The sequence below is a fragment of the Ursus arctos genome, unplaced genomic scaffold (assembly GCF_023065955.2).
Source record: "Ursus arctos isolate Adak ecotype North America unplaced genomic scaffold, UrsArc2.0 scaffold_20, whole genome shotgun sequence".
NCBI classification, from domain to species: domain Eukaryota; kingdom Metazoa; phylum Chordata; class Mammalia; order Carnivora; family Ursidae; genus Ursus; species Ursus arctos.
Genome location: NW_026622875.1, coordinates 13,949,608 through 14,021,696, shown reverse-complemented (window position 1 = coordinate 14,021,696; position 72,089 = coordinate 13,949,608). Strand labels below are relative to the sequence as shown.

General features: G+C 36.0%; 1 protein-coding gene across 3 annotated transcripts; it reads left to right on the top strand.

Moving 5' to 3' along the window:
• Positions 1-13,709: 13,709 nt before the first annotated feature.
• On the top strand, positions 13,710-66,007 carry TSC22D2 (TSC22 domain family member 2). 3 transcript variants are annotated; one of them, XM_026497276.4, is made up of 4 exons: positions 13,710-19,540; positions 31,256-31,327; positions 63,270-63,321; positions 64,285-66,007. In XM_026497276.4, exons 1-4 carry the CDS (start codon positions 17,565-17,567, stop codon positions 64,543-64,545), a joined length of 2,361 nt encoding a protein of 786 aa, XP_026353061.1. In that variant the 5' UTR covers positions 13,710-17,564; the 3' UTR covers positions 64,546-66,007. The 3 variants fall into 3 exon arrangements, 2 of the variants coding, with proteins under 2 accessions (XP_026353061.1, XP_026353062.1); XR_003315637.3 differs by lacking the exons at positions 31,256-31,327; positions 64,285-66,007 and adding an exon at positions 44,047-44,205 and having other exon boundaries at positions 63,270-63,322; XM_026497277.4 differs by lacking the exon at positions 31,256-31,327.
• The last annotated feature ends 6,082 nt before the right edge of the window (positions 66,008-72,089 follow it).

The window sequence follows — 72,089 nt, the reverse complement described above, 5'->3', positions numbered from 1 at the left end:
AATTATTTAACCTTTTTCTTAAAATGTTCAAACACATCAGGATTCTTTTCATCTCATCTTCTTAAAGGAATCTCTCCTTGAGTCTTGTAATGTGCATTGACCAGACGGATGGTCCTGGACACCAGGGACACACTTGCCACCCAGGCTTCCCCTTCCCTGTCTCCTGGGGCCTCGTTGGCCTGTATCCTGTCTCCATCGCCTTCCTCTGTCTTGCTTCATTCCCTCATTTTGGTGCAGCACATCCTAAAGCAGCTTCTGAGCATGGGTGCATGAGAGGTAAAATTTTCGAGGCCTTACATGACTGAAATTCAGCTTATTTTCTATGTTTTCTTTTTTTTTTTTTTTTTTAAGATTTTATTTATTTATTTGACAGAGAGAGACAGCCAGCGAGAGAGGGAACACAAGCAGGGGGAGTGGGAGAGGAAGAAGCAGGCTCCCAGCAGAGGAGCCTGATGTGGGGCTCGATCCCAGAACGCCAGGATCACGCCCTGAGCCGAAGGCAGACGCTTAATCGCTTTGCCACCCAGGCGCCCCTATGTTTTCACATTCTCGAATCTCCAACCTTCAATTATTTTCTATATCCTCTGAATCTCATACGATTTGTTACAAGTCTCTTAAACAGGTAGACCCACAACTGACCTGAGTATTCTAGTAACAGTCTGAAGAATGCAATACAGAATTACTTTGTGATTACCGAATTTGGAACTCTAAATTCCTTTCTACCACAGTCGCATATTAGTTATTGCACACTTGTCTTTCTTGCCTACATGTGTTCCTATTTAGGATTAACAACCCTCAGTTTTGCCAAGGTCATTTTGAATTCCATTCTTATATTCTAAATACCTAAATAAGCTTCATAAACATCATCCAAATTACTAAGACAGAGCACAAGTACTTCTAGACCCTCAAACTTACTGCCGTCTCTTTTAACGGCGAATTCAAAATTATCTCAAACCATCAGACAACTGGAAATCTTGATAAATGCAACATAATTGTTTCTTTAGGAAGAAAAAAATACTTCGACGGTTGAGTTTCAAAGTTCGAGTTCTGGGGGATTTATTGTGGTGCTTTGCAAGGGTGTTTAGCTTCTGCTTTTCAAAGGCAATCTCTTTCCTCATTTATAGAATTAGGTACTACATAATTCTTTTTCCAGACCTCAAGCATTCGTTCTGTTAATACTAAACAGATATAATTAAAGAGTCAGCAAGGCACAGTGAAAGAATGCTTGCTTGAAGAGGGAGAAGACTAACACTACTAATGCCATTCCGTGATCTAATATTTGTTGGATGTGCTAATAATCTAATATTTACTAATATGCCAAATATGTTTGGCGCACCTATTAGGTTCCAGGTACTGTGCTGGGCACAGGGGCTACAGAGTGAAAAGAATAGACGTGGTCCCAGCCCTTGTGAAATAGGACAGCAGATACTGAGCAGGTAATAACAAGTTGACCATTACAGTAACTTAACCTTATGAGAGTCAGTTTCCTTGTGAGTAAAATAGAGAAAATAATAATACCACCTCATGAATTCCAACAAGGTAATATAGTAGAAAAACTTTATAAGCTCTTTTTTTCTGTGCAAACTACAAGCATCTTCAACCAGCCTTGATGTTCCAGGGGCAGGGAGCATATCTTACTCATCTGTGTAACCTCAACAAGTAGTCAGTGCTTGTCAAGTAAGCAGGAAGTCAACATACGTGTGCTGAGCAAGCAACAACTCACAAGGAAGATGAGTCTATATTTTCACACATGTAAAATCTTTTCGTTTTCTCACCAAGATTATCTACCCATTCATGGGGGCACCTGGGTGGCTCAGTCGTTAAGCGTCTGCCTTTGGCTTAGGTCATGATCCCAGGGTCCTGGGATGGAGCCCAGTATTGGGCTACCTGCTCAGTGGGGAGCCTGCTTCTCCCTCTCCCACTCCCCCTGCTTGTGTTCCCTCTCTCACTGTCTCTCTCTCTCTGTCAAATAAATAAATAAAATCTTAAAAAAAAAATTATCTACCCATTCATGAACAAATGACCCTATGCAATAGAAAAGCATAAAGTAATACTATAGTAAGATGTTTCCACTTAGCATGCTTTCATTGCTAATGTGTGGATGTTTGAATAACTGAAATTTATAACATTTAAGTTTTTCATCTATCCCATTTCATATAACAAGCAATTGTCCCTAAAACAATTTCTGAATATAATTTTTGGAGTGTTTGACAAAATTATTTGAGATTTGGAAAGCACCTAAATAGGACACCCAAAACAATTTTGAAATTACTTTGAATTTCAAAATGAGATGTCCAAAAAAAAAAAAAAAATGGAATTAACTCCCAGCAAAGTTTCAGCCTACAGAAAAATTTTCTAACAATATTAAAACACATTAAATAAGCGTATGAATAAATAAAATCTTTAACAACAAAAACAAAAACAAAAAACAAAAAAAGAAACAAATAAGTGTATGAAAATGTCAGCTGACCTGCTTCCTGGCAAGTCTCTAGGATGAATGGACTTTAAATCTTTGGACACTAAAATTTGTATAGCAGACAGAGGGTGTTACCATGTTTTGGTTTTATTCCCCCCAGAGGGCCTAAGGAATAGCTGTAATTTCTGTTCTCATGAAACCACAGAGCGGAAGGGCTGGAAAGGGGTCTAGGAATAGTCCACTTCAGCCTCCTTATTTTTCAGGGGAGGGAAAACAGAGGCCCAGAGAGGTGAGATGATTTGCCAGTTCCAGAGCTGGGATGAGAACCAACGTCTCCTCTTCTCTGGGACAGGAAGCCGCAGCAGCCTGCTGAAAACATTGCCTGGTATCCCGGGAATTTGCTTGTCTGCTGTGTGGAGATAGTCTGACCTTGGAGAGTCTAATTCCAAGACAGTTACACATACATTCCAGCTAAAGATGCATCTTCATTTTAATAGAATGGCAGACCAACACCTCCAGTTGTTTTGTTTTGTTTTCAAGAATAGAAAAATAAAATTCCTTATCTCATACTATAAAAGCTCTACTCCTTAATGTAAGTAAATAGAAAGTCCTCCAGAGAGCCTTACCCAGCCACAGCAGTGGTTCCCAACACACCAGCCTAATTAAGTGCACTGGTCCATCACTTCTCTCTTATGGCAAGCAGCTACCTCCTGCCCGCTTCCTTCCCACCCAAGAACCTCACTATCAGCTCTTCTCCTCAATTCAGCCACAACACGTTCAACCCCTTTCTCCTGGCCTCTCCTGCCACCATCATGAGATCGCAAAACAAGACAAAAACCCAGAAAGTAGTTTGTCTTCACAAGTTTGGAAGCATCTAAACTGCTGGCTCATAAATTATAAAACAGAGTAATAAGGAGAACATGGACCATGCAGACCCTGTTCAAATATGGTTCTGATTCTAAGTTCTTGAGGAAGTCCTCCAACTCTCTGAGGCTTAATTTCTTCATCTGTTAAACTAGAGATGCTAATGTGTATCCCATAGAGCTGCTATAGAGTTTAAATGAAGACACATTTAAATAGCTACCACACTGCCTGGCACACACTAAAACTAATTCTTTTCCGTTCTCTCCCTGCTGCTCACCTTTTCTCCATTTTCTAGGAACCCTGCTGAATGCGCATGTATTGTCATTCGTTATATAATTCTAACTCTCTATATATTTGGAATTTTCCGTTATGAAAATTTTCAAAATAAAGTAATTAAAAATGATCATTTCCGAATGTTAGCAATGTTTAATAAATACAAATAACCTTTGAGTCATGCAATTTGGGTGATAATATATTTTTAACAAATAGTACTTTGGAAGCTAGAGAATGTCGTTTTATGCGTATTGCGACATCTCATAGACTAGCCAATGTTCCTAAGGAGGTTTTACTCTATTGTGTAAGCTGTATGACAAAGCTATAGCAGCTGACCACTTTAACTATTGCTTATGAAATACTATTCTGATTATATATAGATGTATTTGGGAAACATTTTTATCAAAAATATTACCTATTTCTCCTTTCAGTTCATATAATTCATAACAATTATGGGATTAGTAACTGCCAAATTGTGTACCTTTTCAAAAAAATTTGTTTTATCATCAGCTGCCTTATGTCGCCTGAATGCTGATCAACAACTAATGAAATCCCATTCAGTTTAATGCATTTAAGTAAAATTAGTGAGTTCATGGTTCAGAATGAATATTTTTTAGAAAGTACTACTCTCCACTTGAGACAATATTTTGCCCTTTGTGATAAAATCTCATGCCATTTTTATTCTAAGCTATAAACTACAAACATTTTAATCCATGTTTCTATGTGTTCCTTGGGACTCATATGGGTAAATACTTAGGGCCAACTCACTTGGTCTCTCTAAATTTCAGTTTCCCAAGCTAGATGGATATAAATATATTTATTATAATATCTTCCTTTTAAAGGGTTCATAATGTGTTGAACTATTTTGTTATTAATTCTGAAGCATTTCTTAGGCTTAGTAGAAGGCATCTGTTGCTGTTTTTGTAAAGATTTTATTTATTTATTCATTTATTTATTTATTTATTTATTTATTTATTTGTCAGAGAGAGAGGGCACAAGCAGGGGGAGTGGCAGGCAGAGAGAGAAGCAGGCTCCCTGCTGAGCAAGAAGCCCGATGTGGGACTCGATCCCAGAGTCCTGGGATCATGACCTGTAGGCAGCTGCTTAACTGACTGAGCCACCCAGGGACCCCTAGAAGGCATCTGATAAACTCATCTGACTTAATGGGAACCACAGCCATGGCTGAATGACTTGCCCAAGGTCACACAGACATAGGGTTATAATGATCAAATGATATGACACATGGTAAAAGTTTGACAACCATAAAGTACCACACAAATTCAAGGTATGACCAGAAATATGAATAGATCTGTGCTTGAGTGCTTACATTTATTGACTACCATTCGTACTACTCTTTTCTCTTGACTTTCTGGCCAAAACTAAAACTTGCCACCAAAAAAAAAATCTCATAGAGCATAGTGAAGAGTAAGAAGAAGCTGGGAAGTATACAGAACTCCTTGAAAATATGATGCCATGTTATTTTTATGGATATTAATAGTGACCCTGCTATTGAAATAGCCTCCAAGATTCATGTATTTATTTTTTAAAGAATAAAACAATTAGGTTTGGAATTCTGACCAAACTCTAACTTGGGGATTGACTTTCAATACTTCAAATCTCTCTTGCTGCACCTACTCAATTTCCTACTTGGCTGGAGAATTATTGAGAAATCTCGCCATGCATTCTAAGCACTTGCTACACGATGCCCTCTACACAGCTACAGAATACCGGCAAAACTTGTGTATTAGTTTCCCTTATTCTCAGAACTGTTTCAGAGTATAATGAGCTGCTTCAAAGGGGTCTTCAGGCTTCTAATGAAAGGTGTTTAGGACGTGCCAAATACCATGGTTGCTATGAAAATTATCAACCAACTAGAAACATTAGCTCTTTTATGCCCCCAAAACAGTGTTTTAACAATGATTCATTTTTAGTCATTAGCTGATTATTCTAAGTCCTCATTATCTTGAAACTATATTGGTACCAAGAAAAAAATATGTTTTCAAATTTGGCTTCTTTTATGTGATGGTTCCATCTCTCATGTACCAACCATAAATTCTTTGCCTCTGGGACTGCAAATAATTCAGGATGTAATGGAAAGTTAGTATCACATGGCAAGACATTTGTTCCCATTGCAGTGAGGCCAGCTCTGAAATTCAAACCCTAATGAGAACAAGTATGTAAATGAGAGCAGCCAAACTAAACAGATGAAGAAAACAAAGCCTAAGGAGTCTATAAAAGACATTTTTTTAACCTAGGTATTCATTAACCCATAGCATTTAGACTCTCTAAATTAAAAATAGAACCTTCTTTCCAATAGTTTGTTACTATCGTGACCTATCTATAGACCTACACTTAAAAAACTATATGAGGGATGCCTGGGTGGCTCAGTCGGTTAAACGTCTGCCTTCTATGCCTGGGATCGAGTCCCACATCAGGCTCCTTGCTCAGCAAGGAGTCTGCTTCTCCCTCTTCCTGCCACTCCTCCTTTCTTGTGCGCTTGCTCTCTCTCTCACAAATAAATAAATAAAATCTCTAAAAAAAAATAAAAATAAAAAACTATATGGGAAGAACTTTTTACCCATTGAGTAGATCTATTTATTAAATTTTCTTATGAAAAGGAAATGTTAAACTAGACTATTATACCAAATATTGAAAACATTTCAATGTGCTTTAATATGATTAGGAATGGCTAGTGTCAAAGGAATGTGTATTCATGATCAAAATTTCAATCTGTGCTTTCTATGAAATACTAAAGATGCTGTATTCTCAAGGACTTCTGCATATGATCTGATGTATAGCTTGCATATTTTCTCAACTTTCTGCAAATATTAAAATTGATTCAATAAAAAGGTTAAAAATTTTGTCTAATAATTAAAATGAATTCTTTTTTATTTCCTCTTAAAGATACATGTTTATAGAAGTACTATTTTTTGCAGGGAATTTCCCACTGTGCCAATCTTCCATGATTTTCGACTATTTATTGCTTTACTTTCATAATGTTGAATGAAAAATGTAGGATGTTGTAAAAATGGAAAATTCATTTATACAGTATTTATTAAGAATCGAATATGTGCCAGGCTCTATTATAGACCTTAAGAACACAAGAATGAACAAGAAGGGCGCCTGGAGGGGCGCCTGGGTGGCTCAGTCATTAAGCGTTAAGCGTCTGCTTTCAGCTCAGGGCGTGATCCTGGCGTTCTGGGATCGAGCCCCACATCAGGCTCCTCCGCTGGGAGCCTGCTTCTTCCTCTCCCACTTCCCCTGCCTGTGTTCCTTCTCTCGCTGGCTGTCTCTCTCTCTCTCTGTCAAATAAATAAATAAAATCTTAAAAAAAAAAAAAAACTTGGGGATTGACTTTCAATACTTCAAATCTCTCTTGCTGCATCTACTCAATTTCCTATGCATACAGGAAGGGCACCTGTGTGGCTCAGTTGGTTAGGCGTCTGACTCTTGGTTTCTGCTCAGGTTATAATCTCAGGGTTGGGGGATTGAGCCCCACCTCAGGGTCCACTCTTGGTGGGGAGTCTGCTTAAGATTCTTTCCCTCTGCCCCTCCTGCCCACTCCCTCTCTCTCTTTCAAATAAATAAATCTAAAAAGAAAAAAGAAAAGAAAAGAAAGAAAGAAAAGAATGAACAAGACAGATGAAAGCCCTTGCCCTCCTAGGAGCAAGCCATTTTAGTGTGGGAAGACAGCACACAAAATAAGGAAATGACAATGTATTAAAAGGTAATAAATGCTACAGTGAAAAACAAAACAGGAAAGAGGATGGGGATGCGAGAGGCTTACAGTTTTAAATAGTGTAGTCAGGGTAGGCCTCACTGAGAAGGCAACATTTGAGCAAAAACTTGAAGGAGGTGAGGGAAGTAAACAAATCTCTCAGGGAATAAGCAGAAGGTACAGGAAAGGCAAAAGTCCTGAGGCAGACAGTGACCTTGGGGAATCAGGCAATAATCAGTGTATTTGAGTGTTACCAACGCTGAAGCAAAAACATTTTGTGGACCCATTTATTTGTTGGCTGTTGCATGCAACACCAAGACTCCAAACTTATCCTTTGGGAGTCTAGATTCATAAAATGTTAGAACCAAAATTAGTCATTCTTTCCGTCAACCTCCTTATTTTACAGATAAAGAGTATGAGACCCAGAGAGGTTATGACCTGTTCTAAGACACATCGCTGCACAGAATACTGCAGAGTCTATGAAGGTTTCCTAATACCCCGTTTTTGTTCATTTTTACTTCTCATATTTTCATTACATTTCTGTCTTTTATGTCTAATTTCTTCTTAAATTCCTTTTTAATTTCATAAATTAACTCTTTAAAGCATCTTTGCATTAATTCAATTCAACTGAAGAAGCACTAATAGTTCCTACTGTTATTTTCTGATGGGATTCAAATATATACTATTCCTGAGAGGCAGTTTATTTTTAGACAGCGGTTATGAAGCGTTATTTATCACATGACTAAAATTGTTGTCTCGTCTGTCATTACACTTTTACAAAGTTACGTTTGGTTTAGGTGGTGTGTGGGGGTACATTTTCTTTTAGTATAAACGTAATACATTCAGATAAAGATTGTATGTGATTATTGTAGAAAATTTGGAAAATATTTTTTAAAATGAAGCAAAAAAGGCCAATAGCCTCATCACCCAGAGGTAGTCACTTTAAATTTTGATGTACTTTTCCCCAAATTCTTTTCCTATGCATACATGTAATTTTCTTTCAAAGAGGGGATACAATTTTGTTTAATGTTTTTTAACTCAATATTCTACCATATTTGTCATTTTTTAAAAAATCATCAAATGATAACAAATGTTCCTCTTTAAAATAGTTTCATCTTTTGAAAATGGATGTCAACTAAAGTTCATTAATTGGGTGGGCTCTAAAGTTTGTATAAAGTAATATTTTCCTACCCATAACAAGGTACTGTTGTGAAGTAATATTATCAATAGTTGTAAGCTTCATAACTGTAAAATAATTTGAGAGTTTTGGAATGATACTTAACAAAAATGCAACATTGGAACACATGTACCCCTTTTAAAGAATTTGAACAACCTCGGCATGCTACCCTTTTCTCTTTTTAGTCTTGATGCTTTATCAAATCCATCAAATAATAAACAATATATTTCAAAAGTATTAGATAAGCAAGATTCCTTTTCCTTTTCGTTTGGAATTTATACCAGCCCATTCACACTTACATTGGGGACAGTAGCACAAAACATCTAGGTGTTTCTTCTCCCATGTTTCACTAGGAAAATAACTTTGTGTGCTTCAGAGAAAATAATGGCCTCTCCATCGATCTCTGCTGAAGCTCTCAGACATTATGGCCCTGTTTTGGTAAGAATAAATTAACATTCATACACATAAACCTGTAATTGGGAGAAGATAAAGGAAGGAGTAAGGAAAGTGGCCAGGCCAGTTGTCACCGCCAATGCACCAAGTGTGTAACCTCATTAAAAAATGCTATTCTAGCATTCTCTTACTAATAAACAGCCCATGAAACAGCAAAAATCACCCACTATTCAACTGTACCTGACAAGAAAGAAAGAAAAGGCAATCCACCAATATGGAACTATACGGCCTTTGCCTCCTACATTTTCCATAAAGGTCCCTTCTTTCTGGCTGTTTTATGACTAACTGAATGTTTCACATCATTCCTAGATTTATCTATGTGTGTGTGTATATATATATATATATATATATATATTTTTTTTTTTTTTAAAGATTGTATTTATTCATTTGACAGAGAGAGAGAGACAGCCAGCTAGAGAGGGAGGGAACACAAGCAGGGGGAGTGGGAGAGGAAGAAGCAGGCCCCCAGAGGAAGAGCCTGACGTGGGGCTCGATCCCAGAACTCCAGGATCACGCCCTGAGCCGAAGACAGACGCTTAACGACTGAGCCACCCAGGTGCCCCTATCTATGTATATTTTTATCTCATTGGAAAAATGAGGTTCAGCCCTGAGCCTCCCTAAAATTAGCTCAACTTGTTAGAAGTTCTCTGTCAGGTGGTTCTATCACACTTACCTAATAATTACCTTTAAACAAAATGCTTTCTTTTTTGCTGTTGTTCAGAGTTGGGTTTTTGGGGGTTTTTTTAAGTGGGGCATTTCAAGTTCTTCAGTAATCCAAATCACTGACTTTAAGTTAGTTGAGGTTTTACTGAGAAAAAGACTTCCCTCTTACTAGGTATTTAATGAGCTGTTGTGCCACAAAGTTGTTAAATCTCTATATAAAAAAATGTCAGAGATTGTTAAATATTTCTACCAGTTTGGTATGACACAAACAATTATTGCCATATAAAAAGAAACTTACCTTTGACTATTTTTTAATAGATCTTTCTGAACATAGTACACAACATATTCTAAACTATGAGAGGTTAAGAAAACAGAGAGGTTTCTTTTTAAATGCAAATCATATCATGTTAATAATCTGCTTGTAACCCTCCTGTGGCTTCCCATTACATTTAAAATGAACTACAAGTTCCTTCACTTGGCCAACAAGGTCCATAAGATCTGGTGCTTGCCTTCTTCTCAGATGCAGTGCCCTCCCCACAACACACTGGTTTCCACCACAGGGCCAGTGTCCTGTACCTGCCTCTCTTTCTCAAATGCTGGCTATTGAAAAAAAGCCTACCTGCCAGACACCTAAGGTGCCCTTGCCCCCACCTTCCATTGTTGTTTTGTTTCTTCTTAACACATGAATCTTTGAAATTACCACATTATTCATTTATTTCTCTAGTATCTGTTCCTGTACTAAAATATAAGACCGAGTTGAACAAAGACTTTACTTTTCTTGTCTAGTTCACAACTGTTCCCCAAGCCTAGCAAAGAGGCCAGCACATAGTAGTCTTCTAAATATATGTTAGATGAATGAACAAGGAGATACTTGGGGCTGTCTGTTCAGAACATAAGCTTGATTTTACTAGGAGAAATTTTTTTCTTTTATCAAAATAAAATACTGCAAATGAAATACTAATAAGCAAAATTATTTTAAACACAGTAGTTAAGCTTAAAGAAACTCAATGGAGAATAAGTGAAAATGTGAATGAATCATTATCATATAATTTATCTTTCTTTAAAATATGCATTTTTGTGAAAGGGTTGATCTTCTTTCCTTAAAGGGTAGAACCCTGTATTGATGGAGAACCTATAAAGCAAGAATGAATGAAATATTTATAAACTAAAAATCTAGAAATATATCAGCTACTGAATGAGCACATGCAATATCCAAAAAATTAGCATCGAAATCCAGAAGAAATGGGGTGAAGATGGAAAAAATATTCTGAATATTTGAAGATGAAAATATATTTTTATTTAGTCAATTTAGTTAAAAAGAGGTAAATGTCACAAAATGGTGTCATGGTAATACTGTTTGATTATTCCTTGGATATTTGAAGGCCAAAACTGCAATGGCCGTATGGTTAGCATTTCACCTTGATTTTGAATTTTCCCCCATTTCCTTATTTCTTACTAGCCTCCTTCTTCTCCAAAGATCCCAGGTTACAGATGGGGTAGAGGAATGAAAATTAATTTGCAGAGAAGCAACTCATTACATGACCATTTTAAGTAACACCCAAATCCTTGTGCAAACATGGATCACAGGTTGAGCTTTTAATGAGTATGAATGCTGCAAAGTAAGATTTCAAGTATTCTAAAGTTAAATGCTAAAAGTATTTTGTTTCCAATAACTAAAGAGCTAGTTATTTTGGAATTAAAACATAACTGCTAATACAAAATAGTCAAGATTATATTTGTGCCTGTCAACCATTGGTTCCTATGAAATTAAATTAGTACAATCAGCCAGGTCAGAATAACCATCAGATTATCAGTCAACACTTAGACCATCCTTCATGTCTACATACAGTTCATTCAAGTTTCTACACTCAAACACATTTTTTTGAACTTCATAAGCCGATAATAGTAACATACAGAATGAACTATATCCTAGAAGTCTAGAAATTGGCAATGTCTTTCAATGTCTTTTGTGTGTGTTAAAGTTACAACTTAGAATTACAGGTATACTACCACTTGAAGCGATACATAATTACACTGTGCTTACACCAAATTCACATTTACAAGAAAGGCAGAATAGATGGTGATGATTCACCTTACCAAAGGATATCCCATTAAATGTCTTTAAATAACTACCTCATCTATAACAATATGGCTTCTTCATAAAATCGTGTATACATAGTAACTTTTTAAAAGATTTTTATTTTATTTATTTTTAAAGATTTATTTGAGAGAGAGAGACAGACAGAGAGACGGCGGGGGGAGGGGTGCAAGTTGGAGGAGGGGCAGAGAGAGAAAATCCTCAAACAGACTCCCTGCTAAGGGCAGAGCGGGACTCGGGGCTCCATCTCACAACCCATGAGATCATGACCTGAGCCAAAACCAAGAGTTGGACACTTAACCAAGTGAGGTACCCAGGCACCCCTATTTTATTTGGCTTTTTAAAACGTAATCTCTACATCCATCGTGGGGCTCAAACTTACAACCTTGAGATCAAGAGTTGCATGCTCTACCCACTAAGCCAGCCAGGCACCCCAAGGAACTTTCTTTTTTAATTAACAAATGACATTGAAAATATTACTGCCAATAGTATCACATTGAGTTACCATCTTTTCTTCCAAAGACACCAAAACACTGTTATATGCGTTATCTTTTTCTTTCTACTCTCTCAGTAGGATTGGTAGTTTTAACATCTCATCACCAAAATGTTGCTTCTTTTTAGTGATGGGAAATTGAGGGATTAACAGACTTGTCAACAGTCACAAAAGAAGTTTACAACAAGGGGCGCCTGGGTGGCACAGCGGTTAAGCGTCTGCCTTCGGCTCAGGGCGTGATCCCGGCGATCTGGGATCGAGCCCCACATCAGGCTCTTCTGCTATGAGCCTGCTTCTTCCTCTCCCACTCCCCCTGCTTGTGTTCCCTCTCTCGCTGGCTGTCTCTATCTCTGTCGAATAAATAAATAAAATCTTTAAAAAAAAAAAAAAAAAGAAGTTTACAACAAAACTGAAGCTTACTCTTAATCTCAAGTTTTCTCCAATTAGGCAATGTAGATTTATTTAATTTTATCCCAACTGGTCACAAACAATGTATATATATATTTAAAGGTAATATAACTACTAATCAATTTTCTACTGAAGTTGCCCTACATTGCAGCATTAAGCTAGATTTCAAAACAACATAATATTTTAGATTCTAAATTAAGTGCTGTAATAGAAGAAAACAGGCTTTAATAGGACATTATATTTATTATTAGTTCAAAATGCGCTATTTTCTTCCATCAGATTACTACATTTTGCTTGAACTTCAAAGATCTTTGGGACTCAAGGGAATCTTTGCTATTAAAAAAGATACTATTGTTTCATAGTATATCAAACTTTAGAAAACTAATAGAACTTTCCTTAAATGTGACAATTTTACACATTTCATTCGCTCTTAAGGGATGAAAAGATAGTGCATCTCAATCAGAGTATGTTTTCTTTCATAAAAGTATTTATGGAATTTCACTAGGCTTAGTCTTCTTTCATTGCAGCTTTTTATTGTTATTGTTTTGTTTTTGTTATTTGCTTTTTAGATAATATTACACAATGGCCTCACTGCAAGGGGTTATTAGTAAGATATGGTTCCAGAAATGGAACCCCAGGAAAATCATAGTAATAAATCAAGAGCTACTTGTCTAGACAACTGATACTTATTTCTAGCAAATGCTTTTTGGAACCTGAAAACTAGTCCTCCATTTTATTTTATTTTATTTTTAAAGATTTTATTTATTTATTTGACAGAGAGACAGCCAGCAAGAGAGAGAACACAACCAGGGGGAGTGGGAGAGGAAGAAGCAGACTCCCAGCGGAGGAGCCCAATGTGGGGCTCGATCCCAGAACGCCAGGATCATGCCCTGAGCCGAAGGAAGACACTTAACGACTGAGCTACCCAGGCACCCCCCATTTTATATGTATCTAACAATTTGGTGATAAAAACATAGAAAGCAAACATAAGCTATTTCTAAATCCCAGAAAAAGTTGTTGGCTAGGATACAGGCTGTCCAATTCTTAATGCACACAGGGAGGGCTCAATAAATGTCACTAACAGATAGTATTAATGCTTAAGGACCACTTCTCTTGGCTAAGTAGTTGCTTCATGTCCTGTTTTTTTTTTTTTTCTCTATCCCAGAGTATTGAGATAATGTACTATTACTATTTTAAATGTATTATGAATTTGTTGAAAAAATAAAAAAGGTTTTCTTGAGTATCTACAGTTCACATTCCAGGATCTTGTGACTATGAAACAATTTACCATCTGGTACTGATATGGTTAGATAATAACCTAGTAGAATCTGGAGTATGATACTCTGAAAAGATGAAATCTCACTATAGTAGTTGTGGTGTTTCGCTTTGTTTGGTTTTGGTTTTCTTGGTCATCAGTGGAAACTGTCCTTAGTTTCTAAGTTGTTGCAATTGTTTTTTTCTTTCCCCCTGCATTGTTCTTCTCAAACATACCTCCCATACATGGCTTTAAAGTGAGTCTTTGAGGGAAGTACCAGAAGTAGGACAGTCAAGTTGGGTGCTCTGGAGCAGTAATCAAGGATTCCCACAGTTTCCACATGTGGTTTTTGGGTGTAAGCATGGAGCCAGGATACTTGCATTAAGACCCCTGGTCTTGAAGTGTGGGACTCCAGAGATCTCTCCAGTTCCAGTGAGTTAGGCTACCATGTTACTTATTGTCAACTTTCCACACAGATACACAGAACATATATACTGACTTGTACATCTGGTTTCCTATCATTTTAATTAGTTATGTGGAGGCTTTTAATCCTTTGTGGGCCAACCATGAATTACATAGTTGTGTAGTCTGATGACAGTTCTATGATTTTTTTTCCTCTGCAAAATGGTTTCAAACCTGTTTGTAACAACCAGAATTTTTATCATTTCTTCATAGCAATTTTATGCAATAAATTCTCTACATTTCTAAGGAGCCAATGTATAAAAGAAGCTAGGGCCTTTTAGAATTTTGGAAAACTTACTTTCAAGAGAACTGTTTTATTCACACAGAAATCCTTAAGCATATAAATAAAACATTTTAACTTTACACATCTTATTTTAGGCCAAGATGTCTTTAACATCTTTAACCCCATTCTTACCAAAAATATAGCCCACTTACTGATCTCTTCTAAATTAATTTTATCATTACTTTCACTTCATAATAAATCCTCAATGTGTTCTTTAAGGAGAAATCATTTTACAGATTACTTTAGATTTTTTTAAGAGTGTGATTTAAGATTATCATAACAAGTAATCAATAAATTTATGTAATAAGATAATATGAGACGAGCAGGCATCCCATACTTATTTTTCCAAAACTGATCACCATTTTTAACAACACGGTAAATAAATCCAAAGTTAAATTAAGCTCTCATAAGTTTATACTGGATTTAACCAGTTGATCTAACTTATTAATGGAAAATATCTCTAACAATTACTGAAATTACAGATTTAGAAATGAAACATTCCATTAGCTATCTCGGCCACAATAGCAGCATAATGTTACACTTTGTTCCTTTACTCTCTCCCATCTTCTTAAGAAACAGGGATGTTATTATGTGGTCTTATTTCTACATCCTGACCTCATTCACTTGGGTTTGGAGGACATGGTTTCTACTAAGGTTAAAAGACATGTGTCTGTATGTTATTTTCATCTAAGGACCTAAAAATTTTCTGTAAACTGTCATTTTCAAAACATCCTTTGGCATAAAAAGTATTTCTACTCTTCAAAGTTTAGAGAACTGAGTATAATGATTAACTGATTTACGTAAGTCATAATGATATGACTGCTAAAGCTGTGATGTGAAATCTTGATTCCCGCCCCCCTCCTGCAAGATTTCTTAGATTTTACTTAAATGATGTATTAGTGTGTCAAAGTTCAAGAGCCACCTTCTCCATTTTTTTTAACTGCTTAAAAGAATGGCCTTCCCACTTTCTTTTGCTAGAAAGTAGCTAAAAGAGATAAAATCTCCAGTACTTTATAGCTGCTCTCTGTACTAGGAGAGGAAAGGGTGCTTTCTGACTTGTTCTGGTTGTTCATGGCCCAGTTCAAACCATGTTAACACTCTGGCTCCAACTAAGAGTTTTAGAATAAACAAAAGAGAGAACTATAACTTTTTAACGCAGTAGGTTCTACATTTATGGAGCCCATAAGCTGATATCGTGCTGAAAGTAAAAACAGTCTCAAGAGTTTAAATGAACTCTTTGATGCTGAAATCACAGCAAATTCAGGAAAATTAGGGATATGTTGGTAACCTCTAATCTTTTTTTAAACTGACCTCACCCTGGGCAAGTAACCATCTCCTGATGCCATTGTTGGAGACAGAATTTCTGGCTGAAAGATCAGTTTTCTGACTCAATCTGGCTGGCTATTCTTGGTTAATCATCCCCATTTCTCTCAACATTTCACTCCTCTGACTACAGTGGTCAACATTTATTTTCAGAAGACTTTTTTAAGTGATTCGGTTCCTCCATTGGTCTCCGTCTGTATCCTGACTAAATCTCCCTAACCCCCATTTCTATTGCCCTTGTTTCTCTAAGATTTTGCTAAACATTAGACACAGCACATGACCTCCATCCAGTCTTCCAGCGTCTCGGAACAAAACCGATTGGCGCGGTTGTAAGCTTCTCTAGGCTTGGAATTGAAGAGTCTTCAGCACTTCAATTCTTAACGACCTACAGCGTAAATTTTAAATTTAAAAAATTTTAAATAAAAAAAAACCGCTCCCCTTTTTTAACCTTTAGTCCCGCCCACCGCCTCCCCCCTCAAGCCTCCACGCGAAACTGCAGGAAACCGGAGGGGGCGGGGCGGTGACGTCACGACGCCGGTGCGTCACGGAACGGCGGCGGCTGCGGCGCTGGCGGCGGCTGCGGCAGCGGCGGCATTTTAGTCGACAGCGGCGGCGGCAGCGGGGCTGCTGCTCCTCCCAGCATCCCTGGCGCGGCCATTTCAGCCCCATCTTGGCCGAGGGGAGGGAGCTGCAGTCGCCGCTTCAGCAGTTTGAATTTCAGTTTCTCCAGGGTCTGCGAACCGGGCGCACCGAGGAGGAGCCGAAAAAGCTACCACCGCTACCTCACACAGCCGGAGCGCCTCCGCTCGCCGGCCAGCCGGCCGCCGTCGCCACCACCGCCGCCGCCGCCCCTCACTCTTCTCAGGAGCCGCGAGGGGAGGCCGAGACCGCCGCTGCCGCCGCCCGCCCGCGGGGTGGCTCCCCCTGTAAGGGGAGGACCGAGCCGGCTTTCCCCTCCCCCGGAGCGGGTTTCCGCCAGAGACAGTCGACATGTCCCTGGGGCTGAGCTCCGGCTAAAGCCGGGGAGGGGGCCGCCCGCCCGCGCCGAAGCTCCGTCGCCCGCCCGCCCGCGGACCTTCAGCCAGTCCCAGCCCGCGGCTCCTGGCTGAATCAGGAATCCCCGGCTCCGGAGTCGCCGCGCCTTCCCCTTCTTTCCTCAGCGTCCGGGAGCCCAGAGCTGACGCCGGCACTGGCCTGAGGAGCCCGAGCGGGGCAGCACCGCCCCTCACGCCGCCGCCGCCGCCGCCTCCTCTTCGCCCTCCCACTCCCACCCCCAGCCAAGGCCTGCTGACCGCGCCGAGCGCCGAGCTGGACTGACCACGGCGGCCCCGGCGACGGGAGGAGGAAGCAGGCGGCCCGCCCCTGGGATCGCGCTCGCGCCGCCGCTGAGGGGATTGAATTGAGGCGCCGCGGCTGCGGGAGGCGAAAGGAAGGAGGAGCCGCCGCGCGAGTGCGACGGGGGCAGAGCCGTAGAGATCGACTCAGGAGGAAACGGCGAGGAGGATGTCTCACAGAGCGGCCGGCGTCCGGATCAGCCAGTGACTCTTAACAGCGGCGGGCCTCAGACCCCAGCGCGGACTCGGACTTTGTCTTTGGGGGCCCTTGCTCTGCCCTTCCTGGTTTCCGGCAAGATCTCAGAGGAGCCGGCGTGCCTCTCTGCCCGCCAGCCTTCCTCACCATGTCCAAGATGCCGGCCAAGAAGAAGAGCTGCTTCCAGATCACTAGTGTCACCACGGCCCAGGTGGCCACGAGCATCACCGAGGACACTGAGAGCCTGGACGACCCGGACGAGTCACGTACAGAGGACGTCTCTTCCGAGATATTCGACGTTTCTCGGGCCACGGATTATGGCCCTGAGGAGGTCTGCGAGCGCAGCTCCTCCGAAGAGACGCTCAACAATGTTGGGGATGCGGAGACTCCCGGGACCGTCTCCCCAAACCTTCTCCTGGACGGGCAGCTGGCGGCCGCGGCGGCTGCTCCCGCCAACGGAGGAGGAGCCGTTTCGGCCCGGAGCGTGGCTGGGGCTGTGGCCAGTACCCTGGCGGCGGCCGCCACCTCGGCCCCTTCCTCGGGAGCACCCGGCGCCGCCCCGGTCGCGGGCTCGTCTGCCGGGCCAGGGACCGCAGCCCCATCACAGCCCCCCACCACTTGTAGTTCCCGTTTTCGCGTGATCAAGCTGGACCACGGGAGCGGGGAGCCCTACCGCCGCGGCCGATGGACGTGTATGGAATACTATGAGCGGGATTCGGACAGCAGCGTCCTGACCAGGTCCGGGGATTGCATTAGGCACAGCAATACTTTTGACCAGACTGCGGAGCGGGACAGCGGCCTGGGCGCCACCGGAGGGTCTGTGGTGGTGGTGGTGGCCTCCATGCAGGGGGCGCACGGGCCCGACTCGGGCACTGACAGTTCCTTGACTGCTGTGTCACAGCTACCCCCGTCGGAGAAAATGAGCCAGCCCGCCCCGGCCCAGCCGCAGAGTTTTGGCGTTGGGCAGCCACAGCCACCGCCGCCCGTAGGTGGGGCTGTGGTTCAAAGCGCGGCTCCAGTGCCGCCGTTCCCGGCCGCCGCGGCCGGGCCGCAGCAAATGATGGCAGCCCCGCAGCCAAGTCAGCTCCAGGGAACCGGCTCCGGCGTCCTCCCGCAGGGGCCCAATGGACAGGGGCTGCCGCTGACGAATGTAACCCTGACGCAGCCGGGCGTGCCCCTGCCGCCGCAGCCGGGCCCGGCCGTCGGCGCTCCTGCGACGCAGCAGCCCCAGCCGTTCGCGTACCCCCAGCCTCAGCTACCGCCTGGGCATTTGCTGCCAGTCCAGCCCGCGGGTCAGAGTGAGTACCTACAGCAGCACGTGGCCGGCCTGCAGCCGCCAAGCCCCGCGCAGCCCTCGTCCGCCGGCGCCGCAGCGAGCCTCGCCACGGCTGCCAGCCTTCCAGTGGGCACCGGCCAGAATGCCTCTTCGGTGGGTGCGCAGATAATGGGCGTGTCTTCATTGCCCAGTGAAGCTGTGGCTCCAGGGCCGGGACCCGCGCCAGGCGGACAGGCTGCTCCTGGTCAGCCGGCCGGAGTGCCCCTGGCTGCTGTGGGATGCGCCGTGCCGCCAGGCCTGGTTCCCCCTGGGACCGGGCAGCCCCAGTCCGTGCCTCCGCCGCAGATGGGTGGCAGTGGTGCGCCTTCAGCAGTGCCTGGCGGCCCCCACGCCGTGCTGCCCGGAGTTCCAAACGTGCCTGCAGCCGTGCCCGCTCCAAGCGTGCCTAGTGTGTCTACCACCTCTGTTACTATGCCAAATGTACCCGCGCCTCTGGTCCAGTCGCAGCAGCTGAGCAGCCATACGCCAGTCAGCAGGAGCAGCAGCATAATCCAGCATGTTGGGCTGCCCGTAGCGCAAGGCACACCCAGTGCACCAACAAGTCTACCACAGTCTGACCTAAGCCAGTTTCAGACTCAGACCCAACCTTTAGTCGGGCAAGTTGACGATACTAGAAGAAAATCAGAACCCCTACCTCAACCACCACTTTCTCTCATTGCTGAAAATAAGCCTGTTGTGAAGCCTCCTGTTGCAGATGCCCTGGCAAACCCCCTTCAGTTAACACCTATGAACAGTCTGGCCACCTCTGTATTCAGCATAGCTATTCCTGTTGATGGTGATGAAGACAGGTATGGAAATCTTACTTAAAATATTTGGTAGGAATGCTTGACCAAACATTGTAGTTAAAATGCAACTTAAGAGTTCTTTTTTCACTTCGAGGCCCTTAGCGTTTTTAAGTATAAAAATTATTTTGTGTTTAGTAAGATTGGTTTGTCAGTACTTGAAAAGGCATTAGTTTTAGATTGCTAATGTAAAGGTGTAATAGAGAATTGGTCTTGTCACAGTCATTTAAAAGCACTGAATTGGATAAGGACACATTTGTTCATTCAGAAAAGTTGGATTTAGGCTTAATTCTCTAGATTTAGTAACTAGTAGATATTGTCTACTAGTTAGGATTGTCCTTTTCTTAGGTAACAATACCACTTGAACACTTACGGCAGAGAGTTTTGTCAGTGTGAGTTTGGAGACTAAGATATAAAATTAGAAGTGTTCCATTCTGGAAAACCGGAGGTCCTCTAGTAGGGAAAGATCCATGTAAGGAATCTCCTCCAGTGTATCTGGAAAAGCTGGAGAGAGAATGGTGAAATGTCAAGTCTGGCTTTGAAGATCATATCATCCTCCAGCCTTTTAAATAAAAGAACATAGAAGGTCAGGAGGCTTCCCAGTAACTTTGTTAAGATCCCTTTTTTTTTTTAAAGTAAAAAAAAAAAGTGTGTTGGAAAGATGTTATCTTCCATCAGTTTTTTTTTTTTTTAAACTATAGAAAGGGAAGTACGAAATAAGACTTTGACAGTAGTAAAATCTAGTCCTTGAAATTAAAGTAATTTTATAGTAAAAGTGTTAACAGTTGTCATTTGGCTCCCTTTATTTAAGGGATGCTTTTTTAATGGTTTAAGTGAAAATTGGTGTATTGCCATACCAATTCTACAACAGTCGATGTTTGGTTATGGTTCAGTGAAGCTTTTAAGTGGTTTTCAGGAAATGTCAAAGGAAAATTTGACATATATTGCAAATTTTTAAAAACCAACTTGTTACAAAGCTTTAAAAACATTAAAAAAATTACAGAGAAAGTTTCAGGTACTTTACAGTTAGGCATTTATTTGCTGGGGTTTTTGTTTTGAGCGAGGTTAATTTCAGATGTGTTAAAAGATGTTGTTATGGATTTCTAGAATAATTGGTATGTAGAACAATGAGATCTGTTAAAGCTTTTTCTTCTGTTTCTTCTGAGTTCCTTCACATTCTTAACTTTTCATTTCTAATTAGCCTTGTATTTTTGTTATACTTTCTGTTGGTTTGAAAATGCTCGCTGAAATCATCTTCTCTGCTTTTTGTAATTCAAAGTTCATCTTTTTTTGTAGGTGACTTGCTTGTTGGGAGTCTTACTTCCATTTGAGAACTCTTAGAGAATACCACATGACCTTAAGTGAGCTCAGCTAGCTAGTCATTGAGAAATTTTATATGGATGGGACTACCAAGTAAAGAAACTGATTCCATAGGCCATTCAGAAAAATCCCTCTTTACATCTCCCATATTTCAGTTTTCACACATAAGGGCACACCTGAAATGCAGATTGAGTTTATTTGTTCACCTTTTGTAAGAGGCAACAGGTATCTTCCCTTTTCTAGCTGCCAGAAGCCAATTTTTTTCTGGTGGGTTGGTAAATAACCATTTGCTTGCCTCTCTGTTCCTGTTGTACGTACATTGCCTCCGTACATTGCCTCCGTATCTCAAGAAATGATGAGTGGTTTCCCAAACCACACCCCCCTTCTTGTAAAACACATGCATATCCATGAATGAAAAATGTATTTTTCTCTCCTCTTCACACGTCTCTCAGTTTACAGCATATGCAGTTATATTCCCCAGAACTTTTAAGATGATTATGTGGCATGAAGCAGAGAGATCTGTTGACAAATGGAAACTCTGGGATGTATTCTTTAGGGTATGACTGACTTCAAAGATGCCATTATTTATCCTCTTACTTTATTAGAAGTGTTAATAATTTAAAAATTTTATTTCGGAAGGTGAATGAGCTGCAGATACTACCGTATCTGTTCTTATCAATTGGCAGTAGTTAATCCAGTGCAGGGGTTTTGATGTGTGTGCATCAAAAAAGTCCTATATTAAATATGTGGTACTTCCCTCCCCCACCCAGTCTTTTAAAAATCTGCATTACTTATCAAATGTGCATTTCTAATTTTTGTTGTAGTCTTTCATTGGTTTTTAATTTAACCTGCTAGTTTTCAAGATGTAATCTTACACATTTGACTATTTTGTCACTGGACCAACACACCTGGTGAAGGAATAAATCCATTAAGTAGAAATAGTTTTTTGTTTTTTGTTTTTAATGTAAAGCCTTTGTAAAAGAGGGCATTTTAAATTGTATGCTTGAAATTAAATAACACGGTTTTTCTAGGCATATGTTTATGTTTTACGGAAATGACTGTTTTTGAGGAAAGTATGCCAACAAAAATAATAATTTTAATATGGTGATTTGGGGTTGCCTTCTTAAAATCTGCATACAATTTTAGTTGCAGTCATTCAAATGCAAAATAAAACGGAGTGAGAAGTTTTGAATAATTATGACTTTAACTTTGTGAATAGGTTGACAAATTTCAGATCTTAAAAATTGGTGAACAGCTTTTTTTTTTAAAGTTAATATATTAATATGTTAGTAAACATACTCGAGTTCTTTGAGAAAAGGAAGGAAAATAGAAGATTAACAAAAATGAATGAGGTTCTTTAGTTTGATATATTGAAAACTCTATCTTGTGATTTTGGCTCCATTACAAGGCTTCATTTTGAGACTTATTTTTAAAAAGAGGACTTACATATTAATACATTTTAATAATATACCTTTTAAAGGGCTGACGGTTGTATATAGAAAGCAAGAAAATGTTTTAAAGTTCAGTTAACACTGCCTGTTGACTCTATATTATTAATTGCCATAAAGTTTATATATTCTAGTCTTTCTCATTGGAAAGGCTTATAGTCAGTTGTTGATTCTTCAAACTGATTTTGTGTAAACTGGAGAATATAATAATGGCTGAAAATATAGTTCATAAAAAACCACTTTTAAGTGCAAGTTACAAAACTTGTTTGAATTACCGACATACTTAACAGACTCCTTTTTGGTAAATGGGGAGAGGTGCAAAATATTACTGGCCCTTTTGGTAAGCGAACATAGTATAGATCGTTTTCCACAGATAGCTGACCAATGTGAACTCAGTAGGCCACATTCCTGGAACTCTTTTATGAATGGCTGCAATTGTGAACTGTCAGCTACAACCAAAAGATTGTTGAAAACCTGAATGTAAGGATCCCTTAGTGGCAGATATCTTTATATCTTGTTAATGGTTTTATTTGTGTAGTTTGCTAATGACCACTGATTAAGTATTATAAATTGTGAATGTTAAGTGGTGTATCCTGATATGTGCTATAAATATACAAATTTTGTTTATACAATTATATATATGTGTGTGTGTATATATATATATATATACATATATATGTGTGTATATATATATCTCATATACACACACACACATACTTGCAGTGCAGGTTTTTTTTAACCTGATGGGTAAGTAAGATTATGTAAATGTATATAAAGAGACAGAACTGTCACTTTACCTTTATTGTAAAATCTGTAGATACTTACTAGAGCTCTAAAAGTCTGACTGCATTTAGTCTTTACAAATGAAAGCTCCTTAGTTGAGTCTGTATTTCTTGGGAACTTATGTTTCTTTATCGATACTGAATTGTGGAGGTAATTTTACCCTTCCAGCTTTACAGTTGATGTTTAAATCACACACTGCATATTATCTTACGTACTCCTACCAAGGATTTTGTAATCAAAGTGTGAAATCCTGTGTATGAGTAACATTATTATTTAGTATAAAAACTGGTAATTGATGGATTCATCAGTGCCATGCTGATTACTAAAATATACTTTAGTCATAAACATGGCTCTAAGTAAAGGAAATGATCACGGATTCCCAGAAAGATTGATGGTCCAAAAGTGTATCAGTAGGAGTATGGCACTTTTTTTTATTATTATTATTAACAATGACACATATATTGTTCAAAATTCTGTGTGAGCTAAATTCTATAGGCTGAACATTGGATAACCTTTAGTAAACATAAGAGCTTATATGTGTGTGGGTAAGACACACTCTAACTGTGTTTGTAACACTATTTTTTCCTTGTAGGGGAAGTAGGGTATCTTGAACTAAATTGCTATTATGAGAAGTCATTTTTTTATAGTACTGGTACTGTGGTATATATGTTTTCTAGTTCCTGAGAATAAGGGATATTAATGTTATATTTTTATATGATTATATTTATATATAAATATAATATTAGTATATATTAATCTGTTCTTTGAGAATTCTGATATCATCAATTTGGAAATAGTAAAATGTGATACTGGATTTATGGATCTGGTTCTTGCTATTTGTAATAGAGTTTAGTCTTCCTGTGCACCAGAAGAGTTTGGAAGTAGTCATACGCTTTAGTGTTCTAAAAAGTTCCACCCCAACAATCAGATGGTAAAGAAGCCAAAATTAGTGTCTTTACTGAGGAATGGTTGATAGGGGAATATAAAAAGATCTTGACTTTTCTTTCCTAAAATAGCAGAAGTTGGGGCCAGGGGTGGGGGGAGAGGTAGAGAGTGATGGCAGATAACCAAGACACAAAAACAGAGTGAAATGACATGAAATATGGTCTCAGAAGGAATAGGAATACTTGTTACTAGTGAAGAAAAGGCACCTAGTTCCTTTTTTAAATAATTATTTTAGACCAGTATGTATTTCCTTTTTGAACAGATACTGTTTATTTCTTAATTGCATTACTCTTTAAATACTCTATAAATATGAGGAAGAGAGAGTTTATAAAAACAGATTTGTCTGGTTAAATGTAGCCTGAATGACAATGTTCCCTAAGTAATTTCTGATTAATGGGAAGAGCAGATTTTTAATAAAAAAAAAAAGTTAAAAGTTGACAGTATTTAAGGGGTATGTGTAGCAAATTCCTGAATTGGAATAAATCCCTTAAGTTAGTTCTTTATACTAAACCAAGTGAAATTGTGATTTGAGGCTGCTCTTTTATATGGTAATAAAATTACTGTATCCACAAAGAATGTGCATACCTGAATCATTGGTATAATCTGGGTCTTTCCCACAGCAATTGTTGAACATACCAAATTACTCAATATTTGTTACATTCTTAATCTGGCATGGCTTAGTCCAAAACCCCCCCCATAAAGATTTAAGAACGGTAACCAGTTCATATTATTCCTGTAGGAATGATCATTATGTGACTTTAATAATATATTTTAACGTATACATTTCAAATTTGGCTGGTAATATTAAGGATATATTATCTGCTTCTATTTCTAAAAAGTATGTTCATAATTTCTGCTTTTAAATCAAGCGAATTAAATTTCATCCATGCTTCTCTGGTTTGCTTACCTCTCAAATTTAAAGCCCAGACTTAGATTTCAGTATTTTTATTTCTTTGTACCCAACTAACATTTGTTAAAAAGAATGAACTAGGGACACCTGGGTGGCGCAGTCATTAAGCGTCTGCCTTTGGCTCAGGGCGTGATCCTGGCGTTCCTGGGTCGAGTCCCACATCGGGCTCCTCCGCTGGGAGCCTGCTTCTTCCTCTCCCACTCCCCTGCTGTGTTCCCTCTCTCGCTGGCTGTCTCTCTGTCACATAAATAAATAAAAAAATAATAATAATAAAAAGAATGAACTATCATTAAGTTGTACATTTATATGTGATAGTTACTGAAATTCTGCAGATCACTGAATAATAATTTTAATAGTGTTCACCTAGGACATGGACTGTTAGTGCCTTGCTAATTGGAGTAAGCAAGACAAGTAAGTGAAGTCTGAATGTTAAATTACTTAAAGCCTCCTTTCCCTATAAGCTTTCACTAAAATTTGCTGAAAGAATATTAATGTATAGAAGAAAAGCTATAATTAATGTGTCAATTATTGTAAATAATGCTGGTGTATTTTAAATGTTATTTTTAATGTGTTAGGCAATCCCTCTTCATTATTAAACAAGAAAATTGTTTAATCTTTGAATGAAAGATACCCAAAGCAAAGTTTTAAAACCAACTAATTTCTAAAGGAGAATTAGAAGTTTTACTAAATAGTTTTGTAAGTTAATCTGAAACCCATCCTTGCTTCATATTTGGTCTTCCTAGCCTTTGAAAACAAAACAAAAAAGGCGAGGGAAGTTCTTGGTCAAATAAAATCAGTAGTGTGCTAAATTATGTATTAGCATATCATATGAATGACCATTACAGACAGTGGAGTTGGACATGCCTGGACTGAAATCCCAGCTCTGCTGCATACCTGAGGCATTTGACCTTCAGCTGGTTATTTAGCCTTATAAGCCCCTTTTTTCCCCATATGAAAAATGGGGATAATACCTGTGTTGGAGAGTTTGAGAGGATTAAATGAGGTAAATTGTAATAACAGATAATTTGTAAACAGTCCATATATAATATAATATGTATGGCAAACATACATTACAGAAATATTAGTATTTCATTGTCCACAAACTGTTCTCCCAGATCACACCTTAACATGCTATAAATCATACCAACGGTCTTCAGTTTTGATCTGAAAGTGTAATTTCATGGTGTATGGATGTAGTAAGAGAAAGGGAGACATAGTTTTAGGCCAGAAAAGTCATGATGTTGTAAAACTGTATAGCAGTTGGGTTCTAATCCTGGCTTTTCTGCCGCTTAGTTTCTTTAGTTAAGTCTTTTAACTTCTCTCAGTTTACCTCATTGGTAAAGTTAGAATTTGAGACTTGGTCAGATTTTAAGGTTCCCTGTGTAGGACTCCATACATTTAGACATATTTCATAAGAGAGCTGCCAACTTTAACCTTCCTGCCACCAGACTATCATGTGACAAAACAAAACAAAAACTGAAGCTTGCAGATACTCATCAAGTAGGTTGAATACCCAAGAAAACATTTAAAGTGACAGTATGTCATTCATTCAACTTTCTTTGTGTTCTCTCAATAGTAAGGTCTGCGATACAGAAAAAAGACTGTCCTGCCCTCCCAAGATCTCAGATTACATGAAAATAATTATCAGATGTATGCTTTCATATACATTGTAGTTTGTGATGGAGTAAAATATAAGGTACTAATCGGAACAGCGTACGACATAAAGTCAGATTTGGTATGGGGAGGAAATAGACTGATTTCTGTTTAAAAATTTATTATCTGCATAGATAATACGTTTATACTAAATATACAAGAGTAAAAACTGAAAGCCTCTCTGTGCCTCTGTTCGCCAGCCACCCAGTTTCTGTCCTCATCATCAACCCATTATTACTTGTGCATTCTTTTGAAGCTAACTCTTGGACTGAATCTTAAAAGGGTGACTTAGGTTAGGTCACTGTTAAGAGAAAGGGATGATTTTCTGAGTAGAGGAGGATGGCAGTTTGTGTAACAATGTGAAAGAATGAAATGTCAGATTTGGAAAATGATGTGATTAATTTGACAGGAAACAGTGAAGGGCTTAAATGTCATGGTGAGAAATTGAGATTTTTTTAATCAGAAGTTTATTGTTGCTGTTAAAGGTGTTTCTTGAAGCTTTTATTGTTAAATAGTATGTATCTTGGAACCATTTCAGTACCCTTTTCAGTGATTATTGTATTTTTAATTAAAATCTTGCAATAAAGTTGTATAATAAGGAAATCTGGGGGAGCTCTGAATCCCAGAAGTCAGGATTCTTATCCAGTGGAATTTACTAAATAGCTTGGTATACCTAGCTCTAAGTTCGAGTATTCTGTTTGCCTCAATATTACCTTAATAATGATGAAATATTTGGTATATATGAAGATACTCTCCTAAAAGTTGATTTTTAAATAGCATGATATAGAAACTGTAATCCTATATTAAACACAAACCAAGCTTAATTTTGTCAGGTCTTATGTGTGCATAATCTCATTTGAGCTTTTCAGCAACTGTAAGGAAGTGTTTCTCCCCTTTTTATGGATTAAGGAAACTGAGGCTTTGAGGATTTGAATCACACAGTTATTAAGTAACATAGCATATTTTCAGACTTAGGCCTTCTGACTCCAAAGCCAGTGCTCTCGGATATTTCCAGAGTTCGTTTTGTTTTATTAATTTGCTTACTATAAGATAGGAGGAAGGAAAAGCTGCTGTAGCTACTGATCTATTGTTGTAACCCTTTACCTAAAGGATATTTTTAATCATTTTAAATCCTTAGATGATAATGTTGGAGATGGTCCTCATTCCTCTGCTAATTGTGTTTCCTTGGTCTCTATTTAAGATCTGTAAAGTTGAGTTTTGATATAAGGGAAGAAAGTATTTTCTGAGTTTAGGGTTCATGTACCTCATCCTTTAAGCTTCAGCAATTTTCATAGCTTAGTTTTGAGGTGTAGTATATGTATGTTTTTTCTGTTACAGTTACCCCACAAAGATAGTATCTTAGCAAAGCAGGTCGATATATGTCACATTTGAGTCACTCTCTGATGTACTACTTTCATGTACTTAGAAATTAATAGGACGGGTTATTTAGTATATAAAGCCAGGAGGAAAAGGATATATTTTGTTCATTGGTTTTGAAAAATGTCCACAAATGGAAAAACAGCATTTTCATTTAGGTGTCTGAAATTCAGAATAAACCACACTTCAGTCTCCCTAAGAAGTGCTTTGTTGGCCTTATATTTAGATTAATAGTTAACATTGACATCAAATATGTTATTAGAAAACGGGGGGCTTCAAATTTTATTTCTTGGGCAGAAGAGAATTTATGACCAAAATTGCATAAAATTCAGTATTTCTTTTAATAAATTTTTAATAACATCAGTTGCGACTTGGTGCCTTTAGATTACATAGACTATATAACCTTGAAGTGATCTCCATTAATAGCGTTTTCTTTGGGCTATTAATTTCCTCAATTTTATGCCATTCCAAAACAGAAGTCTTTGATGATCAAGCCCTTCAGTATTTACAAATGGCTCTTTTGAAGTTCTTGATCAGCTAGATTTTATAGACTTCTTTAATCTATGCCTGTTAATCAACGATTTGAGACTAATTGTTGCTATTTGCTAAAAATCCCTCAAGTTTATGGAAGACATCCCTGCTGAAGTAGTCGAGAAACCAAAAACGTCGTATTTTATAAGCCTGCCTAAATGTTTTTCCTTGGAATCTAGACTATTTAAATTTTTCTAGAGTACTTAGATTGTATTACTCCATATGGCTTCTTCATTTTGAATGTATGTAGAAAGTGATTCACTTCCAGCTTCTGCAAGCTAAGTGTATTTGTTCTGACATGTTCTAAAGACTGGAGGTCCATTTATAGTATTTTATTTCATAGGTTCCTTTTTTGCCCCAAGATGTACAACTAACTGCAGATAAAATGTTCTTTTTTCACTTCTACATTTGACTTATGAGAAACATTTCACTTTTAGAGTCTGTGCTGTAAAAACGCTGGAATCTCATAACTTAAGTCATATGATTTCGTTTAAAACCAGTTTATTTGGCATATGAATTTGATTGAAATTAAATGTATGTATGTATTTTTCCAAAGTCAGGGGATCTGAAGTTTTTTTTTTTTTTTTAAAGAATGTCATCCTTATAAATATATTGTAAATACTCTTTAATGAATTTTAAATTCCAGGCTTGCAGAATAACCTCCAGGTTTACTCTTTGTTGTTCTCTCGTATTTATTGTTTTCCTCTTTGAGTCACTCTGTTTTAAATCCAAGGTCTCCAACAGACCTGTGCGAATAGCAGACTTGTCCCGTATGGTCTTGGGTAAGCCTGGTTAAAAAAAAACAAAAAACAAAAAACCAATCGAGTTTTCAGTTGTTCAGTTGACTTTCATTTAAATCTGTAGGCTGATTTCCAAATGCAGTGAAAAAAAGGGCCTGACAAATATATCTTAAGAGGATACAAGCTGTTAAATAACAGTAGTTAGCAGCCTCTTAATCCTTGATATTAGCAGGTCTAATCAATATATTTGATTACCTTGGACTTAGTCTAGAGAAAAATAGAGAAAGGGTTAAAAGCATAGAAAGGAGTTAAAGGAGGTAGAGCATACAAAGAGAAGTACATACACTGAGGATGCCAATTAAATAGTTGCTTTGGTGACACTCTGGCATCTAGTGTCTGTCTGCCTTTCCTAATTTTGGATTATCTAAGAGGTACCCCAGTGGTTAAAATAAAAAAATGCCTTTTAAAAAATGTATTTTTAAACAATTCAGTAGGTATTAAGACAATGAGAATCTGAATTTTGAAATCATGGAATTCTGTTGGGTATTTGTTTTGCTTGTTGATCACTGATATTTAATTGCTATTCCAGTAGAATTTGGAAATAGTTTTCTTATTGTACTAGTAATACTGTAGAGACTCTATTAAGGTACTTGTGAGGGTTTCAGAATTGCCATGTTGTATCTGAACTTCATTTTGGTGATAAAATAATAGCTATTATTTATTGACCATTAAATATATTTATAAAGAGCTTTATATATAGTCTCAGTTCCTTAACCACTCTGCAATGCTAGATCATAATATCACCATTTAACTGATAAAGAGACAGACCTGGAGAGGTTAAAATTGAACCCCACTATATGTTTAGCATAGTGGTTTAAGAGCATAAACTCGAGGACCAGATTGTTACCTACTAGCTCTATGACATCAGGCAAATTATTTCTTATCTGATCCGCTTCCTTATTGGTGAGATAGGAATAATAATAACACCTACCTCTTAGGGTTGTTGTAGAATTGTGTTAATAAATGTAAAACACTCAGAATAGTGTCTGGTATGTAATAAGTACTTATGTTCTCAGCTTGCTGTTATTCTGCTACAGTGTGGGTCAAGGATTTTAGAGGTAATGTGACAAGTTTTTGTTAGCTCCCTAATGTGCAGTTTGGAATTGGGGAAACTATGGGAATATGTTGAGGTAGAGGGGGAGCTGTTAGCAAATTTGTCAAAGTTAAGTGCCCCCTAAGAAGCCGCTCCAGAGATGCGAGGTGAATCATACCCGCTGGGAGCTCGCCAGGATGAGCCCAGCAGTTAAGATTCTATGGTTATAGCCCTAGGGAATGTGTCTCCGGGGGAATGGTAGAAAGAGTTGGTGATTAAGGTGTGGGAGCTCTTACCCCTTAAAGGGGCACGATACTAATGCCGAGAGATTAGAAAGCATCCATATAATTGTTGCACCATGTTTTGCCCTAATCCAGAGAAACCACACATAAATAAATGGATTATGAAGGTAGAAATCATGTCAAGTCCAACCCAGAAAAGGACTCAGTTGTTCATGGTCAAACTCGATCAAATAGATCCTGTTAAGAATTTTTATATTACGAAGGTGTAGCTTAATTTATTTTACATGAATACTGTACCTGGGAACAGCTTTGCTAAACTGCTAAATGTTTAGAGACTTATAAAGGCATCTGATACAGAGTAGTGTTGATTAGGCTATGAACTGGTCACATTCATATGTGTCTAAACATATGCGCACACACATAATTGGATGCTATTTTATTTGTATTACCCTTTTCTTTTAGAACTGTGATCCTGAATTGTTGTCAGGGTCTGCTGGATTTCATCCAGTTTAATTTCTTTCAAAATGTTTTTAAGCAAGCTTATGTAGTGGTTTTTTTTTCTTTTTATTAAAGCCGTTACATTATATTAGAAATCTAAAATCTTCCATCTTTTTTTGAAAAGTAGTGATTTTACTGTACTTTCTCAACCTCATTTCCATTTGATTCTTGGATCTCACAGGAATCCTTCAACTGCTTTCTACCAAGCGTTCCATTTGAACACGTTTCAGGAATCAAAGAACCTCTGGGATAGGTATGAATACTTACATATGGAATGCATACATGCAAAAGTGTATGCATGAATTGCTTTGCACTGTACTGGTTTCTCATCATTAAATCTAAACTCTATATGTCATTGGGGGGGGGGGTTCATGTGGTATCTAGCATGGGACAAAGCAGCAAAATAAACCAAAAGAGCAATCTATATTTTAAATAGAATATAAATATACTTCATTTTTTATTTCACTTTAAGTACTTTTTTGAAGGACTTACATATTCTATTGAATTTTATTATATGAAATATCCACTTATCCTTGTATGTTTTAATGTAAAAATATAATCTGTAAAATAAACTACAGTAAGTTTACTTTTGTCCTATTTTATATGATTTCTCTGTGAACACCTTAGTAACTCAAAGCAAAATGTTACTTCATATTAAGAAATTGGAGAAGGGACAAGACCAAGGTATAAAAATAGTAGTCATTGTTTAATCCTGTTGATCAACTTTAACATCGAGCTTGCTTGCTAGATTCCCTAGACCTGCCTGCATTACTGCTTTGTAAACTCGTAAAACAGTTTTTCTCATAGAAATGTTATATAAATTTTGTTTTTAACTTTTTAAAATATAGAATGAAGTCTGAAGAGTTCATTTATAGCAAAAGATAATTTGGTTTATCTTTCTGCTTAACACATTTTAAGTAGTATATGCTCTGTTCAGTTATTTTGCTGAATATTTATTAGCTCTCCATCATTCTGTGTTTAATTAATAGAACAAGCACAAATGCTGTTTTAAAAATTCACACAAAGCTTTGTTAGATTCTTTTAACTCTGCCTGGCATTGCATTTGTGTCCCCTGGCATAGTTTGGATACTACTCATGGACCTAACTCCATCTCTTTCATTAGAAAAGAGTATTGCTAAGTGCATGTACCTGTCATGTTAAGACATGGTTTACATTGCCTACAAACGGTAACAGTCTTTTAATTCTTAGGCTTGATTTGTTTGTGTGTCACTCTAAAGAGATTTTCTAACAAAGTATCTTTTCAGTGATATGTTCCTTAACCGAAAATGTTTTAAAATAGTTACTTGTAGAGCAAGAAGTTCTAAAATTTATAGTACAGTGTTTATAATTTCAATTTTGAAATTGTTTAGCAGTATGAAAGTAAATTAAGACATAATTGTAAATTGTGGCATGAAGCAAACATAAATGCTCAGTCATTCAAATGGCTTATCTGATGTAGCCAGGGTGAGTACTTTGGGTTGTACTTTATACTTTTCCATTAGAAAAAGGAAAAATAGCATTCTGTTGAGAAATGTAACAAGAATAGTTTTAGTCATGGTAATTTATTTCAAATAGCTAAGTTTTGTAAGCTACCCTGATATCAGTATGAATAAGAGCTATTATTTTCATCAGAACAACGTAGAAAGGTGTGAGCTTTATTTTTTATAATTTTGACTTAACATTAAAAGTTTTCTTTTGTTTCATTATAAAACAACCACAGAAGTTGCCTACTCATCGTTTGTTGTTACAGCTAAATACTTCTTATCTGTTTTCTTTTTTAGATACAGAAATATTAAAGGTATCAGAAATGAGGCAAGTTGCTGTATCTGTAGTTTCTCATGGGTTGAAAGTATTTTCTCTGCTCTTCTCCTTGAAGCCTGTGTCCAGAGCCAAAGCCAAACTGTACTCAGAATTTAAATTCTAGATCAGCCATTCTTCGCTGCAGGTTGGACCTTTGGTACTAAAGTGACAGGTCCAACCCAGTAGCAGTGGCTTCCTTTTAACTTTGCAACTAGCTTATTAAATTTTCAGTTGAGGGGCGCTAGCTCAGTTGGTGGAACATGTAGATCTCGGGGTCGTGAGTTTAAGCCCCATGTTGGGTTTAGAGATTACTTAAAATAAAACTTAAAAAAAAAAATTTATTTCAGGGGCGCCTGGGTAGCGCAGTCGTTAAGCGTCTGCCTTCAGCTCAGGGCGTGATCCCGGCATTCCGGGATCGAGTCCCAGTCCATCGGGCTCCTCCGCTGGGAGCCTGCTTCTTCCTCTCCCACTCCCCTGTTGTGTTCCCTCTCTCGCTGGCTGTCTCTCTGTCAAATAAATAAATAAAATCTTTTAAAAAAAATTTATTTCAATTGATAAGAGCAGTAAGCTAGCTTTATTAGTTCTAACTGTATGACCTCAGTTGGCAAATATCTGCAGACTTTTTAGTAGGTGTATTAGCAAATAAAGTATTACGGGAGTATACATTCTTTTTCATTGCAGATGGGGTTGAAGATTTATGTGTGTTAAGCTTTAAAAAATATTAAATATAACTTCTCCTGACCATATTTGTGTTAGATTTCACCAAATTGCCTTGTTCATTTTTTTTTACTATTATAAATTATGGATTTTTAAAACAGTTTTATTAATTTGGCAAATAAGTATTTTGCAGGGGTGATTCTATTAAACAGAACCATTCAGGAGTTTAAGGGACTGTAAATCCCTTACAGTATCTACATAGTTTGAGGTATAAAATTGCTTATCAGTATTAACAGATACCATATTTCAGGCTCATTTATGAAATCTTGGAACTCATTTTCAGTAGAGACAGCTTTGAAGCCCTGTGCCAGTTTTCATTAAACCTGCCCCAAGTAGCTGAAGATCCTTGGTTTTGCCTTACTTGAAAGCCTGGAATCTTTTATTTTTTCCAGGATTCTTTTTGCAGAGTATCTTTTAATCAAAATACAAGTAATTAATATACCTTTCCTCACATCGACTCAGAGTTCCCTAATGGCCCCTTTGTTTCCTTCTCTATTTAAATTAGAATTAGCAAATTGAGAAGCTTTTCACCCATTTGCCTCTGCCTGTATTTGGAAATTCTTTTTCCATTGATAGCCAATGCTTTATTCAGTTATTGTACTGAAGTTTAAGCTACTGTCAAGCCTTTCTTTCCTTTTTCCTATAGGTGCTATCATTGTTCTCTGTCTTCCCCATTTGTCATTTGCAGAGTACTCAGGGAATCAAGCTGAAACCATTGCCCAATATAAGGACAATTGATACTGGCAGCTCAAAAATAATACAGCCCTTTCTTAGGAAGTGCAGAATGTTTGCATCGACTGTTTATTAAAATGAATAATGTAGTTTCCGTAATTAGCTTTCTGGAGATATCTTACTATAGGGATACTTAGTGATATTCTACCTATTGGCATTTCAGAATAGTAACTTTAAATTTTGACTGTCTACTTTTCTTCTTTAAAGAACAGTTCTGAACTTAATTATTGGCATTGCTTTGTTACATTGACAAAATTAGTTTAGAAACTTCGTTTACTGATCACTGGGGAACAGGCTCTTGTTGGGAGTCCTTTGCGAAAAAGCTGAGGGTAAGAATTTATAGCAAACAAATTTACCCTCTCGTATATATCAGTTCAGTAAGGTAAAGGAGCACTAGGGAGGAAGAAACTTTTGCTCAGGTAGACTAAAGGAGGAAATCAGATAGCTTGTCAGGATATAAACTTCATTGATAAACACGTACAGTCTTTCTGCCTTAATAAAGAAAATGCATAAATGTAGTTAACAGATGAGAGTAACATTTGCTAGGTGCACTATCCCCAGGAGTTGGCTTGTCCTTCCTTATGATAGCACCAATATTTAAAGAGAAATGAATAAGGAAAGTAGTAGTGGCCACGTGGGTTATTAGCTTAAAATGAATGTCCGAGTTTATGGTCTTTTTACTACTTACCTGATTTCAGTTAAATTGTTTTGTCTTTTATAGTGATTATTCACTTACGTCTATTTACATCTAGTTTAAAAATTACTGGATTTTAAAAAGTTCTTGTTTAAATCAAGTATTTTGTGTTAGAAAACAGGTATTCAGTATTTCCTATCATTGCTTTTATGAGATTTCATTTTTGAAGTTAAGAGTAAATCAGAAATAAGCTGCTTGTATGAGATAATTTGTTTTGTTTTATTCATCCTTCAAGAAGCTTGGGTACATCATTAACACCCACCAGTACTTGCTAACCCAGATGGTAAAACTCAGGTTTCAGAACTTAGCTAATCTAGTTTTTGAATGCTCAGTAATAAGACGTTTTAAAAATCTTTTTATTAAAGTATAATTTGTATTAGAAAGGTGTACCATTCATAAATGTACAGCTCAAACTGAACGTACCTATGTAACCAGGAACCCAGATGAAGACACAAAATATTGTAAGCTCCTTAATTTGTGTCTGTGTTCTTTCACCCAATGTTTGAGATTCATCTGTATGGCTCTGCACAGTTGTAGATCTGAACTATAGTTGACTTGAACAATGTGGGGGTTAAGGGCACTGACACCACCCATCCCCCTACACAGTTGAAAATCCATGTACAACTTTTGACTCCCCCAAAACTTAACTGCCTATAGCCTACGGTTGACTGGAAGCTTTACTAATAAAATAAGCAATCCATTAACACATATTTTGTATATGTATTATATATTGTATTCTTACAAATTAAGCTAGAGAAAAGAAAAATTTACTAAAATCACAAAAGAAAATACATTTTAGTACTGTAAAAAAATTCATGTATGTTGAATCACTCTCTTGACTATGTTTACACATGAAACTAAATAACTGTCAACTGTACATCAATGAAGATAAATAAAATCTTTATTTATCTGTACCTGTGCAGTTCAAACCTGTGTTATTAAAGGGTCAGCAGTACATAATTTCTTAAGAATCACCATAGTGAGTTACTTGTTGGGAGACTGTTACTAGTCAAATATTCTCTCCTTATTAGGTAGATGATCTCTACTTATTAGAAGTACCTTGAGGATATGAACCTGAACTATTTTTTAAGCACCCCAAATATATTCTCTAATAATTTGTACTTAGTACTTACATAATTTATTATGTGATTACTTTCGGCCTATTTCAGTTACCGATACCCAGTAGAGGATAATCAGACATGAAATTAGAGGACAAAGTTTTAGTGACCTGTCAACTTTTAGGACTGGATCTCAGATTTATATAAAATCCTAAGGACATGCTAATAAAATGTTCAGTCTTTAAAACAGGAAGTTTTAGCTATTATTGGATGTTAGCATTTATAAATTTAACAGTCTGAAATGTGAAGAAATTGAGGAATTGACGGAACTTTATGTAAATTCAGGAACGTTGACATTTCAGTTAAATAGGTAGAGTAAAAAATACCTGGATGTATTAGTTGCCTGCGTTTTACAATGTTTATTAGAAAGTGACAGGCCCGTCACAAAGGCTAATGTAATTTTAGGCCATCTTTTTATAACTAGAAAAAAACAGGAAAAGATGGTTACAGACCTATTGTACTCCATTGCTATAGGATAGTTACTCTAAATACAAAGGTAACTAGAAACTACTTTCTTTATACTCTATCTGAATAGCCAGGGGCGTGTTTCAAGAGAGGCTGAGCTTGCTTTCTGCAAGTAGATACATCCCTGCAAAATAGTCTTGCCATCACTACAAATTAATATTAATACAATTAATAACTCTCTTCCTGGCTCTGTCAAGGATGTTGACCTTGAATGAGGTTTAAAGCCAATGACTTAAAATCCCTATTCTGTAGAGTTTTATTCCCCCCACTTAGTTCTAAATGAGAAAGAAGAGGTTAGCACTGGAATTGAGCTCCTTCTGCTATCATTGTCCGTGATTATCAGAAAACCTGAAAGGGGTGCTTGGGTGGCTTAGTCGGTTAAGTGATTCAATCTCAGCTCAGGTCTTCATCTCAGCGTTGTGAGTTAATGCTGGGCATGGAGCCTACTTAAAAGAAAACCTCAAAGAGCTGTGTATTTGCTTAAGGAATGGAAGACTAGCAAACTATTAGGAAAGAATCCCATATCAGAGGCAATTAAGTGGTGGTCACAATAGGGAAACCAATGAGCTGGGTCTTGATATGGAAGAAGATAGGTAAGAACATCATCACAGGACTGAAAGTGATAACTGTCATTAAAATTCAAACATTTTACATCTCTCAAGTACAGCTGGAGGTATTGGTCAAAGCTTCTTTAGGAAGTGACTTTTTGCGTTGGAACCTGAAAGGTGGGTAGAATTTGGTCATACAGAGTTAAAGACCTGAGGGAAAGGGAGAATTGCAATTAGGAATACAGTGAGCCACTGTGAAAGTACAGGGCATATGTGATAAGGATGGTTAAATTTGGTGCACAAATCATTTGAAGACAACAGAGAAGAGCTATTGGATTGGACAGAGACCAAAGATAATAGAAAGGTAATGAAGGCCTGAATGAGGCAATGGAGAGGAAGAAAGAATAGTTACCAGAAGGTTGGAATTACACGATGATGTAACACAAGGAATATGATAGGAAAGCAGTAAAATTTGACTCTGAAGTCTCAAACCTAATTGAGGAAATGGTGGTACCATTAGGAAGTATTAGTGAAAGAATTGGTTTGGAAAAGTGAAAATAATAGTGAGTTTCTGGTTTTAGCTACTTTTGGATGAGTGAGCTGGTGGAAAGTCAAGGTAGAAATACTCAAGGTAGGGGCGCCTGGGTAGCGCAGTCGTTAAGCATCTGCCTTCGGCTCAGGGCGTGATCCCGGCGTTCCGGGATGGAGTCCCACATCGGGCTCCTCGGCTAGGAGCCTGCTTCTTCCTCTCCCACTCCCCCTGCTTGTGTTCCCTCTCTCGCTGGCTGTCTCTCTGTCACATAAATAAATAAAAAATCTTTAAAAAAAAAAAAAAAAAAGAAATACTCAAGGTACAACTGGAGCTTCAGACACACAGCTTGTTAGAGAAGCTAAGGCTAGAAGAGATTGAAGACCATTTACTTGTTTCTTTATTATTATTATTATTATTATTATTATTATTATTATTTTAGAGTTTAAGCTTTAGGAAAGGCTAAGGTTGCCGAGAGTGAGCAGAGTAGAGTAAGAAGGTCAAACCAGGCTCTTGGGAAACACTATCTACTTTTAGAGAACAGGAGAAGCCTTGAAGAGGATAAGTGATCTTAGACCCTAGAAGATTCTGAGAATATTATTTACTAACCAAAAAGAAGGGGAAATGTTTGAACCCCTATTTTGAAAAAAATTTCAAATTCACAGAAAAATTACAAGAATAATGAAAAGCTTCAATAATCTTATGGATATTGAACATTAACATTTTGTCATACTTGCTTTATTATCCTAACATATTATTTAAGAGCCATTTAAGAGTAAGTTGCAGATATCCTGTCCATTTGGCCCAAAAATAACTTTTAGCATATGTTGCCTAAGAAGATTCTGTTAATGTAACAGTAGTTTAATTAGCAAATTCAGGTTTGATATACTGTTACCTAATATGTAATATACAGTTTATATTCAGATTTTGCAGTTGTCTTTGCAGTAATGTCTTTCATGACCATTTTTTACCTCATCCAAGAGACAATACAAGATCACACATTACATTTAATTATCAAACACCTGTCTTTTTTCCTTCTGTCATATATAAATAAATACTTTTCTTGTATTAGTCTTCTGTAGGACTGTTTAAAGTTTAAATTAGAGTAGACTTAAAGTCTGTATTATAAGGGGTGGGGAAGGGAGATAGGCAAGATGCCTAAAATTCAGCTGAAAGAACTATTGAGGCTGGAAAAATGTTATGAGGATGTCTTTTATTTCTCAGAGTTTGGGAGGTGCGGATGATGGCAAGAGGAGGAGGCCGTGTGGATATTAATGTGGGTGTGTCTCTTAGAACAGAAATTGAAGTGTATTCATGTACCAATTTTTGTCTGTATGTGATTCTTACATGTATGTATGAAGTTGGGATTCTAATTATCTGGAATTGGAAAGAGTAGTATAATTTGAAGACCTTTATAGTCACCTCTTGGGTTTACAAATTATGTAATTGCCATCCTTTATATTCTGTTGTATCCTCCTAGTTCTATTCTGATAGTTAAGGTTGATTATCTACTGCCAGATTTTTAACCATAGATCTGCATCTCATTGTTTGATGCGGTGTTTTAGTGGATCCTAAGCATTTCTTCTCTCTTAGCTTTGCTATGGCAAGTTGAAATGGGACACCTGACATGCTGACATTATTTTCATCACATAACCAGATTTCAGAATTGATAAAGAGAAATTATTGACAGCTCATCCATTATATGCTTCTGCTCATGTGTTTACCACCTTCTTTAGTTAGTGAATTTTCTTTACATGAGTCATCACAGCCTACTCTGAAAAGTCATGGTAATTATTTTCAGGGTGAAATTTGAGAAACAGTTGAAATAGGTGAAAATAGTTGGTAAGGTCTTGTTGTTGTTGTTAATTTATTTTTGCCTTTCACCAGAATAGTTTTAAGTAAACCAGACCTTTGACTAGGACAGAAACTTGTATGTGTGAATTAGTGTGTAAACTAATTTGCTAAACCCAATTTATTTTTTTCTGCAGAATCTAGAACTCTGTAGAAAAGCTTTTTAAGAAAAGAACTCCTACTGACCTTGTTCAGATGAGAAGGATATTTAAATATATAGCCTGAAGTTGTTGAACCAGAACAAACATAACATCTGTTTTGTTTTATTTTCCTTCCAGTCTTCAACAATTAAAAAATTTAAACTCACACTTCTTTGAGTGTATTTAAACCTGCAGATAGTTTGGCAACCTTTTGGGAAGAAAGAAATATTTAGAATTATTTTATTTTTTTGTTTCATTAATTCGGGTTGGAACGTAGATGAGAAATGACTGACTATATTCTAGTTGGCATTCTCTGTGTGTGTGCATGTGTGCACTTGTACTAATATTCTAAATCACTCAAATCAAGATATATATTAGATTTTTGTGATCATGATATAAAGCATTTAAATGCATTAGCTTACCCAAAATTAGCTTCTCCGTTTAGGTTTTGGTTAACTACGTCTAAAACATTTTCATATTTGACAGAAATAAATTTAAACAGGTGGTAGTAATTTAGAATACATGTATTCATTGATATATATCTTTAAGAAATAGCATTTTTATGCCATTTTGTTTCCTACTTGTTTCCAAAGTTTAAAGGTCTTGGTTGTAAATAACAAAGGTTTGGAAGGTGCTCCTTGTATTTTTTTTTTCTTCAGTTTTTAATTGTGGTATTTGGCCCAGAAATAGTGTTGCATGTAACTTGTGTCTTGGAAACCAAAAATGTATCTTACTACTTATCCACCTGGTGGTATGTTAAGATAAAGAATGGATTCTTTCCTTAGGTCTACACACTATTTGAAGGGTAACGAGGGAAAAGAGCTGTATTGTGTGACTAATCCCACTCCTTCTGTTCACAGTGACTATTAACTATTGATCTTCAGAAAGTTTATTTGCAGCATCTGTTTCTGTTTTAGATATTGCTAACTTAGTGCAGAAAACGTTGCTAAATGTATCTGGAAAAGTCATACGTGCTTTGTTTCAATAAAGGAGATAATATTTTTTTTTTAAAGATTTTATTTATTTATTTGACAGAGACAGCCAGCGAGAGAGGGAACACAGGCAGGGGGAGTGGGAGAGGAAGAAGCAGGCTCCCAGTGGATGAGCCTGATGTGGGGCTCGATCCCAGGACTCTGGGATCACGCCCTGAGCCAAAGGCAGACGCTTAACGACTGAGCCACCCAGGCGCCCCAGGAAATAATAATTCTTAAAAGCATAGTATGTGATGCTACTGGAATGGTCATACATGCTTTGTTTCAATAAAGGAGATAATAACTCTTAAAAGCATAGTATGTGACGCTATCTTTAAGAGTAGTTATATTTCTTAATGTTAGCTGTTCTTAGTAAAAGTTCAGTCAGATATCCAGCTTTCTATTAAGAAAGCCTGTCAGTCCTTACCACATATGTATTTGAGTAATAGTAACTGGCTTCCACCTACTCTGTTTTTTCCATTTTTGTCTTCTGTCCCAACCCTCGATTTCTATTTCTTTTAATACTCTATATGCTGTTTCCACTCCTTTTGAAAGAATAAGGATTAAAATCATTTGTGAATGAACATGATCTATTAAAATATCAATAACCTGTCTTGTTAGGGGTATTTTCCAAAGCTGTATAAATGAAATTTTTTAAGCCATATATTTTGCATTTCTTCCACTGATAGGCACATTTGATATGATGCATAACATGCTAAACACCTTTTATTATATTTCTCATACTTAGTTTTTAACATAGCTAATCATCTTAAATTGTATCTTGGCTCATCCATAATTGTGTATGTCTTTTTATATGTGAATTTCTTAGAACACATTGTCTTTTCAGTGTTCTTATTCTAGTAGATACGTTTGGACTAATTTTTTTTTCCATAAGCTTATCTTTGATATTCCTAGCCTCATTTCCCCAATATGTAATCTATGGAAAGACTATACGTAATTTATTGGGAGCATACAGGGTTGCCCCATTTCTCCTTTTTCTCCTTTTAAAAAAATAAGCATTTCTGACATTTAGGGAAGCAAGCATTGATTTATCAAGTCTAAGATTCTTCAAAACAGTGTACTGAACTTTTTGAAAGGTGGTTTACACTTGAAGTTTGTGTCAAACAAAGCTAAGCACATTCATTCAAATAGCAGGTTCCTTTAGGAACTCTTGTAGGTTTGTTTGATTTCCCATATCAGTTTTCAGGTGACCTGGAAATTGCAGATCATCCACGTTTTTTGCCCCTGTGCTCTTTGTTCTATCAGTATAAATTTGCCATAAAATTAGCTAAATAATGGTAAACTTAAGCCTAGTTTTTGCTGGACTATACCATACGACTTTAGTAGCTCATTCTCAAGTAGGATTTTTCCTCCTCACAAATTAAAGAATGGAATGATAATATGGGAAATGTTCAGGATTTGTTTTTGATGGCAATCTTGCCAGAGATTGGAGATTATGATTGATATATTAGAATAAGTTTCTAAATATTCATTTTGGGGAGAATTCTAATTTTAAATTAAAATTTTAAGAATATCTAATTAATCCTGTGTTCATCTACAAACACTTCAGTTACCCACTTTTATTTCAAATTTTTAATAAAAATTTCCTACATGTTCGAATTTAGTTATTGAAACCCTTCAAAGGTAACCCCTGTACTTGGCAGCAACTAATTTTGAAAATGCATGATGGAGAAAAATCTGATAATGGAAGTTTTGTATTTTTAAATGTAGTACAGCTCTTAAGTCCTAAATTTACCATGTATTTGTATAATGCACACACCCTTTAAAAATTTTCTCTGTAAAGTTCATAGGAAAATAACTAAATTTGCTTTATGTGACTGGTTTTAATTCTGTATTCCAGAGGCTTTCCAGGCATTTGTCGTAACAGTGCTTATTGTTGACAGGCCCTTTAACAGAGGGTCAGGTAGTCTGCCCTTCAGATGGCCAGTTCATCAAAGCCTGCACAGACAAGTCAAATTACCAGCATTACAGATACATATATTTCAGGAAGCATATACACTGCTACATATGGCTGGGTTTTGTATCTTCTCATGGGACTTGGCCCATGAACGAGTAAATAATCCAAATAATTTTTTTAAGTATGGTAGTATTTTGGTTGATAGGAGACAAGAGTTGCATAAAAACTTGCTAAAAATGTTTTGGTAATATGTTGATGAAATGACCACAACTTTAAACGACTACTTATCCTCATCAGTATGGGTTTTTACCTTCACCAGGTGATTACATTATAAGGCTGTGCTTTGACAAAAGATAGTAAAGTTGTATGATTTTATTGAAGTCAAATGTGTTGTGAGATTACATTTGGAAAGATTACATTTGTAAGTCGGAAAAAAATCCTCATTGAGATTGTGTGGGAGACTTTTAAAGACCATGTGTAATAGAAAAATTCCATTAACTAGCATAATTCCAACCCCCTGTATTTCCAGTCTTATATTTCTGGAGATGGCTACAGAGTTTCCTTACAATGCTGTCTTTGAGTTTTCTATAGCTTTGCATTTATTGATCTTCCTCAGTAATGGCTTCCTTTCCTCCCCTTGCCCCATTATGCCATTTTATTTAGGGGGTTAATTCAGGCAAAGATATGCCCATAAATATGTGGGTTGCCTTTTCTGTGGATTATTGACAATTAAAAACAGAAATGAGTATTTATACTGCACAGAAAATGTTACTAATATTACCCATCAACAACTAAAGTAGATGCCCAATTGAAAGCTTTCTTGTAAAAATTTAATAAATGTAAGATTATTCTTAATGAAGTAATTTTTACCATTATTAAATATTCCTACCCCTAATTTTGTTCTTTGCCCGTACACAAATAAGCTGTAGGACCACTTCTGAACAGGATACATTGTTATGTCTGTTATATAAAATGCATAATAAAATTTTATTCTTTTCATCATGTTGTCTAATTTTAAAATTGGGGGGTGGTAGAGACAGACTAGGATTTAGGTATAAAAATTGAATGCTGTCTTGAGCATTTAAATGATCAGTATGGATTTTTACTGATCCATCCACCTGTGTTAGAAGTCTAGAAATTCATATGGATGTGAACCAGATAATAGACTCAAGTGCCATTCTATAGGACTACAGAACTGTCTGTAGCATGTTATGGTGTTAAATCATAATTTCTGGATCATGATCTTAAACCTTTAATTGGTTCCATTTCTCCTTGAGTCTTTACTAACAAGTATTCCTGATGGCCTGAAAGTCCATGTTGACATTTACAGTTTGAAGTATCCAGATTAAATATGAAATTATTTTACATTAAAAAAATACTTAAGTACAAAATATCAGTTGTGTAATCATGGTAAAACATAAAACTTTGCTATAAAAGATTTTTAAAGGCTATTTGATTAAAACACTTATTTACTTAAACTCTTTGCTAGAATTTTTTTTAGAATTCAGCATCGGAGGAGGAATGTGACATAATAATGATCGAAAGCCGAAAGTTTAAAAGTTGTGATGCCCTCACATGGTTGGAGGGTTATTCTAGCTTCTAAGGACTGAATGTTGTCCACAAGAGTGTCTCATCAGGTCATAAATTGGTAAGACTTAATGGATTAGATTTTATGTATTATACCTGATGTTATTGTATTGAGATGAATATTTATGAACAAAATGAGCACATTGTATAACTGAGTATAGTATTAAATATAAGTTCAAACTTGGAATTTTAAATACTTGGGAGTATGTAATCCTTTCAAAATTTCATGAGGCTGAAGGCCATATCTTTGCAGTGGTGTTTAATAAACAATCAGTTTAAAAAATAGAGACATCCTGTGTTACATAAACATTATTTAAATATTGCTATGGCATCGGCTATAGATGCTTATAGTGTAGTTAAGAGCCCCAAATACTTTCTAGTTATATCACAGGAGATACTTGAGAACTAATATGTTAATCTTTTATTTTAAAAAAAAAACCCTTGCATCCATTTTCTTCATAAAATATAGTTTAAATTACTTTGCTTTTGGGATTTTATTTTTCTTCTAGATGTCTGTAAAAATAAAGCCAGGAAAATTTTCTCAATTCTTACCTTGAGAACCAATATCAAATGAAAATCATATACTAGAAGTCAATAATAGACTTTTTTTTGTATGTCCTGAAAATAAAACGTTTCCTTTCAGCATTGTATTCTGCTTGGAAAACAAAAATTTTAAAACTTGTTTTATATAGCTTCTTATTTTGCTTTGTTTTACACAGCTGTATTTTGTAGGGGACTCTTCGAATAATACAGTTAGTTTGGACTAGGGTGAGATCTTAATCTTCAATCTGAAGATGATCATGTTTTGCAGATAAAAAAAAAAGAACTTGGGTTAAGTTATATGTCTAGGTCATACAGTTGTAGAATTAATATTTTCATTAAAGTATGGTGTACCTATCCTGTAAGTGTATCAAAAATTATTTGAAATTATCAAATAGGCTACCATATCTAACTTTATCCTTAACCCTCCGGGTTAGTCAGTCCCTCCCTTAAACACATACACGTCCTGTCTTTTGAATGATATTCTAATTGTTTCTGATATGGTATTCCATGACTTTGATCATATTCTATAAACTTAAATTTTGTAAAACAGTAATTGCAATCGTTAGTAGTTTGGAAGGAAATACAACAAACTAATAACAATTGTCCTGGATCCTATAAACTTTTTATTTTTTTCAGTTGCTATAATAACTCTACATAACTTGGGAATTAGGGGAATAATTTCTAATTTCTTTAGTGTAGGATATCCATCTTTAGTAGTCATTCGGCCTCATGATCCCTCAAAGGGGATCATGAACTCTGTGAAATACTGGATGGAACATAATGTATGTTCAGTTTTTGGTGAAAGTTTCAGAGCATTTGTCAGATTTTCAAAAGCAGTTGAATAACATTGCTAATGAATGTATCTAAGAGATACAAGATGTAATGTATTAACAAGAGATAAGCCTTGTTATATACCCAATTATATGACATAGGAAAGAAATTTTTAATGAGTACACTGATTCTGTAACTCTTAGAATTTTATCCAAGGCTAGTTTATTATAAATGATTATTAGACTGATGGAACAGATGAGAACTTACCCACTTTTAGTTTAGTAATTTCATACTGTCAGTCTCTGTGCTCAAATGTTGATTGGATTTCTCCACAGAGTAGTCTTATTTTTGCTACCTAGTGGTTACTGTGTGTCACACACTATGCTATGTATTTGGGCATGTTATTTAATTTTCACAACAGCTGTATTATATAGATATTATCAGTACCCTCAGTTTACAGAGAAGGAAATTGAAAGCTTAGAGAGATTAGATAACTTGCTCAGGTCACAATGCCATTTAGTGGTGGAGCTGGGATTCAGATCTAGCTTTCTAACTGGAACCATGGCTCTCAGTTGTATGCTGGTATGCGAGAGTAACCCTGGGGAACTTACAGGATAAGGGAGAATTTTATATTGAGTGAAGATGTGAATATATAAATTTGATTTCCTTTGAACTTAAGTAGCAATGGGTCATCCTTTATTATAAAACCATCTTTTAAAGCACCTGTCAAAAAAATAAATTTGGTGAATTTCTTATAATTTAAAATGAAGTATTTATTACATTGGAAAACACCTTCTACTGAAATTTAATGCTGTGATTATAAGCAAATATATATGTGTTAGGAAAGTTTTAGTACTTACTAGAATAGTATTGTGCCAAGTGTAACCATTAAGGAATTCACCCCTTAATATTTAAGATTTATAGATAGCAGACATTCGGGGGAAGCAATTTAAAAATCTGCTTTGAGCTGCAGATGTTTATTGGAGTAGGGGAATGAATCACATGTAAAACCTCCTAGTAAGTGTTATGTCAGTTTCCCATTGCCCTTAATTGTGAATAATTCTATAAAGATACGTTTTCTATGTTTACTTTTAAAAAATGTATGCAACAAAATTTATATTTTAGTTACATAGATTTTTTTAATTGAGTACTTGCTTTGTGTAAAATCTTTTCTAATTTTTAAGTGTTTATAATAAAGTTCCTGTGTCTAAATAGGACTTAAAGTTAAATCCACAGTAATAGTGCTGCTTAAAACAAAAACAAGTAAAACTTTAAGAATTTGTTTACTCTCTCTCAGTTTAGTTGAAATAGTCTGCCTTATTAAGCATAAACTTAATTTCTTCAAGACCATGGTTTAAAGTGTACAACAACATGATAGGTCATCAGAACATGAAAATACTATCTTAAAAGTCTTTTTTTTTTAGAAAAGACATTTGTACCCCAGCTTCTTTATTAGTAACATATTTGCCTTTTCAAAACTAAAACTTTGGAATGTTTGGGAAATAGAATAAACAATTAACACCTAATCCAAGTTTTTAACACAGTGACTGTCTTCAGTGTTTGTATATTCCCTTCCAGACTTTGAGTACATATGCATGGATATTAACAATTGCAATCACAGTTAAATAGTTTTTAAATGGTTTCCAGTGTTTCAAATATTTTTCTGATTTGTACTATGACTGACATGTCATAGGTTTTAAATTTTGGACTGATAATTTTGATATCTAGAACACCATCCCTTCCAGTTTTTCATTCTACCTCTCATTTCTTCCCAGTCGCCTGGCAGTCTTTTCCTTTCTGTTTGTTCTTTTAAGTATTACTGGTGTCCTCAGGATGCTGTTGAGATCCTCTTCTCACATTCTTCATCATGCTAGAACATGTAGATGGTTCTAAGTGTCATCTGTATGCTGTAGGAAGCCAAAAATCTATATGCTTTAGATGCTCAAACTTGTTACCTAGGCATCTCTCCTTGACATTCAAACTTCTCTTATCTCCCATAGCCAGTTAATTTCAAAGTACTGCCATGTCTACTGTGAGTTTTTCTTAAGCCTATCCATCTCTTTCATCACTATTCAGGGCACAATCCTTTCTTACATGGAAATGCAAAACCTTCTAACTGGTCTTCATTATTTGAGTTTTCTAACATGGCTAACTGTATGTGCTGTTCCTTTTACTTAGAACATTTTATGTGTGTCTGTCCTTTTAGATTCTCCACCCAACTGTGGCACTTCCTTTACTAAACATTCTTTTCTGACCCTTGATCTTGATTATATTTCCCCAAAGCACCCTCTAAAGTCTTGCCTTGTCTTAGCATTTATCACACCTCTAACTTACCTATCTCCTACACTCAACTGTATACTCATAAATTCTAGTGTATGGTTTATTCAATGATGTGTCCACATAATGAGCATCTGATAAATGTTTAAATACATTAAAATCCCCCTAGAATGTGGCATCATAAAATTTAGTAACTGGAAAGAATGTTAGAAATTATCTATACAGTTAAGAGACAAGAATCAAATGTAGAAACCATATCACCTCACTCCTAAGTTAGTGTTCCCTGTATATTTCATGATATTTAGATTTTGACCACTATGCCTTACTAATACAGATTATATCATTAATAAGTTAAATGTTTAATATGTGCCAGACACTAATGCATTATCTCACTGAATACTCTTGTCTGGTCTTATTATTAGTGTTTGGAGAGGATAAGTAAGTTGTGTCAAGTTATATTATAAAAGTGATAGAGTTGGGATTCAAACCTGGGTGTGACTCCAGAGCCAAAGCCTTTTTATTTGATAATCGCCTATGAGTTTATTTTCTGAGTCTCGAATTATAAATCTGAGTTGGAAGGGAATTTAGTAGTCATTTATTCCAACTGTTTGTCTCATATTTGTCTCATGTCTAAAACATAGCTTCTCAGTTGTTGTCTAGCCTTTGAACACCTCCAGTGATGTTTATCTTGGCATCCTGTGCTGCTTTTTTTTTTTTTTACATTGTATGTTTAAACCTTTTATAAATTCTTTCTGTACAACAGAGAATCTAAAAGTGGAGCAGAAAAATCAGATGATTGCCATCACTGAAAACATTAGGAAGGAGATTAGGTTCATGTAAAAATATAAGCTGCTTTGCATATTCTGTCAACGTTCAACTGAGAACATTCTCTAGTTCAGTGGTTTCATAGCAGCCATAATCAAGAATATGGGTTACAGTTCATGGCCAAAAGTCATTGGTGTTAATATAAATGTAGTTCTAAAGTTCTTTTTCAAAAATGGATAAGGAGACGTTGCTTAATATCTTAGAGATCACAAGGATGTTTTTTCCACCATAAGTATTGACTCTAGTGGTGATGCAAGGATTTCACAGGACTCCTGTATACTGCTGTGATCCAGCAATGTGTAAAAAGAATAAAGTACTGTACATCTGGATTTCTTCAGATTCCTAGATCTAGTTCACTTAGAACTTTCACTTGTCTATGAGACATGCTTAAAGGCATGGCCATATGAATTGTCTTCTTTATCTAACCTAACTACACTAGTAAGACTTTGGCCTCCTCTTTCCACCTTCAAGATAGCTGTTGGGTTTTTTCACTTCTTTTCTTTAGATTCGATTCTCATCGTCTATGGAGAATGATATCAGGCAATTGAGAGAACCCACAGATAAATTATGTATGATTATATAATTAAGCCTTTCACTGGGTTCACAAAATTATTTTCCCTAAATCCATGATTCTAATGTAAAAAGATCTTAGTCAAGGTTTTTATCCAAAAGATAAGAGTTTTTAAAGTCCACTTTATTTTCCACAAGGTCTTCTATGAGTTTTGTCTTTACCATGATCTGTATATGAATCTGCTAAGTTTCACTGGTGTAATTTTGTCAAAAGTAACCTGAAAGTCCATGGAACTCTAGCCATTCTATTCCTCAAACTTAAACCGTTTTTCTATTTACTTACTTCAGTTGACAGTTGTGTAGAAACTATTACACTTTCTTCCTCTTCAGTGAGTAACAACCAGATGCAAGGAATATCACAGGAAAAGGTTTATTGGCTTTTTATTTAAACTGTCTTTGTCAAGGAGAAAAAATTTCTCAGGAGGCTTGCCCATTTTACCTGCCCTTTTCATTAGTTTCTAATAGTTAAATAGCTGGATAATTTCTTAGTTCTTTCTCCTGGCATGATTAGCCCCACATAACATAAGCTTATGTGCTTATGCTAACTTACAAAATATAATTAGATAACATATTAAATACTATTTTATTCTATCTTTTTCTTCAATTAAATGTTTAATATCAATTTTATGCAAAGTGTTATAATTAGTAGACCCTCTGGATGAACACAGTTCCTCCCTTTGTGGTTTAACTCAGGGTGAAGAACATTAAATAGAGACAACAAAAACATTTATGGAAGAATCAAGAAAGGAAGAGAGCAAAGAGAGTGTAGGTGAAGCATTCCATTTCAGGTGGCAGTCTTAGCTCCAGAATCTAAGTGATTTATCAAATTTCAGGTCACGTTAGACTGGAATTCATCATAAATGATTTTATACACATTGAGGTGTACAAATGATTGTAAAGTTCTGTCATTTACTATATCTATGTTACAGTATTGTTATTACCTAGAAGAATTTGAGGACTTGGATCTACAATGAAATGAGAAAAAGTTAGCTGTTAAAAACTTTACAACTGTGAAAATCTACCTATTTGAGTATAGTTCTGCTTCAGTGAAAAAAACTTTTTATAACCCTTTAGCTTTTATGGTAGTGCTACATTATACTTTCCTTCATTGTCTATACCAGAATCTCTTTTTGAATTAAGTAATTCTAAAGCAGTGATTCTCAACTAGAATAATGTGTAGTGTAGAACCAAAGCAGTACTTGTCCCACTCTTGATTTGTTTTTAGTAATATTTAATTGTTGAAATTTCATATAACACTAAAGGAAGGCTTGGGAGATATTTAAACACTTTTTTTTTTATTTTTATGTTGAAATAAATTCAGTAATATATCAGTGGACTTTGGAAAAATTTTCCACAGTAAATTAAGACTTTTTATTCTAAATAATCGTTAATGTTCAATCCACAGGAATGCTGTGCTTAATAAATATTGATGTAAGTTTAAATCTCAAGTCAAACAATTTTTGGAGCATATATTTCGTGACTGCCTTAACATTTGACTAATTTAATACAAAGGAATCAAATAAATTTAAGGCATAACTAGGATTATTTCATTCTTTGGTTGAGGTGTAAATACAAAGACTGTTTCTTAATACTAATTATAATTGATTTTTATTTGTACATCACTGCTTCATTTGCAATCTGAGATACATTGGGATAGCAAGCCTTACATATGCGGTGTCAGTCCAAATTGATCCAAACAATAAAAGGAACTAATTATTTGTTTTTAGTGTTTATTATTATCAAAAATCTCATAATCGTCACAGCAATCCTTTAGAGTAGGTACAACTATGATCCCATTTTACAGACAATGAAACTGGTTTTAGTATGTTAGCTTGCTATGATCATCCCACTAGTAAGTAGTGGAGTTGGAATTTAAAACAAGCTTGTCTAATTCTGAAGCTTATGCTTTTTTGTTTTGTTTTGTTTTGGTTTGGTTTGGTTTGGTTTGGTTTGGTTTAAGATAGTGTGAGCTGGAGGGAGAGGGAGGACAGGGAGAGAGAAAATCTTAAGCAGATTCCACGCCCAGCATGGGCTCCAGGCTCAATCTCATGACCCTGAGATAATGACATGAGCCGAAATCAAGAGTCCACCCTCTTTTGAAACAGTTCCTTGGTAATCTTCCTTTTTATTTATTACTATCCCTGGACTTTGGAGACAGATTAGGAAGAGACATAAGATAACAAAGACTAGTTAATCACCTAGGAACAGAAGCTAGGTTTTGGTCAGATAATCCTAAGGGCTAGCCTGATATAATTTTACTTTGTCAAATATGTTGTCCATACAACTACTTACGCTTTTTTCTATAAAGTTATTATGAATAACATCTCTGTACCTTTAAGAATTGGGCATAAGTGAAAAGGTAAGCTTTAGATGAACAAAATTGTTTCTGTGCTCTGCACTGGTATTTGGCATTTGGTATTTAAGGGGATTGTCTCATTTTCACTCATTTGGTTAGGCCCCATTGTGGAAATGGGATTGAAAGGATTTTTTCAAGAACTGTTTAGTTGAAAAAAAAAAGTATACAGAATGCTGGAGATAGAAGAGGCAAATGTGAGGCCATTCCGTGAAAGAAATAATTAGCTTTCCCAAGAAGGGTAGTTTCTTCCTGAGCCCATCTTTCATTAACTCTTCATGTGTTAGTGTTCTCCATTGCTTTGGCCCCATTTGTCTTCTTCCTATTTAAGCAAGCTCATCTCTCACAGTTTTGCTTTACCTACTGCATTCCAACAGCTCTCAAATCTAGACTTCTAGGGCAGAGATTACTCTTGAGTTCTAGATACCTATTTCCAGCAACCTTCTTTCTATATTTCTCCACTAGAATCTATATCCCAGATGTCTCAAAATTCAGCAGTCCCAAGAAAAACTTAAATTTCTCATTTTTTCACCTTTATTCTTAGGTTCCTCTTCTACTCATTCCTTACCCCCTACCCCCTAAAATCTAGCCACCTTCCTGTGACACATAAACCATCTCTCCACTTGTCATTACTCCAAGCTAAAAAAAACTCCAGCCATCCTTGGTATTTTCTTTGTTATAGGTGAGTCCCTTTTCCTTTATCATCCGTCTGATCTCTCATAGATTCTCTGCTTCAGTTGTAAAAACTATTTCATTTTTCCTTGCTTAATGCCTGTGACCAAGCATTGTGCAGTGTCCTAATACTCCTTGCTTGCTTAGGTAATTCTTTTTTTTTTTTTTAAGACCCATATTGAATGTTACTATCTTTCCTCCTCACCAACCTCCATTCCCACCACACATACATGCCCAAAAAAAGCCCACATTCAAGGGTCACACTAAGTTCCATAAAAGTCTTTAAAACTGATGAAGGAAAAAAGCCCAGCAAGAGTAACTTGCCTCAGGGCACAGCAAATCTGAGGTGAGGCCAAGCTGCAACATGTATTTGTTAATTCCATATCCAGTGGTCTTCTCACTGATGGACATCATCTAACCTATGTTCTTCCAACCAGTGTTCATTGAACGTTGAGCATTGTGCAGAGGAGACAGATGAGAATTTATCATTTTTTATAAGAAGTGTCATAGAAAGATAAATGTTACTGAGATTTGGCTATATAGGAAATTAGAGGCAAAGTTTGTTCAGGGTGTCTGCCCTATGGCCTCCAGAGGAATTTGGATTACCTAGATGTATGAATTAGATATTAGGCAGCAAGAAGATATGGTAAGTTTAATTTGACTAAAAATGAGGAATGAGATTAAGTACTATTTCCCCAGTTACTTGTTTCGAGTTTAGTTAAAATGCTAGCATTACCCATGTCCATTAGATACCAAGGACTGCTTTGGGAAAAGTCAGTTTTGCCATTAGGCGTGGGAAATGGCTTTGGAGGTGATCTAGTACAGCTAACTTATGTTATAGCTGGAGAAGAGGCCCCAGAGGCAAAGGTATTAAGTGATATATTTAGGACTCAAATTCCAGCTATACAATTTGTGAATCCAGGCTTCTATAGCATTCTTTAGTAGGTGGCTGCTGGCCCCATGGTAGATTTTGTGTAGCACGTAGAGTTTTGTCTGGTAGGAGATAGATGCAGCTATTAGAACACAGCCTATGGTAGATACGTGATTAGAGCTATAAGGGTAGTGTGGGGCATGACTTACTATTCTACTGGAAGGGTAGGAAAACTAGCCTTTACAGAAAAGAAAATATTTGAGCTGAAACCTATGAAAGAATGGTAGAATTTCCACAGAAATATTTAGAGAATGAGAAACAGTATGAGCGAAGAGAGTGAGAATAAATTACACAGAGTCTCAAGGAGTTTAGGGTATCCAGTTTAAAAGTTGAGCAGGCATTTGGAATGGGAGGGAATAATGTAAACGTTGGCATTAGAAATAAATTAGTAAGCTAGTTCTGATTTTTCTCCCTTTGACCAATTTTTATGTCATTGCTGAAGAATTCTGAATTACTTTTAGAAATGCTAGGTGGATTTAAAAAAAGAGAGATGTTAGGTGGATTTAGCTATATAAAAAGGTTGTTCTTATGATAGGCCCACTGCCTGGGTGAAGTTAATTCAATGCTTGTTTTTGGTGTCTGAAATGAAATGCAAATCTTAAGAGTATTAAGTTTTTGTTTTGATTTCCCTTGATGTTCTTTTCTATCATGTTCTTTCTCCAGTTTTGTTCATTTTCACATACTTACACCATGAAAATTTCTTTAGGTGATGAAAGTGCTATTATTTCTTCATAGTCAAAAGGAAGGAATGCTATTACTAACCTTTTAAAGGAGAATTGATCTTTACTACAAAATGACTGTTAAACTTAGTCCCTTCCCTGGAAGGCCTTTTGTTAATCTTTATCCTTTTCTTAACACAGCCGAGGTCATTTGAACTCTTCTGTGTTTTTAATGTCCTCATTCATATTAAGAATTTTTATTGAGTTTTTCTTTTTCTATTTAAATTTTCTATCTTTCTATGAAAGATGGTCCTTTAAGCCAGTACTGAAAAACATAAACCTTTTGCTAGATTTAAGATATATTTTAATTGTTAATTCTAACTACATAATATTGTTAATATTATTTAGAAGTTGGTTAACCATCGGCTTCTATTCCAGAAGACTAAAAGAAGGGTTTTAGAATATCTAGAATGAATATATAGGATTACATCCACTTTATTCCCTTTCGGTATAGTTACATTATTTTTGTAAGGTATTCTGAGCTACAACATCAGTTGGCAACATTTGAAATCCTTTCTAATCTCTCTCCCCTTTTTTACTCTTAGGTGCTGTTAGTGTACATCTCAGTCTAGGTAATGTCAGTCATACACTGTTTTCCCAGTCCCCAGGAAGTAATTTAAAGTAATAAGGACTGTATTTCAAATTTTTAATTTGGGCTTAAGCCCCTTGATACACATCCTTCACTTCACTCAGTAATGAATTATGCTATCATCAAATAACCTATTGCTGCTGTGTAAGTAGTACAATGCAGTCTTTTTCAGGAGAGCCTGCTCTAAATGTAAGCACTCCAACATTCGGGAAAATGCCACTTTCCTCCTACCCCTTTCTCACACCCTTTCTTATTTCAGTCCTGACTCAAAGGAAGAAAATAACTTTTTCATCCTGTCAAACCTTGCCTAATGTTAGTCTAATAAAAAATAACTAGCCTAGTGCATAGGCTCATCTGTCTTCAAGTAGATATGATTTTTTTTACATTCAAATATGTAACTTGAAATAGTATTAAACTTTTTTAGTTTATTTGGAATATTTGGATTGTAATGGTAAAATTGCTGTGCATATTTCACTTTTGCGTTATTCTCCACAGTTTTTCAAGACTAAATTTTTATATCTTCCATCTTGAGTGTTTTAATAAAAAGAATTTTAGTTTGGCTAGTTTTTAAATTGTTTCCTTAGAGTGACTCTATGAGGAAAAAACTATCAGAATTTTACTGCCTAATACTAAAATAACTCTCTCAAGATATCCTCACTTGGAAATGTAAAGAGATCTAGAAAAAGAAGGTAACGTTAATATTAATCTTATCTATACCTTCTCTGGAGTGCATTTTTAATGTAACATTTTTATTGTATAGTTATGTAGCCTATTATATCAAAGATGTTTATCACAGACTTTTATTTTTTTCTTACCAGAATCATTTTGAACAGAAATAGCTATATTAGGAATTATAAACATTATTTACATGATATTTTTAAGTGATTATAATTCACCCAAAGCCAAAGAAATAAATTCACAAATATCACTTATATTGTTATTTTGAATGTTAAACGAGGTACTGATCTTCTAGAATGAAGTAGTTCCTAAGGAAAATGGAGTTGTTGGCTCCTCTTCCCTCCTTTCTTTTCTTTTTCCTTTCTGCCATTTGTTCATGTCTTGAGTTCACACTGTACAGGGTAGTAACTCTTGTGAGGCTTGGAATGTGGTTGGTTTTTTGTTTTTGTTTTTGTTTTTCAGTATTCTCCAAAGTGCAATGAAAGTATTCTATCTCTGTCCCCCATCTGCCTGCCTTCCCAGACAATCACTTTCTTAGTTTGTAGGTGTGTATTCTTCCAGTTTCTTTATGCATATGCAAGCAAATACTGTATCTATATCTGTCACCCTCACACAGTGATAATATACATACATCTGCACCTTTACTTTTAAAGATCTCCAGGGTGCATTTTTCCCATCTCAGTACCCAGAAAAGCATCTTTGTGGGGTCTTTTATAAATGGATAGTATTCAGTTGAATAAATGGCTATACCATGGTTTATTATCAGGTCCCTGTTGATTATTAGAAATCTTGCTGTTTTAAACAGTGCTATACTGAGTGGTAGCATTGTAAATATATTATTTCCCATGTATGTAGACGTATAGGATAAATTCCCACATGTAGGATTGCTGACTCAAAGAGTAATAAGAGTGAGAGAGAATGTATGTGTGTGTAAAACTGTGATATAACCAAATTGCTCTGTGTAAGTTACACCAGTATACAGTTTAAATCAGCACTATGTGAGAAGGCCCATTTCCCACAGCCTTACTAACAGTGTATTAAATTTTAGTATGTTTGCCAGTCTGTTTAGGGAAATGGTATTACATTATAGTCTTAATCTGTATTTTTATTATGAATGAGATCCTGGGTTTTTTTCATGTCTTACAGATTATCCAAGTGAAATCTACCCATTTTTCTAATTGGGGTTCTAGTCTTAGTAGATTTCTAGAAGTACTTTATGTTTTAGTGAAATTATTGAAGGAGTTTTTTATTTTTCTATATTTTGAGGCATCTAGTTAAGCTTCTCCAAAGTATTACAGAAATTCTTCCTAAGTGGACTTTTTAAAAGACCATTAATACAGATGATATGGTTGACTCTGGACAAAAGGGGTCTGAGGTAGGAGAGGGACTTTGTACTAATTGTATACCTTTTTATGTGTACTCTGAATTTATTTTTTACCGCATGCAAGTGTCCTTTTTAACTTTTATTTTGAAATAATTATTGATTCATAAGAAGTTGCCAAAAAAAAAAAAAAAGTATAGGGAGTCCTCACCCAGTCCTGTGTGTCCTATCCCCTAGCCCTTCCTGCAGTGGTAACATCTTACATGGCTGTAGGGAAAGGTCCAAAACCAGGAAATTTACATTGGTATAATCCACCGCATGTATCCTTTTTTACTCTTTAAATATTCATTTCTGGCCAGGAGTTTTAGCTTAAATTAATTAGATGAATGTAAAATATGCTAAGGACATAATTGGTTTCTGTAGATGCTAAAAACAAATACCAATCTTTATGTAAATATTTAACTGGGTTTTTAATTGTTTCTTGGTTAAAAGCTTTTTTTTTTTTTTTCCACCATTGTAAGACTGGTTACTTGAGAAAATAGTAACAGTTAGTTTTGTGAGTAGCCATTTTACCTGCTTGCTTATCACGAGTAATAGAGTTTATCATTCACAAAAATCACTTACGTTATTAAAATTTTTCATGGGGCTCTTTGTTAATTTAATCATGAAATTAAACAGATTTTTTTGTTTTTACATAGAGAACTTATGATCAGTAATTAGAATACATAAAAATTGTTTTAGTTCTTAGTTTGTTGTTAACTTTGATAGTTTTATTACAAGCTAAACACAGAAGTTTGCATTTGGCCATAGAATAAGTTTACCTGAATTGTATCTCTTCTGCCTCTTTTAGAAGGAGAACTGTTATTTGCTCTTAAATGTCAAGCTGTAAATATTTTTAAAATTCCTCTTACAGAAGAGTGATGTATTTTTTTCTGTTTAACTTTTATAGGCCTGCTGAGCTGTACATTCATTAAATTTATTTTTTTGCCATCAGTGACTTAATAGTTTCTTTCTAAAAAACAAAATATGTATTTCTTAGGAAAAAGGCCAAATGTAGGGGTGCCTGGGAGGCTCAGTTGGTTGAGCATCCAACTCTTGATTTCGGCTCAGGTCATGATTTCAGGGTTGTGGGATCAAGCCCCATTGTTGGGCTTTGCACTGGGCATGGAGTCTACTTGAGATTCTCTCTCCCCCCCCTTACCACCACCACCACCACCCCCCCCCCGTTCTCTTTAAAATTAATAAGTAAATCTTTATAAAGAAAAGAGGCCAAATGTTACCCAGGTTAGAATTAATCCATAGAATTTTTTGGCAGGGGAGGGGGTAATGAAGGTTGTACATTATTTACTAGAAACAGTATGTGATTCCTGAAGACTGGCCTCTAAGAAAAATTGTAGCTTCTTTTTTTGGAAAGATTGTAGCTTCTACTTGTGAGTTTATGAAGAATCATTTTTACCTTGCTTCGGTAAGGGGACTTGAACAAATAAGTATATCAGGTTTGCCAGCTCAATCAAAGAAGTTCTTATTATAAAAGATTTGATTTTACAATTGGGGGAATTCCTGTAGTGGATTTTTAATTGTGATTGTGACTCAACACAGAAAATTAGAAGGGTCTTTTAGGAAAAGAAGGTAATTTTTTAAATATTCTGCATATAGATACATATAATTGTAAATTATCTTCAGCTTTTCTTACCAAAAGAACATTTTAGTTCTTAGCAAATAGGTAAACTATACCTGTCTAAAGATCACAGAGCCTTTTCCAAGAAGTTACCTCCCTTGTTCTCAGAGCTCAACTTCTTCTAGGAATGTGCTAGATAAAATAAATGGCATATTATGCACATAATTTAGTTTTTGATCCATGCTTATGGTTTCACAAATGATATTTGGTACACAATTAAAGCAGTCTTCATAATATACATAAGTCTGCATTTCTCTTAAGTTGTTACAGATAGTTCCTTATTGCTTTCACACAGTCTTACTGGCAAGGTAGAAGAAGCAGGTGTTTTGACATTAAGTCTAGGTTTCAATTCTGTCTCTAGCATTGTGTCTTTGAGTAAGTTAACTTCGCTTCAGTTTCCTCAGCTGTAAGATGAGATTGTTTCTCAAGCTTGCAGTAAGGACTCACTAAAGTAGTGTGTACCTGTAAAAGTGGGCAGTCATTTAAGTGTTCTTTTCCTCTACCTTGTTGCTTTGTTAATTAGCATTTGTGTTGAGGAGAGAACAAAGTAGTCAAAGTGTAAGAGAAGAAATTTGCTCTGTTTTTATTTTAAACAAGGAGCCATGATGTCTCTGTCCACATTAATGAAGATTAAAAAAAATTGATTTCTTATGAAGAGGTTGGTTTGTTTGTTTGTTTGTTTGTTTTTAAGTGAAATCAAGTTAGCCTATCCTCACCTTCATGGATTTTCATTTTAAAGAGAAAAGACTGGAGATGTTTTGTACAAAGTCCCTGAGCTGAGAGCATGAATGAAACAGTTAGCCTTTTTAAGAAAGATGAAAATGCAGGGAATTTATGAAGCCAGAGGTTCATATCTGGCCTCTTCTCAGTGAGGTTGCCAAGTGATACTATTGAGATAGGAGGAGTTCTAGGAAGAAAAACTATGGTGTGGGGAGCCCGCTGTGATGAATTTTAAGATGAACAGCACTGAAAGCCAAGGTATCTTGCTGTACCTTTGATATATTGAGTTTTATTTTTCCTGTGAATGTGATTGTAATTTACTTTATTTAAACACTAAATTCAGAGATGCCTGGCTGGCTCCGTCAGTGGTATGTGTGACTCTTAATTTCAGGGTTGTGAGTTCAAGCCCTACGATGGGTGTAGAGATTGCTTTAAAAAAAAATAATATCTTAAAAAAAGAACACTAAATTCAAGCTCATTGGTTCTTTGGGAGTCTGTAATTCTAGTAAAAAAAAAAATCATCATATGAAAGGTAATGCAATAGCTATCTATGCTTGTTGACTTTTTCCCCCCACAGTTCTGTATTTCTGTCCGTTTACTCCATCCCCACAATTTTTAATTCATCTAGTAAATACTAATCATGGTATGTTTTTATTCTAAAAGAGTGACCCATATCAAACAGAATGTTTCTTTTTACAAATTATCCCTTGCCTTATAGTTTCCCAGAATAGTTACAAAGTCTTAGGAGCTTAAGTTCAGAAACTGGTTAACCATCAAGTTAATGCAATAGTAAAAAAGAAAACAAGGCATAAAACTTTAACATTAGGTCAAGGAAGCAAGTGAAAATTTTTCATTCTGCTTCAGTTGATCCTTAATAGTGTGAAGCCCAAACCACCATGTTGACTTTGAACACAATAGAAAACAACTTGTTACCTTCATTGAAATAATATTCTTAAACGATGTTCAAGGATCCTGAAATAGAATACCCTCTTATTTGCTTATTTAAGACTACCATATTGATGGGGCGCCTGGGTGGTGCAGTCGTTAAGCATCTGCCTTTGGCTCAGAGCGTGATCCCAGCGTTCTGGGATCGAGCCCCACATCAGGCTCCTCTGCTAGGAGCCTGCTTCTTCCTCTCCCACTCCCCCTGCTTGTGTTTCCCCCTCTCTCTGGCTGTCTCTGTCAAATAAATAAATAAAATCTTAAAAAAGAAAAAGACTACCATATTGAAATCTTTATTATAAATTGCTTTTCTCAGTCTTTAATTTCTATCAGTCAGCTGGAGGAGTTATTAAAATAGATTTCCGGGGTCCCACCTCAAGAGTATGTAATTCAGTAGGCCTGGGGTGGACCCAAATGTTTACATTTCTAACAAGTTCCCAGGTAATGCTGATACTGCTGGTCCAATGCCATACTTTGAGAACTGTGAATTTTTTCAAACTCAAAATATTCTAATGGCTTTCTAATATAAACCAGTAATTGTTTCAAATCTAATTGCTGTCATATTGATTCTTTCAGACGCTTTCAATATGCTTTTGAGCTCTTATGTGCCAAGCACAGTGTTCACTTCTTCACAGAGGTAGAGATAAGGAACCTCTCTCTCAAGGAACTCAGTCTGATAGAGTTAACAGTGGTAGTCTTATTTAAACTCATTTAATCGTCACAGGAGTTTTATGAATTGGGGTATATAACCCTTATTTTAGATGAAAAACCTGAGGTCTAGAAAGGTTAAATAATTTTCCAGAATTCACACTGTGAGTATATATGGAGGAGCTGGAATTTGCTATTCTGCTTTCCTGGTTATGCAGCATAAAAAGTTAGTGAAGATTAGTGAACCACAGGAGAGATGGAATGACTGGTTCTACTTTAGGAAATCAGAAGGCATTACAGAAGATGTGGCACTGGAGCATCTTAAGGAACAAGTAAAAGATAGCCAGATGAATTGGAACCATGAGCATTTGCAGCTGAAGGAGCAGTTCTGTAAAGCCATGGAAACCTGAGAGAATCTCTGTTTCACAGACTGTAAATAGTTAATGTAAGACACACAATAATGTAATAACACAATAGGCCAGCTGGAGTATGAGAAGAAAGGAGACCATAGAAGGCAGGGGTCAAAGTCTCATGAAGGGTAAAAACTTCTGTATTCTGGGTTAAGAAGTTTTTAAAATAGAATTAAGTTTTTTTAATTCTTATAGCTTTCATCTTTGTAAGCCATTGGTTCTCCAAGTATGGTCTGTCAGGTGACAGAATCAGGATCACCTGGAAACGTGTTAGAAATGCCAATTCCTGGGCCCCCCTCCCCAGACCTTCTAAATCAGAAACTGAGGTTAAACCCAGCCATCTGTTTTTAGAAGACCTCTAGATGACTGGTGCATGCTGAAGTTTGAGAACCACTGCTTATAGGTTATACAGAATTGTTTAAAAACAGCCTTCAAAATAGCCAGAAATCGCTGTAGTGACAGTAATTATATCTGACTGATTTAACTGTTTAAGTAAAATGCTTAACAAAATTGGGTTATTAACACTTTTTAAGGGACACATATCTTCAGTATGATCCATTTATACTTTGTAAACCTATTCCTTCATTGCTATAAAAGAGTTCTGAGTCAGGATTAGAGTTTATTATATTAGCAGAGAATAGGATGCTAATTATTGTTCCTTAGGCTAAGGGAATGGTTTGGAAACTTACTAATATTATTTTAATCACCAAAGAAAAGTAATAAACCCTTTTTAAGGGTTAGGGGTTTATTTTTTGTTTTGTTTGCTTATTAATACATAAAACTGGTGTTAAAAGTTAACATTTTAGGTGTTCTGTTTAAAACAGATGTGTTCAAAGAATTGAACGTATTTACATCAAGAAATGACTAAAACTAATTCACTTTTTCCTTTTTGACATAGAAATAAAAAATATTGAGATTATAATCTAGAATGGTCAGACAAACTCTAATCTAAATGCCTGGCACTGTCTTTTTTGCAAATTACAGCCAATATTTGGTGAACATATCCACATGGTGTCTGAACTGAACTTTACACCAAAGCCTTATGGTTTATATAGTTGTTCTATAGTTTATAGTTACATATAGCCATACTTTGTTTTGCACAGCTCTACAAGCATTTAAAGCCTAACATATATAAGATTTATTAACGATCTATATATCCTTTCTAGTTATTATATGTATGTAAAACCTGTTTTCATCTTAGAAATAGCAGGAGCAAGAAGTAAAGGCATATGCTATAATTAATGTGACTAATGCTTAGACAAACAAGCTTGTGTCTTCTGCATATTGGTTCAAGGATTTAGAAGTAGGAAGTCCACTGAGGCATTGAGCCCTTCATTTTACACACGAGGAAACCGGTCTAGGGAAATTAAATACTTGATTTGCTGATGGTCACACAGGTAGTGAGTAGCAGAACTAGGATTATAACCAGATCTACTTAGATTACAGTATAAAAGGCACCACTACATAAGACAGGATATTCCTGTACCTCAGTATGATACCAGTCTGAGGGCCCACATCATCTAAAATAGAATAGTCTTCAAATATATTAACATCTAAATTTTCTTAGATAGGATATACTTTATGAAGAGTATTTTGCAAAGTTTTGTATCAAAATTATTTAAAGACCTCTTTTGTATTGATAAATTAGATTAAAATTCTCAGGTTTGTCTTTACAAGAAAGTCTAATAACTGTTCTTCAAAACTTACAAAAATACCAAGAAAAGGATATAGATATTCACTATTCTTACTATTTAAGAGGACAATTATTGAACCTTCTGTTATTATCATACAAAGGCTAAGATGATAGTTGAATTTGGGATATACTTACTAGCTAGACTACTTCCAAATATTGCCAGGAAAAACTGCTCTAAACCACATACCTTTGTAGGTGATTTTTGCCAGCTAGTAACCTACAATGAAAATATGTAGATTTGCCAGAATGTTGAGATTGGTGTTAACCAACCCTGGAAGTATCATTTGCCCAATGCCCTTTAGAAGCTGGTTCTAGAAATTTTTAAACCAGAAGTAAAATCTATAGAAGGAAGGTCATCATCTGAATTTTAATGCAGTAAGTGACCACTGGAATTTCCACATGAAAGTCAGTTAGAGTATATAATTGGTAAATGAAGAAGTTTAAAAGATGGGAAGAGTGTACTGATCATTCAAAAGGTATCTTTTTAAAAGTTCACAGAGTTAAGAGCTCCTGAATAGAATTGGGAGTTGCTTTTAAAGTAGCATATGTATGTCATGGGGAAATTCGAAATGTTGAAACTACAAAGGATTTTTAGAAGTCTTCTATTTACTGAGATCCCTCCTTTTCAAAATGAGAGCTTTGAGTACTGAAATTATGAGAATAGACTTAATCTATTTTAAGTTACTATTTTTGGTTTTGAGTAAAACAAATGTTTTTAATTATTTTAAGAGTTGAAAAGGTTACATTTTTAGAATAATTTAATAAAATATTCTAATTTTTTCCAGTGCATCTGGGGGAGGTGGTGTAGCCATTGACAACAAAATAGAACAAGCAATGGTAAGTAAAAATTTATAGTTCTCTCATTTCATAGGTTGTTGGTTGTAGGAAGCAGTGGGTTTTTATCAATTCTAAAAAAAGAGACACCTAATTTATTTAAAACAAGATAACCAAAGTATATTTTTTGATAATCAGATTTAGTTGAAGATGCTAGAACATTGAGAATTTTTAGTCTGGAAATACCAGTGGAGTTAATATTTCCCCCCATTTGAACATCTCACATTTCATGCATTACCATTGTTAAATCCAGGGCCATTTTGAGCGGCATACAAAATCAGAATGCAATATATGCCTTCAAATATTTCAGCATCAAAAATGGTTTATAGACAAAGAGTATTAAAATGAAAACTTTAGCTGGAAGCCTTCATTTTTATAAACGCTGTTTGAGTCAGCTCTAATAAATAGAACTTGTTGAATCTGTTTCTGATTTCTGCTATTACTATCAGTTTTTTTGTTCCCTTAAAGATGTTCTGTTCATACTATATAAAATATTTTGATGAAGCTTATTAAAACTATGGACTATAAATAAGGACCATTAGTCTCAAAACTATTTTTCTTTAAGGTTTTAAAGTTCGTCACTTTATCTCTTAAAGAACTGCTATAACTAGTTTAATATCAGTTTAATATCCTTTGTTCTCTTGGTCTAAACTCTAAGCATGTGATTTTAAACTTTTTTTTTTAATTCTAAGCTTATAATTGACAATTTAAGGAACCTAGTATTTTTGGAAATCACTCCAAACTTTGAAAAGAAATCCTGGGCTTGCTGCCTAGTTGGAAACTGGAATTTTTTCCACCCTTACCTCCCATAGGGCCAGTCAAGATACAGTAGAAACATTAAAAGCAAGAGCAGGAAAACTAATATAAAAATGCCTTGTGTTTAATAAGGCACCAGATAGGCCAGAACCAAATAGCAACATCTTTCTCTTTCACTCTTTTTGACATTGCAAATTTTGTTTTTCACAGGATCTGGTGAAAAGCCATTTGATGTATGCAGTAAGAGAAGAAGTGGAAGTTCTAAAGGAACAAATAAAAGAATTAGTTGAAAGAAACTCTTTACTTGAACGAGAAAATGCACTGTTAAAATCTCTTTCAAACAATGATCAGTTATCCCAACTCCCAGCCCAACAGGCCAATCCTGGTAGCACTTCTCAACAGCAAGCAGTGATAGCACAGCCTCCGCAGCCAGCGCAACCTCCACAGCAGCCGAATGTCTCCTCAGCATAAAGCTTTCTTGCCTCATTAAGAAAAAAACTGAAAGCAATCTATCCTTGTGTGCCACTGGTATTCTTTCCACTTTATACGAAAGCAAGTAGCCATGCTTCAGTTGTGTGTTTGGCCTTTTCAGTATTAGACAATCATTCTACAGGAGCTTTTCCTCCCTTTTGAGATGTCATGCAGCGCTGTTGATGTCCAGTTTTATGTCATCAGTACACAAGGAGAATAATAGGTGGGGTTTATTAAAGCAAGCAAAGTCTGCATTCTACCTGGTGCGCATGAGGTGGGGTCTTTTAAGAGCTTTGGCGGCTCTCCCGTTTTTCCTATTACCCATGGATTTACCTTGAGCCTTCCTATCACATTATAAATAACAGTTCATCTAAAGAGCCACTTTTCTTTCAATATCAGTAACATTTGCCTACGTAAGTTTTCATTTATTTGTGTTTTATTTATTACAGGGCTGCTATTTTCATAATGTACATGAACAATGTCACAGAACTTTTTTAATTTTTTTGAATAATTATAAGTATCAGTAAAGGATTTGAAAGACAGGATTGCATTTAATAGATAAAACGTTTAGGCAATAATTGAACAAAAGAATCCTGGCATATTTCTAACACTAATGGCAATTTACCTTCGGTATTTATTTTCAGTAGTAAAGACCCAGCTTGAATGTAAATTTTGTATAGTGTAAGTATGAAGAACATAGTGCAACTGTACAGGTAGTCACCAGTTATTGTGATATAATAAATAATTGGGCTATTTTGATGAAGAAAACTTTGTTCATTTGTTTCTACTTTCTAATAGAGAAATTGCCACGATTCCTCTGCTTTTTGACATTTCGTATGACTTTTCTTTTTTCGGGTGGGAATAAAAAGCTGTGAAATTGTTCAACCTACTTTGTAACCAAAGAAGCAAAGCTGTGTAATGGAGTTTTTTTTATAATGCACATTCTTTATGTATTTTTATTTAGTGTTTTCTTGGTCACAATTTTCTTTGCTGTCTAGCATGATCTGCATGACCTATAATCTTTGAACCACTTTCGTACCTCATGTTTTTATCCAGCACTCTTATTGTAATATGTACTAGTCTGTGAACAATGTCAAATAAAAAAGAACGAACAGGTAGTATGGTGGAGCTGAGCTAGTGTACTATACACTAGTTGTAAAAAAAAAAAAAAACAAAAAAAAAATGAAGTGAGCCATCTTTTGTTCATTTAAAATGGTGTTTTGAATTTCGTATGCAGAAAACGTTTTGTTACATTGCAGATTTTAATGTATTTAATAAATGCAACATGCAGATTAAGTGCAGTGTATACTGAGTATTTAAATTAAAATGTACATTTCATAAATACAGTTTCAAGAGAAAGCATCATTTTGTGTATACTAACACATTAAGTGTATGTCAGAAATTGATGTATAAATATATATTTTAACACATTTTCTGAAATTAAACTGCAGTTTTGTTGAAATATTTGGCTCTATATGTGTTCAAAATTTAATTTGATTAGATTTGTATTTTCACGGTTCAAGATATTCCTTAAATGAAAATCTATGTTATTAATGACTTAATGATAGTTCTTAAATTTTCAAAGTAAAATAATTTAAAGAATGCAAGAATGGTGAGCAATATTTGTACTCAAGATTCATATTATGTCAGTGACATTTAAGTAAAATCCTTGTCTACCAAAACTTTTACTTGAATTCAGAAAGGTGCCTGTAGAAAATTAACATGCTTTGTATCTATAGCCAGCTAGCTTAATCAGGAGTTAATGAGAACCAATAGTTAGCTCTCCGTGTTGTTAAAGAGGATAAATAAGTGTTCTTTATTTAAAATTTCATTAGATTTAGCCACAGACTAAATGCATAAAATTGGGGTGTATGTGGGATCATGAAATATTTTATATTCCAGTTGTGCTGGAAGATATATTGAATATAAACAAAATTTTAATATTAATGAATAACATTAGAAGTAACTAAGGAAGTAATGACATATGCTTGAAGAAGCAGTCCTACAGATGTGGAGTGAGATTTTAAGTAGAATCACCCACAGATGAGTTAGAAAATGGAACTTCCATGTTGGAATGTTAACCAGAAGGCTCACCAGGTATGGCCCTCAAATACAAACAGTGTGATATTTAATACAGGCAAAGAAAAACTAGTATAGGAAAGGTTGGGATTTTCAAAATACAAATTTTGGTTCTCGGGATAGAAAAACACTATAAATACAAAAGCAATCACAAAGGAAATGATTGATATGTTAATTTTAAATGGTAATTAAAAGCAATTATTACTACTTCTACATTTTTAAAAAAACCACCACAACAGAAAATATGGGTAGTTCACAGAAGAAGTAAATGGCAGTTTCTCAAGTTTCAGCCTCTAGTAACCTAAGAAGTGCAAATTAATATTTAACAAATTATCATTTGTCTTTTAAATAGCAGGACCCAATGTAGAAAAGGTGAGCTTTCTTGTGTACTTCTAGAAAGTAATTTGACAATATGTATCAAGAGCCTTAAGTATTAATAAACTCAGTTTAATAATATAAGAAGATAACTCATGGTGCAGTGTTCAAAAAAATACAAAATTACAGTGCTTGTCCTTTGCCCTCCCATCTGCCTCCCCTTCCCTGTAGATCTCCCTCCCCAGTATCTACCCCAAAAACAGCTGTGAAGGAAGGCTTTACATCCAAACCTACTCTCATGAGGCATGCCCCCACCCTAAAGTCAGGGACAGACTTAAAAGGTGGGAAAGCTTATTGTTTTTCAGAATCAGATACACTGTTTTGGGAACAACATCAGACATTCCCCCAAGTGATTAGTTTGTTTAGGAACGTAAGTAAATTTAAGTTTGACCTCAAGAGATTTAAGGTGTCTTGTTCCACAAAATTGGAATATTATATTGAGATGCCAGTTTGGGGGCACAGTCCTTATAGGAATGCCATCTATAATTTTCTCAGTGCAATGCCCATAGACCAAGGTACGACATAAGTGTTCTGTTGATTTGATTTAGCCAACCAGAAAATCATAGGTGGAAATTTTGTTTCTGGTAATGGCAGTGTGTCTGCAATACAAACCTAACTTTCCCCAAAGAAAATTAATTTCAGGTAGTTAATGATGAGATTTTATACCTTGCTACACCCCCTCCCAAAAAAGGGCTATGAGGTATTAAGTATGCAGTTACTTTAACTCGCTGTATTTTCAAAATAACGATATTTCCAATTCTGTTACATTGTGAGTTAAGTAGAAGTATTAAGACAGAATGCTTTACCATCAAGTCCGCAGAGATGGGTAATCATAACTGCTTTTATGCACAAAGAATTGTCACAGGTCAGAGGTTGTGCTGTTTCTCCAAGTTCCAAACTCAAGTCACTCATAGACCTTTTTAAAAAGAGCGAGGGGAAGTCCTTAGAACTAGAGTAGCAAAAATACCTGTTCTTCGTGGAAACTTATCTCTGTGGAACCAGATATAAAAATCAGTTTATTTTGGAATAAATTTTCAAGATGACCCGAAGTCACCAGTGTTTTTTTAAAGGAGGCTCAGTGGCAGGCATTTTGTGACATGACTCAATTCTCTTCAATAATTTTGCTAAAAGGACAGAGCCCAGCTCTAAATATTCACAGTTTGAGGGCATAGACAAACCAACATGTACAATGTGATAATAAAAACAGTCAAGGATGGTTTTGTCAAGGAAGGTTCCCTCAAAGAGGTGACACCTGGTAAGAAAAAATGCTCAAAAGCTTAGAGGAGAGCGTAAACAAAGCTCTTTGGAGAGCCACAGAATTGTTTCCCAGTAGACAGGCAGGCAGACTGACTCATCCACCTTAGTAGGCTGGCATCTAGAGCAAAAATAATTTATTGAATGATTTTAGGCAGTGGGATTGTGATCAGATAAGCATTTTAGAAAAATTGATCATTCTAGTTATCAATGATGGGAAGTAGATTGGTAAGCTGAAACTGGAAGTGGAGAAATAATTCAGGAGAGACAATAATCCAGAAATGAATAGGCAAAGTTACAAAACGATAAATAGGCAGATTTGTGATGCTCATTAGGAAGTTTGCCTTGGATCTTTCTATACTATTCCCAATGTCAGGTGGCTATTTTTTCTGCTTCCAAAGAAAGATCTGGGAACCCCAAGTCTTACAAAGTTTTAGTCAAAACTTTTCCAACAGCCATATACCTCTGTGAAATGAAAGTGTTTGTTTAGAGGAATTTCACGAATTTAAACAAAAGGGTAAGGGGAATGGAGGAGCCCTGGCTATCACATTCATGCTTCTATAAATTCGGCCCTATAGGTAAACCAAATTTAATCTTTTTATGGTGACTAGGATTAAAGCGGCCCAGAAGCATGAGTCCAAAGCCTGTCTTTCAGGGCTATCTCTCCCCAAAAAGGACAATACAGGTTCTGGCCCCACTGAAGATACTGAAACCCAAGTCAAAATAGGTTTTGCTGCCTTCAACTTTTCTTCATTCTTTGATACAGTTCAATTCAGGAAGGCTTCTTTCTTCCCCAGAACTCCGCTGCCTAAACAAAACTAAACCTTTTCTCCCACCTCCTCCTGCCTCAAACCTAGTAACTCATGTTTCTATTTTCTAGCAATACTAATGATTTATTGTTTAGTGACATATATTTGCTCCCTATTTTCCCCTTTTCAACATTCTAGGATGCATCCCTATTACGTGTATTTCTTTGCCAAGTCGCAGAATTTCTACAGCAAGATCTGTTCTTTGAATGTATGTATTCCTTTGTCAATGGAGACTATTACTGTACAAGTGCTATTTAATGATTTCCTTAGTGGGCTACAGTTGGTATAACATGCTATGTTCACAGATGAAAAATGCTAAGTGAGGCACTATACAAAGCAAGTTAAAGGTCATAGACCTCTTTTTAAAAAAAAAAGAATCATCATAAATAAAAGTAAGATAGTCTTTCAAGATTGGTAATAGTGAAGTATGAAGTTGGTATTTTGCACTGATACAGTCCACTTGGTCATAAAATTTGTTCAACATACTTAGTGAATTAGCTTTATTATTTCTTCTTCTAACCGGAGAAACTGATAGGCAATTTTGAGAAATTTTCCATGATCTGATGTCCTGGATTGAGCTACAGAACAGAGCATCTGAATCTATACTATAGATTAAGACTGCCCACAGAAGCCAAAGTTATCCCTTTGAAAGAGGGAAGGAAAAGCTGTGCTAACTTAGATCATAAAAATAACTGAATCTTAAAACAAGGCAAATGCCACACTTCTATTTTCCCCCAAAAAAAGTTTTTGCCTTTTCATCTTTCTCTATAACAACTGGAAAGTATCCTTGCCCACTGCAATCCAACTGTTTTCCAGATCACAGTTCTTATCATCATTTCACAGGCAAGCAGCGCATCTATAGATAGATCATACCTGAGGACATCCATGGACAGCAAGGGAATATTTTTCGCAGTTGGCATGAAATAATATCAGGTCAGTGTCTTATTCTAGTGTTTCTACTAAAATACATAATATATAATTTAATCAGGTGTCTGATGGACAGAATAAATAAATATGTGTAACTTTGTAAATCCCCTAAAGGTTTTGTTTTTGAGAAGTTTGGGTTTTATTTTTTATTTTATGGAAACATTGTTGAAATGCACTTCAATTCTATTTCAATTCAGGTGCTTCGCCCTGTACTAGATGTTTGGGGATAGAAAGAGAAATAGAACATGATATGTGCACTCCAGGAGTTATCATCCAATGTAAAAAACTAAAGTGCCATTGTTTATTCAAAGTATATGTCATAGTTTGTGGACCTCGTATAATCTGTTGAATGGAAGGTTTATGTAAATCAACAGTAATATTGCCATGCCACATGAAACCCTTTGACATTGCCTGGAAACAACTTTAAATCACCGAAAAGCTTTAACATCAAACAATACTTTTAGAAAGAGGGGCCTTGGTGAAAAGCTTCCCATCTCTACATTGAGCCTGTGAGGTGTCACCTAAAAGAAGTTTACACATTTTTTAATACTCTAAGTTTGTAGATAATGGAACTGATTTAAATCAAACTTAACTAGAATAGAATTTGTGTGTCATGAGTTATATTATCTATTGTCTCATAAGCAACACATTCATTATCTTGGCTGACAAAATCAGCTACCATTCAATGAACCAAGTTAAGATGAACTCAGGAGCCTGACGCCAAAAATAAATCTGATAGAGCTGAGAATCCAGAAACAACTATGTACTGAGTAAAGGATAAAAGTAACATTTCAAATCAGTGGAGGAAGAGTGGATTATTAACAAATAGTATTTGGGACGACATAACCATTTGGGAAAAAAAGATTTAGATCTCTAGCTCACAAAAATTAATTCCAGCTAGATAAGCAATAAGTCTTCTGCTTTTTGGTTACATATCCCTCATAGAAATCTCCCTGTGAAAATGCAGAGAAGCAAAAAGTTTTACAAGATTATGAAGAGATGCCCAACCTCAGCAAAATAAAGGAGATGCACATTAAAAAATAAGAAACTATCTCAAATCCAATTGGCAAATACTTAAAATATATGTAACTCACAAGCCTGCAAGGGTGTGGAAAAATAGGAATCCTACATTGCTATTAAATGTATAAATTGGCACAGCTACCTTTAAAGGCAATCGAATGATATCCATTACAATTTAAAATTCACATGCCCTGCACCCAACATTTCCAGTTTCTAATGAAACACACTTTTCATACTTGTGTTCACAGAGTGGCTGGTACAATTGTACCTTTGTAATGGAATAAAATTGGAAAAAACAAAATACCCTTCAAGAGGATGGAACAATATACAAAACTGGGCATCAATGAAAAAGAATAAGATTCATACATATACTGACATGGAAAGATCCCTAAGATACAATACGTTTTTTGAAAGTTTGGAGGAAAATGAAGGCTAATACATGCAACACATGTGATACCATTGATTTTAAGATACATACATACACACAAATAAATACTGTATAGTGTACTTCCTAAGTACCTACTTGTATATTATAAAAATGTCAGAGAAGGTCTGGAAGGATACTAACCAAACCGTTAACAGTAGTTTGGTGGAGTGCATTAGCTTTAACTGTAATATTCGATGTTTTTGAGTATGCATTCATGTATTGTTTGTGTAATGACAAATTAATAAATTAGAAATAAAATAAAACAGAAGGTGTTTTCTTCTTGTCTTCTGCTAATGTCCCACCCTGGGGCTTTGGGTCTCATTGTTTTCAGCCTCCTCTCCTCCCCTTGCCCTCTCTTCATTTCTTCTCCTTCCCCCTCTCCTGGGACTTCATCATCGTATCAGTGTTTGCACAGGCTTAATACGTAAATACATGATAAGTAACCCTCTCCGCCTAACTGGGAGTGTGCTCCCTCCTCTTGCTGTTTCTGCTACCTATCCCACCTTTACACTTCTCCCTCTTCCACTCACTGCTTATTGCACTCAGTCTGACCTGGTAGGAGCTCCCACTGTGCCCCAAAACCATTTTTCACGGGGTCACCAGTGATCACTGTGTTGCTAATTCCATCCAGGAAGTTTCAGTCCTTATCTTAT

Bases quoted from the DNA above. Each gene is read 5' to 3' on its own strand.
- TSC22D2 (XM_026497276.4), top strand. From the start codon at position 17,565: ATGTCCAAGATGCCGGCCAAGAAGAAGAGCTGCTTCCAGATCACTAGT. The intron at 19,541-31,255 runs GTATGGAAATCT...TGGATCTCACAG, and splicing joins GTTGATGGTGATGAAGACAG to GAATCCTTCAACTGCTTTCT. The intron at 31,328-63,269 runs GTATGAATACTT...AATTTTTTCCAG, and splicing joins TCAAAGAACCTCTGGGATAG to TGCATCTGGGGGAGGTGGTG.